This window comes from Xiphias gladius, chromosome 19, assembly GCF_016859285.1.
Source record: "Xiphias gladius isolate SHS-SW01 ecotype Sanya breed wild chromosome 19, ASM1685928v1, whole genome shotgun sequence".
NCBI classification, from domain to species: domain Eukaryota; kingdom Metazoa; phylum Chordata; class Actinopteri; order Istiophoriformes; family Xiphiidae; genus Xiphias; species Xiphias gladius.
The window spans coordinates 26724992-26785939 of NC_053418.1; the positions used below are offsets into that span (position 1 = coordinate 26724992).

The window sequence follows — 60948 nt, forward strand, 5'->3', positions numbered from 1 at the left end:
TGGTTAAGGTTTAGTTAAGTTTAGACAACTAAATGTACACGGTTAAATTTAGGGAATGCTTAAAAAAACATGTACAATCCTGACTGTTAAAACTACAGTCTGCTGTGTCAAAGTCACACCTTTGTTGACCCAACCCTCCACCCCAGAACATCCCCAAAACTGGATTTTGTTACTTCTTTTATCAAAAAACCTTTTCTTGTTTCTCTTGGGAGGATAATTATGCTGGAGGGAAATTGTGCTGATTTTTGCTTTCGGGGATGTAAACAGGACAGTATAATGTTTCTATGTTTCCAGTGAGTTAAGCTTTGGGCTACAACTTCAGTCCTATTTTAGCCCATATTTGTTTATATTTTGGCAAATTGGCACCATTAAAAGTATGCTGAATTAGCTCTTAGCAAGTCCAGTTTGCAATGTACCCATAGATGTACAGACAACTATCCCTGTATTTACTTTAACACGAAAGGAAACTTAAAAACCTGACCAATTATAAGGAGCGTCTTTTTTCTATGATTTATGGACGTTTATTTGCAATGACCATGAGAGAAAATCATATCCTCAGAGAATGTAAGTCACACTGAATCTAACAATATGTGTAAGAAGTTGGTTTTTGATGCAAATTGTAGTTATCGGGTGCTGAGGGCACCTTAACTGACACCACAAGCTGGGTGTCACTGATGTTCCACTTACTAACCATGTTGATAAGCGGGCCAAATCAGCACGCAAAACCACAATAACTTATTCCTGTTGTTTTTAGAATACCAGCATGCGCCTGTCCATTTATCGCCAGTTTACCTGTACATGTCTTCGACCTGTACAATGTTATATTTTACATGACATTTCCTGCCAAATTTTATACAAAATATTCCATAAAACATGTTTTATATACTAAAGGTCAACTCAAGGTTTTTCACCTGCATGTACTGTGTCTTGCAGACTTAAATCACACATTTTTTTAGTTCTGAATCCAAACAAAGATGGGCTCACGGAGACGTGGATGGGACATGGACTACTCTTGCAATGTCTGATCTTTTTGATACTTTCAACAATTGTACCTTGTTGTTTTTCTTTTACAAGAGGTAATAAAACTAAAAACAAAAATAGGGCAGTACACAATGGAATATGTTAAGAATTTTGTGCAGGCTGTGATCACTCTCAGCATCTTGCATTATTAGCTCCACAAACAGGTTTCTTCTTCTCTGATATCTTTTAAGCACGCAGCATTTTGTTTACATATGACTCAGTCAAATGTTTGAAGTGCCTTATAGCACCATCAAACCAAGCTGCCTAATCTGTTATTCAGGTCTGTGTTTGGGCTCTATCGGTTGAGGTCTTAATAATAGAGAACCATCTTTGATGAGAGCAATACCATAACAGTCAGACTGTGCTTAAGTCTGTACACTGAACTGCTCATAATAAATCCTCCTCACAAAACACCAATAAAAGAGAATAGCCTACATTTATATGCAAATTGGAAGCTGGTGATATCATGTTGCCAGCAGGTATTAGGAAATAAGAACATCTTAATGAAATACCTTCTGCTTGCTGGCCACAGTATTATATAAAGCTGCTCACTATTCAGCAAAAAGAGGGTCAATTTTAGTTTTAATGTTGCTTGCTAACCTTTGACAAATTTGTTTAAAAGAGCAGAGAAATTCTGCTGTGTTTGCTGCAGCAGCAGGGAGACAGAATGGGCAGCAGTGGATGATCTGGCAGGATTTGATGTGATGCCAGCGGGGGCACAGAGGAGAGTTTAAATTGCAGAAAGAACAACTGATAACATGATACTCTTACTGCAAACTTAAGAGATGCTGCTGCTACATTACTGCCCAACCCTACTGTCTCCTAAAAATACATTAATGTACCCGCCTGGATCTCTTCCACTTCAGTACACTTTATATGTAAAGTGTATGTATGTTAAGGAACTTTGATTACTTAATATTGTAATTCTTTTTCACCATTCTATAATATCACAACACCAACAATACAGTACTTATATCGTCTTGTTCAGTTATGTTCATGTGTGTTCATGTGTTCATGCAAAAACAGATGTTTTCAGGGAAGAAATCTAGGTTTTATGATTCCAGCTTCATCTGTCCTTATGGATAATCCATTTTAATACTCCAGCTACACATATATGGAAGATTTTAAATGCCTAAATGAAAACAAATCAAACACAGACATGAAGTGAAATACAATACACATAGTTATTTGTGTGTGCTTTTTACGTAAGCATTTACTGTCATAATTTAATTAAAAACTTATGTTAAATGAACCTTATGTAGGCTTTTGTGTTTAATAACTGAATGAACTGTTATTCACTTTACTTTGAATTTCCATGTCACATTAAAATAAAATCATAACACAAAAAAATAATTTCAGTGCTTTTCAACAGACATAGAACTTTCCAAACTAAATTCAAAGCACTGTCATTGGTTTTCATGAGTAGGCGCAAGGGAGCTTTTTCTTTTTAAGAGGAAGATGCATTATCAGTGCAAAAAGAAAAAAACAATCATAAATCAGTCACATCTTTGGTGTCATGATCTACCCCAAAATGTACTGTATCTTCAACTTAACTTCATGTCTTTGTGTGTGTCTTGTGTGTCTTTGTGCCCTAATGAGTTTCACCTGTGTCCTACTGTCTTCTCCCTCACTAGTGTATTTAAATCTCTGTGCTCCTTTTTTTTTTACATTTTTGCAATTGTATTAAAAAACAAAAACTGAAATCTCTTTTTTCAAAGGCTTCTCTGTATTTTGGCCGCATTCAACCTTCCCTCAGTTCTGACCAGTCTCTCTGTCCCTGCCGCTGAGAAGCTCCCCCATAGCATGATGCTGTCACCATCATGCTTCACCATAGACATGGTATTAGCCAGGTGATGAGCAGTGCCTGACGTTTGTGTACTTGGACTTCTGCACAAAGTGTTCAATTTTTGTCTTCACAGACCAGAGAATCTTTTTCCTCATGCTCTCAGAGTCCTATTAATGCTGTCTGGCAAACTCCAAGTGGGCCATTGTATGCCTTTTACTCAAAATGGCTTCCATCTAGCCACTTTACCATAAAGGCCTGATTGATGGAGTGCTGCTGAGATGGTGGTCCTTTCAGGAAGTTCGACGACTTATGAAGCTCTCTATGAGTGACAATTGGGTTCTTTTTCACCTCCCTGACCAAGTTCTTTCTTGCCCGGTTACTCAGTTTGGCTGGAGGGCCACATCTAGGAAGAGTTCTGGTGGTTCCAGACTTCTTCCATTTCACATTTATTGCCACCACAGTGCTCCTAGGAAAACTCAAAGCTTTAGAAATGGTTTTATACCCTTTCCTTGATGTTTGCCTCACCACGATTTGATCATGGAGGTCTACAGAGAGTTCCTTGGACTTCATGGCTTGGATTTTGTCCTGATATGCAGTGTGAATTGTGGGACCTTATATACACAGGTGTGTGCATTTCTAAACTATGTCTGATCAATTCAGTTTGCCACAGTTGTTCATACTACTGATGTAAGAAGAAAGTCTAGGATTCTAACTTTTAGCTGGATAACACTAAATATTTCACTACAAGGGAAAAAAAGGACACACAAAGTAGGTCTCTCCTAACATTAGTTTTTTCTGAAACGTAGCACTTGGTTCATTAAATTATGGCACAGTTAACACATGAATAATAAGCAAACACAAATAATTATTGTTTTTCACTTTATTTCTGTGGCTAATTTTATTTAGACATTTAAAATCTTCCATACAAACAAAGTATACATGCTGGCAAGTATATGTGAACAATGCAACTTGCAGCACAGGTGCTGGTCACAAAACTTTTTTTAAATAGGTTTTTTTTTTAAAGTTTTCCTTATCCTAACTGATGGTCTAGGGGTATGATGTCATACGTTATTCAGAATGTGAAGCCCTATGAGACAGCTTTGGGTTTTGGGGTTATATAAATACAGTAGAATACAGTAGTGAAGTGGGAGGGGCTGCTGGTTCTGAAAGTGTTTTTCTCCGATCTGTGTTCCCATTTCAGCTTTTTTTATATCCGCGATATCCACAGTTACTGGATATGGACACGGGACTTTCCTAGGCAATAGGATCATATAGGTTTATGTTAGGACGACTTATTTTAATTAATCAATGGTGTTTCTGAAAAATAATGTTTTTTCCATAATTTTGGCATGGCAGACGGCTCTTAATACCACGATACCCACGAGCCTGGGCCACCAAGAGGCCTGTCAGAGGTGTGAATCAGTTTTCTCAGTACTGTAGTATTTAGATTTCACCCACCGTTAACAGCACACATAACAGAATTTTACGCATGGTGATTTAATGTTTCTTGCCAAAATGCACCTTGGGAGTCGTAATTAATATCTATCTCAAAGTTTTTATGTACACATTAGCAAATACATTTTGTGAAAAACATAACTTCAGCTGGATTATGATTTCTATCATGTAATCAGGAAATATTTAATTCATATGTGTGTCTATAAAACTGCCAATGTATTTCATTTGTTTCAAAATAGCTAATACCCACTCCTAGCAAGAATGATTTTATAGTTATTTTTAGAGAACTCAGTGGACATATGCTCAGGGAAAGATCGTATTAAACACTTACTTGAAGCATGAGATATGACACGTTGATTTTGTCAATGTTTAAAACTGCACTAACCCTAATATTAACAATGGATGATATAATATGTGTTATGTGTTGGTAGTTCTGACAAATGCATGGAAAAGCATCATCCAACTCTGCAGTTCCTCTCAGGTCTTTCGAACTTTTTAGGCTCTTTTAGCTTTTGAACATGAAGTTTGAACATGAGCCTTATTTTTAGCATCAGCAGGCACCGGTTTTTGGCAAGAAAAAAAATCTGATTAATCCACTGTACACTACCTGCCCAGCACCACAGCAGACAAAGTCAGTAACTAGCTGGTGAACATAGTGGAGAATTTAACAGAAGGAATGCTAATGCTTCTAAGGAATGCTAATGTTGTTCAGTGTCTGCTGGCTTAGTAAGTAGACAATAAGTTGCTAACACATTCGACATATAAGACTCTGTATGGTTATAATATGTCAGATGTTCATATTTTTTCTAAGTTTGTCTTAAATACACACAGGACCACATGCACATGAATTTTTGGAAAGAACAAGGACTATGTTTTTTTGTTCCTTATCTCTTACCTATCTCTTAGAAAGGCTTCTCTTATTGGCCAGTATGGACAGGAGGAATAATTACAGTGAACAAATATTGTTTCAATAAACATATAGTCATGTGAACGTTGTTTTAAGATCGAAGACTTAAATGAATGTGAACCTATCCTTTAATGCAGCTTTTACTAAAGCCATGTTCTTTGCGAGTTGGAAGCCTAAACCTACAGTAACAACATTTGGGACAAAACACAAATCCCTGTCTATGTTATTAAAGTCTAGTGCTTTGTACTCTCAACCACTGACCGTAATCCTCTCTCTTTATCTTCTATGTAGTATAAACATTGTCACACTTCTTAGATCATAAAAAATGTGGCCATTGAACATATCCAATATTGGGCTGAAACTTAGTATCATATAAATATGTTTTATAAAAAGCAGAGAATAATCTCGTGACATCATAAGTGATTTATATTTTAAGATAACTCTTTTTTGAATGACACGTGTTATTAAAATTGACTCACCTGTCAATAGGCTGGAGGGAGCTGACATCACCTTCACATGCAGCACTGACAGTTTGGCTCTCACTTGAGTACAGACAAGGTGCAAAACACATTTTTTACTTATCAGGCTAATCAGACTATCTGGAGCAAGGCTGCAGCTCTATATCACCAACCATCTGCTGACGTCTGTGCCATTACTGTCTCCTCCACCCACGTCTCAGCAGGCACGCCACCCATCAATCACAATCTGTTACTTTCACTCACTCTGTCATGATTAAGGCCTTCTGCACCATCACAGGCTAATTATTAATGAGAGGGACATGCAATGGGATAAATGGCTAGAAAAAGAGATGGCATCTGCTCATCTGCTACCTTGTGCTACGTTTAGGTTGGAGGGAAGGGATGGAAAATATGAGTCTCGTACTTGAAAATAACTTTCATGTCAACGTGCAGCTGGTCAAATGTGTAAAATATTTTTCGCCACAGCTTTCACATTGCAAAAAAGGCTATGAAACACAATTCCTCTCTGCTGTTTCACAGGGTAAACACTACAGGAAAAACCCTACATCTCAGCTTAAAGAATAATTTCAGTTCATTAAAACTTGGGTCTTATCGCCATAGTATTGGCCATCTTTCCCCTCCATTTATAATAAAATTGTACTCACCAGGTAAAGTGCTGAGTATGGATCAGCCAGGACTGCATCTAGAGGTGGTACGACTTGCATTGGGATCATATCTTGGCCAGGTGTAAACATAGTGTTTACAGCATGACCACATTCTTGAGAAAAAATTCAGCCAGCGAGATTAGACTCCGCCTCTTCCTGCCAGCTCAAACAGGCGCGGCAAAAGCTGTTTTTATGATTTAACTCTTACCTTATAGACCTTACCAGGAAGCTCTCTAGGTGATTTTTTTTTTTGTTTTTTTTTTTGTTAAATTCTCTTTTCTCCTTTGTTTTTGTGTTGTGATAAGGAAGCTTAGCATTGTAACCTTTTCTTTTGTGGGTAGTTTCAGTATTATGGATTTGTTTCTGGTAAGGGTTGTTTGCTTTGTCTTTTTGGCCTGGGCTCTCCCTAATGATAAATTATGCTTCAAAGATTGGCAATAAAAGATTGAAAGACTTGAACAAAATGACTCCTCAAATCTTTAATCTAATTTTATGTTAGTCCCCTCTCCCGTAGACCAACTTGGAGTCATAACACTGATCCCTGACTTTGCTTCCCTTGACCTGTTTGTTGACAAGCCTACCAACTCCATCTGTTGAGATTGATACCAGGTGTAAATGCAAAGGTTCAATAATCCTATGTCATGTCCAAATAAGGCCTCCAGATACAGATGACAGTTAATACAAGGTGTAAATGGGGCGTAAGGTGTAAAAAGAGTCCCTACAAAGGCCATCCATAACCAAGAAAAGCCTGCAACTTTGTAGGAAATTAGCTCATTTGTGACTTTGGGGAGTATTAATCAGAATTATAACACAAACCCATTTCAACCATATGTCCACTGAGATGGTTTTAAAGAGTCGGCATAGTAACACCAAAAGAAAAGTTCCTTTAGGTTGCTGCCAAGACCAGTTTCTTAACCGGGAATTATTATATTTTAGGGGGAATTTAACTGTAAATAAGACAGGAAGCAAAGTATCTGGATGAGTTAGGGAATGAGAGGTGAGCAAAAGAAACCAGTAAATACTGAACGTTAGTACTACTCCTAAAAACTCTAGAGAAATTACACAACAACTACAACAACAACACAAAACACACTAAACAATCATCAAACAAGGTCGGGTAACAGTGAGAATAATGAGTGAAAAAACAAGTTAGTACTGAAAGGGATGTATGGAAGGTTATAAGAATGAATAACCAAATTGACCATCACCTGAGAGCAGCTGGTTAAGGGAGTGATAATCTAAAATATTGGGAAAGCCAAATTTGATTTAAGTTTTGGGTTGGCATGAAAAGGAAGGTTAATACTTGCATGCCCATGGAGTTGTGGCTGTCTGGTTGGAGTGGAGATGCAGGAGTAGGTCAAAGGAAAGAACATTGTAACAGTTAACAAGTGAACTTATAAATGCATTCAGGTGAGGGTCTGTTAAAGGAGTTTTTTTTGTTGTTGTTGTTTCGTTTTTGTTTGTTTGTATGTTTGAACAAATTGTCACCTGGAAACGCATCTGATAGCTGATCAAAAAAGGTTTTTCTCCTTACCCTGGGGAGGGTTGTGTCACTCATTAATGCTTTGAATAATAATTCCTGGTCAGAAGCTTTCACAGATTTACATGCTACATAAAAGCTAACATGGGGATTATCAGGATTACATGTGTAAGCAAAAGACAACAAAGGTAACAGTTCAGAGAGTGATGACTTTTCTCTAAATTGGATAAAGTACCTTGTTCCACAGAAAGGAGGGGTAGGTTCCTCATCCAGGGGAGTGCACCCAGAGAAATGTTTAAGCTGTTGTGTGTGTTTGTGTGTGTGTGTGTGTGTGTGTGTGTGTGTGTGTGTGTGTGTGTGTGTGTGTGTGTGTGTGTGTGTGTGTGTGTGTGTGTGTGTGTGTGTGTGTGTCCAAATCACAGGCGTAACTCAGGATTGTGGATCCATTAATGGGTCTGTTGCTCTGCTTGTGTTATCAGGCTTCTTTAACTTCAGATTTTATAGAGGTCAATCCAGTTGTGCCCTGGGTGTTTACGTTGGTGAGCTGGAGGGCCCATGGGGATCAAACGCTGGTCATCCACAACCCCATTAGGCAGACCTGTTTTCGCTCAGTCAGTGATCCCTGGCTCTTTTAGACATAAATTCTGTCAAATTTCTTAGCAATGGTGCCATTTGGTCACACTTTCTTGCCTTCCAAAAGGTTTCCGGTTCATGTATTGTAAACACCGTACTGATACCAGACAACATTGGATTTTGCTGATCAAAGGCGCAGCTGGATTTGGCCGATGATTTGAATCAATAGAGGGAGGAAGCGGGTGTCCTGATGATTGGGGTAGGTTTAGCCTGGTGTCCGAAGGTGTGGTATGCAGCACCTTGTCTGTCTTTTTCTGCGCTCTTAGACGAGTTTGGTTCTGCAACATATACATGTCCAGATAAGAATCAGGGAGTAAAATTCAAGCAAAATTGACAAAACATTTAGGTACATAGACAGTATACTGTATATATAAATAGAATGTCTACAAGAAAAACAAAATACTGCACCCCAGTTGCTTTCACATACATGAGTCTTACATGCAAAAATGGAGCACAGCATTAGTTAAGACAGCACTGGAATTGTGCATTAGCTCATTGGCTGATTGTTTCATTCATGCTTCACAATCACTGGCTCAGTTGCAGCTCTATGGCTATCAGCTGACAAGTAACATCCAGTCATATTCATGCAAGTGTACAGTTTGGCCATTATAAGCTGAAACTTGTCACTATTAATCTGCTGATACAATTAATGCCAACGCTGTTTTCTGCTCCCTCCAACACCACCAACCGCCTCATTATGAGATATGTTTTTCATATTGTTTATTTAACTAATAATTTAATGTTCCTGTTTGTTTATGGGGGGGGGCAAAATTGTTATAGAAATGGTCTTAGGTAAGATTCGACATTGAGACCGAGAGGAGATTTAACATATAGAATCCCACGCTTATGGAAATAACGACCAGAGATATGAAAATATTACTAGTTATAGTTGTAGTAAACAAGAATTTTCCTTTGAAATGAGAAATAACTGGGACTCCTGAAATCTCAAACTTGTATAAACAAGTGTCTGGAGTCAAGTAAAACAAGCAACATTTTTGCACCTCAAAGTATTTTATTTTCAGTACAACTTAAATTCAAATCACTAAGATTTACAATACGTGGAGAATGCTGGTTCTGGAGAATGCAGAACACCTCAGAAATGGTGCTTACCCAATCATGGTTTCAAATGAGTGTGAATATACCTACCCATATGACATGAATGCAGCGTATGTTACCTTTAATATGTCTAATAAGACTAGCTTCTCATGCATAGATGGGGTTCTTTAAGATGGATTTAAGAAGCCAGTGCTCACTAATTAATTTAAAGGTACTGCCCATGTGCAAAGCCTCCACACATCAAAGCCTAAATAACACAACTGTAACTGGAGGTGTGATCTGAACTTTAGATGTACTGTTATTTTTTCCTAAATAAGTTGAGGTTTTTGATGCATGCAAACACATAAGAATTGTCCTGGAAGCTCAGCTTGCTCCTCACTGAGCTCAGCATGTAGCGTTTCTCTCCTTTAACCTTCCCAAACACATGCTGAGAAAGCTCGAGGCGGACACTCAGACATACTTGAATACTTTGTTCATACAGCATCTGCCTCCGTGTTATGTGACTAGCAGGCCGACACCCTCATATTTGCTTTTTTATTGCTGATAAACAGCATGCCAAATAGGTGGAATCACGTTGTCTGCACTGCAGTGCCACCGTGGCTTTTCATGTATTACAGTCATGCTGAGGTGGGCTGGATTGTCCTTATGATGTCCATATACAAACTGTAAGACACCTCCCTTTTGTGTATCTGCACTTTGCATGTGGCAAGGGGAAGGTAACCAGTGGGCTCTGCTGGCAGAGAGACCAGTAGAAATTAAAGCTATGAACTATGAAATATTCATGACTGTATATCCAGAGCAAAGCCCTCAGCAGAGCCCTTCACAGCCTGTTATGCTCTAGTGTGAGAAGCATTCACAGATCTCTGGGAAACTCATGACACATACCAGAGGATCCAGGCAACCCTCTAAACCAGCTTGTCCCTCTGATTTTAAATGAGTCTATGTCCTGCTGAAATTAAAACACAGAAAACATAGTGTAGAGGTGTATAGGTGTATAGTTTTCATGAGGAGATGCTTGTTCTTTTTTGAGATGAAGAGGCTTTGTCCATGCCAAAACGAAAAACAAGCAACTGTCCTCTCACAGCCAAGCATTTCATCTGCAGGCCAGCAGCAGGACCATCTTAGAGCTTACTTGATGTTCACCTCATATGGGATGGATGGTAGAGATGGGAAAGATTCCCATGTTAATGAACATTCATGATTATTCATGTCATCAAGATGGTTGTATGATTACAAAGTTGGTCATGTAAGGCTTAAAATACAATGCACTGACAAGTGCCAAAAAATTTGGGTTTAATTACATTGAACAACAGTCTTTGGCTGATATGGGGTTGTCTGTCACTGCCATTATTATTTGCAAAGTAAGCTATATCAGAGCTTCAAGAAAAATCTGAGTTTCGAGTTGTAATTGTGACTTGGAATTTGACAAGAACGCTATTTACAAGTTGGAAACTTGTAATTACAATAACTCCAATATGACATGAAAATGTCTTTAGTATCACTGATGGCAACCGTGACAGACAGCCTTTCCCACTGAAATTGTTTCCTCTGGGCTATCGGTTTTAGAGAGACACCACTACTGATCATAGATTTAGGTTCATTTGTGATCAACAATCAGGAGTTTTGTGGGTTGGACTGTGCTGCAGAAAGCTTATAAACATACACTTAGAGGCATCATCATTGCAGAATTGTCAGAACATGTGGACAGAGTAGGCTTACAGTAAACACTGAATGGATGATAAGCTGAATCAGAGTCTTGAAGGCAAACTTTTTGCTGCTCATTCATTTTCTATTTGTCAATCAATACATCACTTGAGACTGCAGTCAGTCACAAATGTAACTTAATAAATGTACAGTCAAAAGTTGTGTACCTCCAGCCAGCTAACCTAAAGGAAACTGTTTTAATGTGAAAGGCCGTCTGCCATGACACCATTAGCCTGTGTCAGCGACACTAAACTCCACCCATGGTTCTGTTCCCAACCTTATTTGGACAGTCGATTGTTTTTCATTTTGGCATGGATTATGTATCTCTTTCTCTAAAAAGAAAAAGTTCCCTTGCACTTCCTCATGAACATTAATGACAGTGTGTTGTATTTAGTATGGCCCGGTCTACGCTTCTGTCTGCTGAACAACACTGAAATGCAATACCCTTCTTCACTTTGTATTCTGTGTTGATTTGATTTCAGCCTGGCATGGAAAATTCATGTCATTATATTGTATATCAAAATAGATTTAGGAATTTTATATCAATCAATTAAATAAATCAATAAATTGAATAAATACAGATTGAAAGGGTTGATGGGTTCTTCCCGAGTAGAGGTGTTGTGCAGTTTGGTGCAAGCACTTACTGAGTGTTTCAGGGTTTATTCAAGTCCAAAGATGCACTTGATGACAGATGGTAGTCACTAAACAGATGTGGTATGTGTGTCTTCTCCACTAGGGCCAAGGTAAGAGCAAATAATACCCAAAAAGTTGATGGAAAACATTTGGCTGCGGGTATTTCTTTGGGTTTTTGCAGATGCTATACTATGGTTCTGTATTTTTATACTTGAGTAAATGACCTTATTTACAATTCATACGGTATACAAAAAATATCAGATCTCTTACTGATCACCAGGTGGTCTTATGAAGGTGTTTCTCACCTTTGACTTTAGCAGAATGTCTTTTCATTCATGGATCAGCTTAGTTTTGCAAAATAAATATTAGAAAGTGTCAAATACATTTCACCAACATCAAAGCAGATTTATCTTGAATCAAGAACAGGCATGAACAAAACTGCACACTCTTTTTGAATTACACCATGTTGACATCATTATCATCATTTATTATCTTCATCATAACCATCTAAGGTATACAGTACACAGTAAAGTTAATTGTGTGTATTTCTTACTCGTGGCAAATAAAGTTTTTTTGGTTATGTTTTGTTCTTCCAGTTCCCTAAAATAGCTTTGAAGGTTTAAACACGTCACATTAATTAAAAAATCATTCAGCTTAAGAAAACACTAATTTTCTCACATAGTTTAATACAACTACATATGTGTGCGCTGCATTGTTTGATTTCAATTCCAATAATGAGTGTATTGTTTTTTTAGAGCATGATTTTTAATTGCAATCATAATTAATTTTGTAATTCCTTTGAAATAATTATCATTGATTGGTACAGATCCCTGTGAACATGATTATGATACAGTAAAACATGTTAGACTACCATGAAACTTCATTAGAAATGATATATAATAAGAAATAAAAATAAAAATGCATATAAGCAATGTTTATTTTGTTTTTATACAATGGGTCAAAAGATTACTGCAACGTAAATGGGGTCACTCATGGTAACAAAGCCACAGAAAATTATCACCTTACTCTGCAGTTCTTCAGTTTTACCAAAACATGAACTTTTTGTTGTGTCGTTTTAGTTTAGTATCACTGACCCCCATCTGCATAGTTTCCAGTAGCAGCAGGCAGCTATTTTCACAGAAAAACCTCTGATAAAGCCACTGTACCACATCTGCTTAGCACTAAGCAGCAGATAAACTTAGTAACCACCTGTGAACACACCTGAGCATTTAGCAGCTGACCAGACAAGTGCTAAAAGCAGAGTGAATATTTGTCAGGTGGCTAGAAACACAACTCTAAATGAATACTGTTTCTCTGCGTCTGCAACTGTTTGCTAAAACGTTTGCCATATCAACTTTATAAGGTGATAATATGTCAGTGTTTTGTTTACAGCTCATTTTACTTTCCCCAGGTGGCCACAGAATCAACTAACACAGCTTTAAAAGAAACCTTTAACTTAATGAATTGCTTTGACCAGCGTTAAGTTAACTAATACTAGCTACTGTTACTGATTTGTATTGACAGAAAATTACATTAGCTGGACACATATGTCAGTCACATCTGATTAGTAAAGGCAATATAACCCCACCCAAAATGGTTAACTTGAACACAATGTCACACTGAGCAATGAAATGAAATAAAATGGCAACTCAGTCTGTTAAAATACAATCTTTACAGTGCACATTGTACAAAAGATTTGGCAGAGGTTGGGTTCCAGAATGGCACAAACGTGTTGTCTAAGTGCAGAAAGACACATTTTATGTATGCAAGAACCATTAGGTGGAATTTAAAAAGAAACTACTGTAAAGTTGTAGGAGTCGGAGAGGCCCTTCAAGTCTCTGGAGAAGTTGGTATGAAAGCATAAATAACAAACTGCACTTTGATGGGCTTCCCTCAACATCTGCATGATATTCACCATGTTCACACTAAAACACACACTCTCGTCCTTTCCCAGCTGTCACTGCGAGCTCCCAAGGGGTAATTGCACTGGCAAAATCATTACCATTCTCTCTTGTGAAATGGCCACTGAACTCTTAGAGCCAACAGTTCAGAGCCCTTTCACATAAAACAAAGTGAAATCAAATAAGAAGGAGAACAACAGAGATTAATCTTCTCTGAGACTCTCAAAATGATTTCAGATATCAATTCTCTGTAAAGGGCTTCGCTGTTTTTCTTGTATATTTCTAAAGCCAAACTGCAAGTTACGAGGCCAGTTTTTCTTACATTGCCCTGTCTCAGTCAAGCTGGAAGTAATAAAAGTACCCATACAATGGTGGTACCTATTGTAGCGAAAAATACTTCCCATATACGATTTCTTTCTTGGGTTCTAGTAAACCCAGAAGCTGAAGGAAAAAATGGAATTTATGGGTTGTTTACAAGAATTAATAAAGTCTCAAAATTACATTGACATTAATAAAACAACAGCATTGGATCCTTTTGCCCTACTCAGTAAAATAGTGTGGTTCACTCCATATGTCTAGATGAGGATGATATTTCTTTTAAATAAACGTTATTAGCTTCATTAGTGAACTACTATTGTTGGGTCAATAAACAGTTTGGCAGACTATTTCTTATATCTAAAACAATATTAGAGCCCCCCTGGTTAATTGCAATACTCATCGTGTCATTTCATTAAAAGTAGATTCAGGCTACCAAAAGAGAAAAGAAAGAAAGAAAAGAAAGATTGAACTTGCTTGCACTGTTAATTGTTTAATATGGGTAGCCTATGTAATATGGCTGGCATGCTAATATTATAAGAGTTAGCTGCTGATAAATGGAGCAGCCCTGATATTAGTTAGAGAAACAGCCAGAGAGTCAATCGGCTGTAGGTTCCTCATCACTATCTTCTCGTGTTACTGAGGATATAAGATGAGCTCAGAACGTGGCTAATACAATTCATTTCAAGCACTCATTTGCAGCAGTTTACACCGAAAGGAGATTTGGTACACTAACATCAAGTAGTTTGTTTTATTGTATAAGTATTACCCGATGGTTTAAAACTGATTTTTGCCCTATGGATTGTGCCTTCAGGTTACTAAAATTTCACTATACTGCTTCAGTGTTCCAACTGACTCGGATGGCACTTTTTTTCACTTTGTTTTTGCTGATCTCTTTTCACCTTGCTGCAGTAACGTGCAGGTGGAATCCAGGGCACTGTCACGTTACTATTGGGTGTGGTTACAGGTGCATCAAAGCAGTCAAAGCTATACCTTGATTCCACATTATATGCCAACTTGTTCAGGGAAACTATTCCACTACATTCAAGCTAATACTACACATAGTTGGTACAATACCCCACAGGGCCATATTAGCAGTCATTTGCATTATTGCAAATCTCATTCAAGTTAGGTTTTGAATGAGGTTTTCGAACTTTTGGATTAGAATACAAAAGTTGCGGTTTCCCCTTTGGCTCTTATATGACCAAGTGCTAAGGTTGGGGAGTGATTTGAAAATACATGTTTGTTCCATGGCTTGGTGATGACTCAAAATGTCTCCTGGATGTTGTGCTTATCTACGGAAACATAGACTGTATGCAGCAACGAAACAGCTTTCACAGCTAATGAGTTTTCAGAGATCACCACTGAAGTTGCCCTCACCCCTTCTTATTGTAATTCGACTGGAATTTCCTGACATTAAGAAAGCTAATCCTCAAACACTACAGCCCTCAATTTCAAACTAGCCTAAATCCTCTTAATAGATTATGCACCATCAATCAGCACACACAAAAGAGAATGAGGAAGTAAACTCAATATCCATGACTAAGCTTATTTGCCCTGATGGTGATCTGACAGCTTCTGCCAGAGAGGGGATGTTGAGATGCACTTTGCTACCACATTACATCTCATCCACAACAGCAGACAGGGCAAATGAAATAGGATATGGAGAGTTCCCCTCAAACAGCCCCAGCTCTGACAATTGCCATATGGGACCTTTAAAAAGCTGCATCTAATATAGTCCAGAGGGGCTGTCATTTTGCTTCAGTTTCATTTTCAGTTTCACAGAGACAACCCATAGCCAATTAGTCAAGCGGCCATCAGTGGAAACAGAGAGGAGCTTCGGTCAGTGCTGGTCCTCAGATGGCTGACCTTGGGAGCAGCAGACCCTCCCTGCACGCATCTGGGTCTATAGAGGCAGTGGAGCTTAAAGGCATTCTCCCTGCTGCGCCTCCTGCCCCAAATCAGATAGGAGGCCCTAGATCACACAAAACAAGAAATGTGGATCACTACTGCCCCCTACTGAAAGAAAGAGGATATTCAACTCCCTTAACTTCTTTCCAGAGACCAGCAGCAGGTTGTGATCAAATGGTGCCCCAGTGGTAAAAGATAGGACCCTGGAGAAGGCAAAGTCACACAAAGGCCTGGCCCATAACAGCAATGCGACAAGTCATGCCTAAATGGAGTGTGCAGAAAACCCTGTGAACAAGCACTTTGTGTGATCTGAACTTTACATTACACAAGGACACACAGACTCCTTTCAAAGTCACTGAAAGAATCTCTAGAAGTTGGAAGAATAAATGTTATTGAAACTCTTCTTGACATTCAAAACTAGGCCACTCCTGATCAGGAAATTGCACAAAGGACGGGTGCAGCCTCTCTGAATCACACTCTCTGTAATGAGCTTATGAATTATGAGTTTTCCATGGGAAATAATGGATTTGTATGCTGAAGGAGCAGCTGGAATGACAGCCACTATAAATGAAAAAAACGACTAGCGCAGTTACAGTCAGCCATTATGGAAATGTCAGGTCATTTCTTTTGCCTCTGATGTAAGGGTTCTGCCCTATTTTAAATGTAATCCATTTACCATGTAGACATACTGTAATTACAATCATAACAAAATAATCATGAAATTCAATTCCATCACAGTCTTTCATTATTGTGTCTCACTTTTGCCATTATGCAATGAGAAATGTGATGTGAGCCATGCTTTGAAAGGTCCATGTCAATTGTCATAGTCTTTACCATGAAATCACACAACATGCTTAAGTGCTACACAAACTGAATGTATAAAACACAGTATGTATGTTTATATTAATAAATTTTTTGAGAGAAAAATTCACTCAAAACTTGTATTAGTCACATTTCATATTAGAAACAAAAAGTTAATTTTTTTGTTCTTTCAAACCGGGATGATGTGTGTTTGGCTGACACTGTCTTCAACAAAAAAAAAACCAACTCTTTCAGAGGCAGAATGAGCTCTGGCAGATGCTACTCTTTGGTTCATCTGCTCTCCATCACCATATAATGGAGCCTGGAAGGCAGTCAACACATCATAGAACTCCATGTAACTGAACTCTAGCCAAAGGATGAGGCATTTGTAATGTCAGAATCATTACTTTTACCCAAGATGTCAGCATTATCATCAAGACCCCATTCAAAGCAACACTCCTCCATATGTTTTAATCAGCCTGTCAAATTACCATAATGATGTCAACCCCTGAGGCCTATTGAAGATCGATGCTCCAAAAGGGGAGATTAAAGAATAATACAAACTTGATACATGTCAAGGCTGGATAGAACAAAGAAAGCAAACAAACAAACAAGTATCAAAAAACAAATAAACAAACCAGTATCATAAGTACAAGTGATCTAAATGTTATTTTCTTCATTCATATAAATTTATATCATCAAGAAAATAATATATTATGATTAAATTGGTTATCATGCTTTTCATAATTATTAAAATTCCATAATCCAAAAAAAGCCACATAAATTGCTGCACTTACCCAATAATCACCTATAATTTACTTGATAGAGATCTGATGCTTGATAAATATTATTACTTTAGATGCAAATGTTTTACAAAAATTCCAAACTATCATTTCCAATGCCAGCAATGAACCCTTAAAATTAATAAATATGTTTTATTTCTACATTTACTACAAACAGAACTGTCTTTTACTGCATTATCTACTATATATCGATTGATGATCAGTTCTAGCATCTTTTTTGGAGAATTACATGTAAATAAACACAGCATTTTTTTTTTTACCCAAAAATACCTTTTTCAGCCCTGAGTAGTGTCTGGGGTGTTCCTCAGAAGCTGCATACTACTCCCAACAGTCCCCACCATGACGGTAGGGCAGCTCGAATGTTGCCGGAGAGGGAAAATCGGTCAAGAATTTTGATCAACTCAGACATCTAACAGTAAGAGGACATGGTTTAGTGATATTTTAGTGAGTGAATCAAACTGAAAATTAGGGGGACAAAGAGAGGACTGAGCCTGAGTATCCACATGTTAATATGAATGGATATGAATGACAGATTAATATGAAGAACAATCTAGACATACCTAAGATAGAAACATTGTTGTTATGAAAATATATGAAAACGGACAAAATGCATTTTGAAATATTTATATATATATATATATACATATACATATATATCCATATATATATATATATATATATATATATATATATATATATATATATATATATATATATACACATATACATAAACATATACATATACATGCATATATATATATATATATATGTATATGTGACATGTAATGCTTTAGATATTGCTGAAAGACTTAAAATGTCATATACTGCAGAGTGTATGTAAATTTCTTTGGGATTTTAAAAGTTATTCCAAAAAAAATGTAGGATTTTGTTATTTGAAAGACAAAGACACAGGAAGAGACAAATCTTGATTAAAAAGATGAAAAAAAAAAAAAACAGGGCTCCAGATAAAAATTGGACAGTGGACAGGAGCAGGAGGAGGTTAGGACACACATTGGCCAAAAGAATGTGAACAACTGATAAAAGTAAGTGTACACCTTAACATTACACCGATATGACTATGACTGATATGTATCCAAAACCATAAACCATAATGTGCTATGTGCTGCAATAATTCCACTCCACTGGCTGCAGGAATTTGCTCCCATTCAGTCGCAATAGCATCATCACATTACAAGAGTACTGTCAAATTACATTTCCTTCCTGCGCATTTTTGCTCCCTCTCCCATTCACTTCAACCGAAGCACATACAACTGATATACGTAAGCATGGTCTTTATGTTTCATTGTGACCTCCCGGCAAGCGTCGGTGGACTTGCAGGTCAGAGATCATCTTTGTTCGACGTTGACCATGTGGTTGGGAACTGTCAGTCAGCAGAAACACCAATGAACTGTTTGAAAGAGGAGAAATAATTATTCTAGTATGTTCCATTGCCCTGTTCAGTACTGCAAACCAAAATACTTATTCATCTCCCACAGTGGACATCACATGTGCCATCACAAACCCTTTTTTGGGGGATGAACACAGGGCAATGTCACTAAGAGAAAAGGCTGATGTACCTTTACTGCGTGTCTACACAGAAAGCGTTTTTCAGTTGTCCATCTCACATGTCTGAAAGAACAGATCAGCTTCTTTCTGAATCTATGCCAGCAACGACAGAATTTTGAAGTGGAGTGGGGGCATTTTAAGAGTTATGAAGTGGGGGGGCATCAAGCTTTGGATGATGTGATAAACTAGTGAACTTTTTCACATCAACATCCTCTCAATCTCAGCCTAGCCTACTAGAAATGTATTCCTTCCTCTCATCATGGTACTCTCGGATCAAAATCGTAGCAGTTTATTTTATTTATTTACTTTTTTTAAGCGCAGTGTTCTGCCAACGAGCGGCTGAGAAACACTTCATGTGTTGTTACATTAGAAATTAGGCTGGGTGCCAACTCAATAGGAACCCTCACTCCTGTTGATACAGACCTTTATGGTCAACTTTGAAAATGGTTACACTGTAACCAACCAACCAACCATCAAGTCGATATTTTTTTTTTTAAATAAGGTTTGAAAAAGAATCCAAATTCAAGGCCTATTAAAACTTTACATCCAATATGCCAAAGCACCGCAGCAGAGCGAGGTTTAGTCCCCTAGGTGCCGATCACTCCCAAAGCAAGAGCTATTTAACACTTTGTTCATGTCCAATTCATCAGTCAGGTTTTTATGGATGTGCAGGAAAAGCAGGTTGGTAAGCTGTTTCTCTGTTTACACTGACATTGGAGACGCAATAGCTTTATCACTTATTATCGCCCATTACCAACCGGAAAGTGGGGGGACAAAAAGTCTCGCCCCCCCCCCCGTCCTGGAGCAAGTGCTCAATGCAGCTGTCTACACAGGTCACGTAACGGATTGCATTTTACTTGTGCTGCTCGCACATAAACACTACCCATAGCATATTTTTAAATGCATACATACGTTTATTTTTGAGTCAATTTTCCCGCGTTTGATGCGTGTAACTACAGTGATTGCGTATTGGGCTCTAAGTACTTCCAAAGCACCGATGACTTACAGCTCAATACTGTGACCTGAACGCCTCCTGTGTAAACATACACATGGAGCCCTGAGGCGGCTGCTGCTGCTCTGCTAACATGCTGCTAATGCTACGCCTTGTGAGTAGACATGGTGTTACTGTTTAATAATGGGTGATAAGGCTTGGGTCATGGTTGATCCCGGTTGATCCCCGAAGCTGTTGGATGGGGCTGCGGTTAAGGCTCTGTGCAAGCCAGTCAAATTCTTCCGCACAAACATTGTTTTTTTTCTTACAGGGCTCCTTACAAGTATATACATTCCTTTTTGGCTCTCGGCTAGTACATGATACATATAAGTATATAAGTAGATTAGTATATCATAGTATTCAGAAGCACAGTATATTTGGGTTTTATGTCCAATTCTGCTGCTTAAGACATCACAAAGCACATTAAATGTTAAAATGGTTTAAAATCATATTTTATGACAAATTAATGACTTTTTTGGCTTTTTGTTGTCAGGATTTGCTGACAATAGGAGTAATAGTAGTAGCAGAAGCAGTAATATGATTAATTTCTACTGTAGTAGTATTCAGTATTGTAGTAGCAGCGGTATTGGTAGTACTTTTGCCATGACATAATGTATATCTATTTGTTGACACTATTATGAATACAACTTACATTCATGACTGAATACTTACCCAGTTTTGTTCTTAAAATAAACAAAATTGTTACACTAAGATATCTGCCCACATTTCGTTTCTACCTTTCCAGTTTCCAGATTAAGATCACAGTATGTGGAATCAAAGAGCCCCCACTGAAATATATGACTGTATGCGTCACAGAGAGGGTCACACTGCTATAGCCTGGAGCCTGAGCCTGGCTGCTTGTCTGAGACTATCAAGCTATTATTAAGAGCTCTCTTACTGAGCAGAATGAGTTGACTTAAACTGCATGCAATCCCAGTGTTACTGAGCGCAGTGATGAATAAATAAATACACTTATGGATAATCTATCTATTCCAATCAACACAAAATAAATACATTTGTTTAATAAACTACTGAGGGGCCAATCCGCCATGCTGAATCATATCTTTACCATCACAAGTGAGGATGATGTCAGAAGTTGAAAATGTACCTTTTACAGGAGGTGATTAAAGAAAGTGTTAAATGTAATTTCAACAGCCACTAGTATAAAGACTCTGTTGGAAGCGAAAGATTTCTTGAATGACTGCCAATATTATCACAGACTGATCTCCACATAATGTTACAGTTTACTGATATTGTTTAATACAAAGACGGACATCACTTTAAAGTGGCAATCTCGAAGATTTAAATATTAATAAATGCCTGTCTAGCACCGAATGAGGTAACACAATGGTGAGCATTAAAAGCAATTCACTGGCGAAACACAAGTTGACTTTGATTATGAAGTAGTCACAGGAAATGCCATGTATTTGTCAATGAGTTTAGCACTTACTGCTTACTGGTTCATCAAAAAAGCATCTACAAAACCAGACAACGGTCATTTTGGGCATTTGTGGACAGCAGATCAATTTGACATATTGCAGGGAGTAATGTAACGAGAAGGAGCAGCCTCAGTGAGCCGTTAGATGAAGAGCTGCGCCCACTGTGCCCTGCAGTTCGCAGATTCATGAAATCAGATCATAGTTGCTAACAGAATGACGGAAAAAGGCCAGTTTAAATTGTACTACCTGGCTGTCCATTTAAATTTTTCTCTGTGGTTGCCCTTCTGACAGTAACCTGGAAGAAATGACTGCATGGCATGCATCATGCATTTAGATCAGGTCTGGTGGAATGGAGGGAGAAGGTTTTCATCTCTCTATAGAAATTTCTATATTAATGATCACCTCGCCTCTTTTCAGCAACTGCAGCAATCGTTTCAGCCACCAACTTCACATTTCTCCAGCCTTCTAAACCATAAACTAAAGGCGTTGTGTCACATTTTTACAATATTCTCCAAAGTTAAAGCAGCCCATTGTCCAATTCACTTAGGCAAGATTGGCAGAGAGAACCGGGTACTGAAATTACAGACACAGTGTGGAGAACCTGTATTGAAAATATTCAAAGTAGTTCTATTAATGCTAGGCATACTTTGATACGATTCAAAGTTGGGCATTGACTGCACTTCTCTCCCAGTATATTACAAAAAATAGATGATGCTTCAGCCCTCTGTGTGAAATGGTCAAAAGATAAAGTAATTCTGTCTCACTGATTTATACAATGCCATAGGTTACAAACTTTTTGGGGTCATTTATTAGATTTTTTTGCTAATGCACTTCATAGGTAGTTTCCCCCTGTCCCTCTAACTACGATGTTGAGTCTGGTAGAGTGAGGGATAGGCATGAAGCCTAGGCCATCTCTCTGCCCACACTACTGCCACAACAACTCTGGAAATCTGAGAAGTCCCCAGCGTTTGATATGTGGAGAAAATTAGACACACTATGTCAAACAGAGAGGGACTCTTTAAGAAAAACCTGGAAACTTGTCGTTAGTCTGATTGAAAATTTAAAGCGAAAGGTTATTGAACAGGTTACCTGCGTCACAGTGTTATACGTCAAGACCTTGTACCTTATGTAATAAATTATGACTTCTCCTCCAATGTGTTGCCGCCAATGTCTATGATTTTTTTTTTGTGCATTTGTTGTTTGTGTTTGTTCTGTTGTATTTCTATGACATTTTCAAACTCAATAAATTGATTTGAAATGAAAAAAAAAGAACCACACAGTCTGTAAGAAGGAGACATTCAACTTCTGACCAATCAGCATCTTTGGAGGCACTAGAGCCAATGCAGTTGGTTACATTGTTCAGCCAGTCATGTGGCAACCGCCAGCTAGAGACAGCTGCTGCTAGCTTGGAGAGCCCAGCCGGACAGCAGATTTCACACTACCAGCTAAAATGACCACTTTAACATCTAACGTATTAATCTGTATAAACTCGAGAATAGACGAGATTAAAGATGGACAAAGTTTCTATTTTGGCAAGTGTTAGCATGATGTTAGTGTCAGCTTGCTATTGAGTTATAAGATTGCTGCTTCTCTTTTACATTAATTTTTCTCAATACCATCACTACTTTACCAGTGAGTGTACTGTGTCACCCCACTGTGATGGTGTTGGCTAATGAGTTTAATCCTACCTCCATCTATCTGGACCCAAGTGCAGGTTTATTCTAGTGAATTAATCATTAGACAGTAAAGCGCTAACTACTTTATTTATGTCTGCTGTGCAGTAAGTTCTCTATTCATTTAGCATTCAATTATCTCATATTTAAAGCCAACTCAGCATCTAATGTTGTAATTATCTTCTTGCTTTTGTTCCTATCCATGGCATTATCCACAGGTCTGCTGTTTTATACTTTCCGCATCTGCGAGTACATGAGGGTCCGCTAGGGTCCAAATGTCTGTGTACCCTCCAATTTGTCCACGCAGCCACTAAGCTACAAGGGCACCAACTGCACGTGTTCCGCACCAAGTGGTCTCCTAGCATATAAAGTAAATGAGGCTTAAGGGGGAGTTAAGCCCTGAAAACATCCAGCCATCATCATTGGTGCACCTTTCATTGTGGATTTATACACACAGTCCACTGGCACGAATGCCACCAGACAGTGATGATTCCCTGTTGTTTCAGTAGCAAGTTGCTGTTGCATTTTGTTATACATAGAGGTGTTTCTGTTATTTTCCCTACACTTTTTGATATAAATGGGTTGGACAAAATTAAAGAAACACTTGTCTGTGCTGTTGACACTACAAGTCAACAGCACCACAAATTACATTTTCCAAAATGATCATAAAGTTGAATCAACATCTCTCTAAAACAGTTTCACCATAAACTGACAACTGAGTGTATACGAAAGAGCCTACTTTAACATGAGAAAACAAGAGAAATAGTAAACGGTGGATTCTTTTGTGACTGCTTCGTACAGTGTCTGGACACTAGTTATGGAACACTGAGAGATGAGCTAATAACAAACAGATTAGTTGTGGGACTAGCTGATGTAAGACTGTCAGCTTGATCTCACTCTGGAAAAAGCAATAAAAATGGCCAGACAAAGCAAGGAGATAAAACGACATCAGAGCAGTTTAAGAGGTGACACAGCAGTCAATAAAGGTACATTCTCTGACAATAGAATCACAAGCAAAGTATCATAAAAGAAAAAACTGCTGAGAAAAGAACCTAGACAAAAACAAACTGGACGTAAACAAACATTCAAAAGGAATGTGGAGAGGAAATGGAGAGAGTCCCCCAAACCCAAAAGCAACTGACACACCACTAACAAAGTGGTTTGTCATGCCTGTGAAAAGAAAGGAGACGAGTGAGGGAGGTACACCAGGAGAATGACTTATGACCTATTTTTGGGATCAGTAGAGACTGATGATGATCCATGGTCAGCTTAGAAAACATCAAAGAGTAAAAACACATTCAACACATTAAAAATCGACACTGATGCAGATGTCACCTTGATCTCCCCCCATTTGTTCATCTCTGCGTTTAAGACTGACAAGCCCAACCTGCAGAAATCAGAAATAGTACTGCTAGGACCAGGAGGCTCCCCTCTGTATTCAATGAGCATGGCAGAACTGGTGCTACAGAGACGTAAGAAAGCAGAGAAAGAAAAAGTGCGTGTCATTAGAAACCTATATACACCCCTGATGGGCACATCTGTCAGTTATGTCTAAGTTGAATAGCTGATGCCATTGATGTACAGATAATAAAGGATTACTATCCAAAACCGTGTAATGGGCTTGGTCTCATACACACAAGGGGGATCCCAAGAGTTGCCAAAGGCTCTGAAGAGGCTTGTGTACCTCAAATTCATGTACTTGGATGATAGCTATGGACAGCAGACACTGACACATGCACTGCTGCACACTGCTCCTTCAAGTGCTGATACTGAACTCATTGAGACTACAAATGTTTATTTCGATAACATTTCTGAGAACCTTCCTGCGAGTGCTTCCTGTCTGGACAGTCTGGGGGAGAATTCAAAAGGAGATAATGTGTGTTCAAAGGCCATGGAAATGTGTCAACTCAGATGGCCCAAACACAATGGTTGAAGTGCACAACTAACACAGTACAGAAATAGCTGTCTTCACCGTTCACAACGGTCTTTTACTAAAGGGAACAAGACTTGTCCCTCCTTCAACTTTGAGACATGGCGTCCTAAACAAACCGCATTAGGGTCACCAAGGTGTAGTCAAATGGAAAGAATAGGTCCACCAAACTGTGTGTTGGCCAGAGCTCAGTCAGCAGATCAATGGACTTGTAGATGCCCAAAGTTACGCGCGTTATCGAACTCAACATTATTTGTAGAAAGATAACATGACAATAGGTTGGTTTCCTTCCATACTGTACTCAGCAATAAATAAAGTTGTTGAAACTGGCTCCACCTTGACTACAACAGTAAAATGCTGTGTACACATTCAAGCATCATAATCCAATAATACAATATATAATGGCATACGTCGTACAGGGGCCATTCTGCTGCATAATGAATGCTTTATTTTTAATACTTTAAGTAAGTTTATTTAAATTATTTCTTTACTTTAACTTGAAAAAAATTTTAAATGCAAGACTATAACTTGTACTTTAGTGGTGTATTTTTAGATATCTATATTGCTACTCTTACTTAACTGAAGGATCTGAGCACCTCTACCATTGCATGTATTCCACCAAAATAATTTTCAGTCAAAATGGAGGAAGTTGTGGTAGTGAATGCTGGGTGCAATTGACGTTTTTCAAGATGATTGATGACATACAAGGTTTATGACCAGGCTAGGCTGGTGCTAATGTCGCATTTTGGCCAGAAACTGTCAGTAGGCTTGATTTAATTCTAATTAAGTCTAATTTTTACTTGTGGGCTAGACATGTTAGATTAAGACACACCAGGAAAATAGCAGTAGCATAAAAAAACATAATGAACCTAATCATATACTTAATGACATACATATTTGTGCTGGATTGATAAACATGCTGTATTTGAAAACCATTAATCAAAAGAGCTTCCTGTATATGATTAGTGCATTGATAACTTATACACTGTAATTAACATTTAGTCAATCAAACTGCATCATATCCATCATATCAGAAGGGCCAAAATCAGCCGCATATATCAGCTGAACTATTGTTTGACAATGTTGTAAATTATTAAATAAGACTGTTGGAATGTATAGATCTGTTTTGAGCTAAACTGGTTTAAAAAAAATTCTAGTTTGGCATCTCTTATTCATTTCTAATGGTCACTGGTCATTTTCAGGGTATTATGAGAGGTATTAGCTTCTGAATTAGATTTCAGTAAAGTATAGATTACCAGGGTGCAGGACATGATCAAAGGTTGCTTTGGATCTTTCCGAGAAACCCCTTCGAGAGTCACACGGAGTTAGTATTTCACAACTTTCAGAAAATAGCATCAAATGAGTTCCAACTGTGGATCCAACAAAGGCACTGTTCTCCAACAGGTGTCTTTTAAGTGAGGTGGAGATATGGGCCTCTGATCAATAAATAGTTGTTCTCTAAGTCATAATGGGGCAGAGAGTTAATTAAGGCATCTAAAAACCCGAACAAAGATCAGGCACTGAAACCTGCATCTTCTGAACTTGGTTCTCAAGTGCATGCAAAGAACTAAAGATTGAAAGTATGACTGAAAAGGGATTTGAATACTCTGTTGTCACAGGGAAACTCACTGACGAATACAGTAAACCATTTTCATGCCATAAAGTTCCTCAAACGTTGTTACTCACAGCTTCCCACAATAGTCTTGTATTTAAACGCAACCTACATCTTTTGAAGATCCTGTCTTGGATCTCGAGAAAATGTCAAGTATAAAAAGGACTAAGAGTGTAACTGAAAAGGGTTTCCATAAGATGTGACAGGAAAAAGCCATTCAAGAAAAAAAAACCCATGTTTAGTTCATCTAAAACATCATCAGAACTGGGTAATTAGAAGTTGTAATTATATGCTCCAGTTCATTTCTGCCATGACAGTAAGTTAGATGTTAATTAAAGGAAAACAACTTTTATGCATGCGATATACTTACGATATCAGCGGGACATTATTTTAAAAACAGGGATTCTGAAAATTAACCCCGTTCTTTATTTAATCCCAATGTAATTAATCATGTTATCATCTGGTGATACGAACTTCAACATATTTTTGGTTATGTCTTGGTCCGAGAATATTTTCCTGTTGTTTAGCAGAAAATGTTCCAAACAGTATAGTTGAAATATATAGATGTAGATATAGATACATATAGATACATAGATATATAGAGATATTTTTGTCTAACACAAATATGTCTAGTTATGGGATGACCTGCTATCACCTGTTTGAATAATTTGTGATATTTATGGTAATAATGTTCCACTGCCCCCAAATGGCCACAAAGATAAATCATTTCTGCTTTTAAGAACCATCTGGTAACCCACTTCATATAATCCTTTTTGTTTAGTGTGTAAAAAAGTCTGTCAGTTCAGACAAAGGGGTAACAAGTAGTTTAAATTAATGCAGGGCTGAATACTGTTGACACAAGCATTTTCCTTACCCAGCTTCCCTGTGTCATCCATTATAGTTGTACAGGAGCGGGAGCATTTGGAGCAGCATATGTTGTAAGGCTGTTGCAGCCTTGACCGTTCACAAACTCCAGCTCCTGGCTGCTTGAGCAGTAATGTTGGTAACAGGATGTTAAAGGCAAAAGGGTCATCTCATCACCAAAACACAGGACTGGGAGTCTGCTGATAACCAAATTTCTACACTTAATTTAAGCTATTATTATTTTCTGCTGCTGGTAAAGGTCAGTAATGTTTGTAATATGCCTCACAAATTGGAAGATACCTCAAATTCATGTTGTCCCAAATATACTGGTTGGGCCTTTAAGAGTTCAACAAATAACATGAAGAAATTATTAATTGCCTATTAATGGAATCCTTGGTTTAACTGAAATGAACAAATACCACTATATAACATTTCACATTTTCTTCTAAATATGCAACAATTGATTGTTTTGGCCACTTGGGGACAGCACAAAAAGCTATAAGCTATATTTAGCCTATATTCTCTTATGAAGTTGTTAAGTCTAAAGCCAAAAGTTGCCTGTATAAACATCCAGCAGTTACAGAGCAACATTCCTTTCATGGAGCAACATCATTAGTTGAAGTTGTGTTTTTGTCCACCTGGCAAGTGTAAGTCCAATATTCACCCTCATTTAGCTCTGTTTTGGTGTCCACCAAGTACTGAAGGAAATATCCATCTCTTTAGCTGCTAAATGCTCCACTATATTCACCAGCTAGTTGCTAACTTTGTCTTTCTGCTGTTTGGTCCTGGGCAATTAGCACACAGTGGGTTTATCAAGCGTGTTTCTCTAGCTTTTCACTGAAACACCCTTCACTGAGAGAGGCTAAAAAGCTCTTTACAGCTGAGGGGAACTGCAGCATCCAGTGACAATTTTCTGTGGGTTTGTCACCAAGAGTGACCCCTTTCACATTACACATAGTCCTGTGGTGTATTTCTGTTAGAGAAATATTGATTTTTGCATTTTTAATAGCTCAAGCATCTTGACTACTGTATAATGCTGGTTGTCTACTACCTAAGTGTGTGTGTGTGTGTGTGTGTGTGTGTGTGTGTGTGCGTGTGTGGTATAAATATGTCACAAAATGTTTAAAATATACTAAAAACACATAGTTGTGTGCTTTAAAGGGGTCAATATGCTTCAACAGAAGTTCTTATCAAACAGCTCCCCCCACCCCCACCTTTCTGGCTTTTAACTTTTGGGGTTTTTTTAGGTTAGCTTTTTAGGTACATAAGTATTTGAATTTTAACAGAATTGTTTTGTAATTTTGCCTCTGTACGCCACGACAATGGATTTGAAATGAAGTGCGGACTTTCAGCTTTAATTCAATGGGTCCAACAAAAATATCGCATTAACCATTTAGGAATAACAGCCATTTCGATACATGTCCCTCCACTTTCAGAGGCTCAAAAGTAAATAGACAAACATACATAATAACACATATAAGGATTATTTTTAATACTTGATGAAAGTAATTTGCAGTCTATGACTGCCAGAAGTCTGGAACCAATGGCCATCACCAGATGCTATGTTTCCTCCTTTGAGATGCTTTGCCAGGCCTTTACTGCAGCAGCCTTCAGTTGCTGCTTGTTTGTGGGTCTTTCTGTCCTCAGTTTTGTCTTCAGTGAGTGAAAAACATGCTCAGTTGGGTTCCATCAGCTGACTAACTTGGCCATTGAAAAATATTCCATGTCTTTGACTTGAGAAACTCTTGGGTTGCTTTCGCAGTATGTTTTGGGTCATTATCCATCTGTACTGTGAAGCACCATCCTATCAGTTTTGCAGCATTTGGCTGAATCTGAGCAGATACTATAGCCTTATATACTTCAGAATTCATCCTGCTACTTCTATCAGCAGTCACATCATTGTTAATGGAACTGGGTCAAGAGCAGTGACCCAGTTATTTTGGCAGCCATACATGTCCATGTCATAACACTGCCTCCACCATGTTTGACAGTTGATGTGGTTGCTTTGGATCATGAGCCATTCCTTTCTTTCTCCATACTCTTCTCCTCCTATCATTCTGGTACAAGTTAATCTTGGTGTCATCCGCCCAAAGAGTCTTGTTCCAGAACTGGGCAGGTATTTTTAGATGATTTCTGGTAAAGTCTAATCTGTCCTTTCTGTTCTTGAGTGTTACCAGTGGTTTGGACCTTGTGTTAAAACCTCTGTATACACACTCATGAAGGTGTGTCTTGATTGTAGACTTTGACAATGATACGCCTACATCCTCAAGAGTGTTCCTGACCTGGCCAGATGTTGTGAAGGGTTTTTTCTTCACCAAGGAAAGAAATCTGTGATCATCCACTTTAGTTGTCCTTTGTGGTCTTCCCAGCCTTTTGGTGATGCTGAGCTTGCCAGGACATTCCTTCTTTTTAAGAATGTACCAGATTGTTGATTTGGCCGCTCCTAAAGTTTCTGCCATCTGTCTGATAGGTTTGTTTGGTTTTTTCAACCTATTGACGGCCTCCTTCATTTCCATCGACACCTCTTTGGACCATATATTGAGAGTTTCCATGAACAGCTGCCAAATGCAAATTCAACGATTGGAATCAACTCCAGACCTTTTATCTGCTTAATTTGTCATGAAATAATGAGGGAACAGGCCACACCTGGACATGAAACTGATAAATTGTCAATTGTCCAATGACATTTGAGTCTCTGAAAATGAGGGACAATGCACAAAAATGGCTGTAATTCCTAAACAGTTCATGCAATATTTTTGTTAAACACGTTGAATTAAAGCTGAAAGTCTACACTTCAATCACATGTTGATGGCTTTGTTTCTTTGTTTGCATTCCCATGTTGTTAGGCGACCTGCTTGTACGTACTACGTACTCTTTTCTAGCATAACATGACTCTAACCACCTTTTTTTATTTTCAAAAAGAACTCCAGGTCCTATTCAGTAGAGCCAAAGATGCCTGACGTGTTTTAACGTGCCATAGAACGTCATCAAATACAAAAAAAACCTTTAAGTGTTTTGTTTGTGAAGGATAAAATAAAACATCATTGCATGCGATAAAGCAGGAATGTCAATTATAAGTCTGAATATAGACCACTTCAGATTTTCTCCTCAGGGTCACTGCCGCATTAAATGCCAGCACTTCATTTATAAACTACAGACCAAAAAGAAAACGTTTGCTTCCCTTATCATCACATGTAACTCCATGTCTCCATGAGTGCGAGGCAGTGACCACAGTACATTGCCTCTGGGTTTCCACATAAAAATAAGAAAAAATCACCATAAAACGTGATGCAGCCGCATTCCATAGTGGGACATGACGACGCGGGGGAGAATCCAGGGTCAGCATGCTGCTACTAGAGGAGAATCACTGGCCTTCAGCCAGACATGTGGGCTATGAAAACAACAGCAATGAGATTGTCTTTTTGTGGTGGTGAATACCTGGATGCACTTCATCAGCAGTTTTATAGACCCAAGCACCAGGGCATCACAGTTTCACCTAAAGTCGACAAAAGGAAATAAGGGAGGGAGGAAGATTCCCGTGAATTCATTTTAGGTCATGATGAAGTTTGTAGCTTACTTCACACTCCTCACCTCCACAGTTCATGCAGGTCTGCTGAGAAAAAGACAAACTTGTCCGCAGGTTTGTGATGCTTCTCAGTGCCCTGCACCGCCGCAGGCCTGTTACTACGGACAGGTGAAGGACGGATGCAGCTACTGCGTGGTGTGCGCGGGCGGTGAGGGGGAAGTCTGCGGGGAGTGGAGTGGCGGCGGCGGCAGCCCCTCCTGCGGTCACTGGCTGCGGTGCGACCCTGTCCCGGGAATGGACGGAGGGCTCCACAGCACTTGCGTGTGCGTCTCTTCTGGCCCGGTTTGCGGCACTGACGGCAGGACTTACCCCAGCATCTGCCGCCTGAGAGCTGAGAACATGAGAGCCAAGGTCGATGGGACCCCCCCAGTCATTTTGATCAAGAGGGGTCGGTGTGATTCAGGTGAGCTCTGGGAATAACCTTTCTTTCTTTCACTCTTTCTTTCTTTCTTTCTTTCTTTCTTCTATTGATCAGAGAATTTGTGGATCAATATGTTGTGGGCGTATTCTCTCATACCATTAGCACATGAAGATTAAAGCTGTTATTACTGTTATTATTGACGCTGTCACTACTACTTCTATTACTAAATAATAATAATTAATGATTTTACAGCTGTAAAAACTTAATAAAGAGGAATACAGAAACTTGAAACTGCTGACGTGTGCCTGTTAAAAAAATATAATCATATAATATATAATCACCTAAAATATAAAATCACCTATTGGCTTCCTTGCTGGGAGTTTAATGAAAAGCTCAATACCACTGTCATGTCTGCCCAGTAAAGACAAGGACCAGGAGCAGTAACCTCCCCAAAAGACCTCAGGAAGTCACTGCTCCTATAAGCCTATGAAAACTGCAACATGTTGATTTTACAATTTTGTTTTTGTACAGATTAAACAAATGAGATACAACGTGTTGATTACTGGGATTTAAGAGAGATTTGCTGCAGTTTATACTATTAAATTTGTAAAACAGTTTGTAAAAACAAAATGAATGTGCTTTAACCTTGTGGTTAAGAAGAGGAAGAGGTAGCTAATACAAAAAAAAAAAATCAGTACTTTAAAACATAATATTTCTTCACTCTATCCAAGCGGCTGATTTGAGACAGTCATGTTTCTGTTTAGTTTTAACAATTAAAGGAATCTTCTGAAGAATTTCATGGTCCCAGCCAATTAAAAGCAGTGAACATATATATACATTTATAAAACTGCACTTATTTGAAAAACAAACTAAAATGTTGACCTCATAATGAGGAAAAGTCAGACTATCACCAAAGAGAGTGGGGTTCATCCCCTGGGAACCAAAAATTCCATGGCAATCCATACAATAACTGTTGAGATATTTAAATCTGGATCAAAGTGGAAGTCTGACCAAACAACCAACATTGCCATCCCTAGAGCCATGCTGCTAAAAATGTCCAAAACTGGTATGTAATGGAGACTCACTCATAAAAATATTTCTCCATTGTAGTACTAATAGCCAAAAACTGAAAGCAACCCAAAAGCTTCTCAAGTCAAAGACATGGAATATTCTTCAATGGCCAAGTCAGCCACCTGATCTCAACCCAATTGAGCCTGCTTTTCACTTACTGAAGACAATACTGAGGACAGAAAGACCCACAAACAAGCAGCAACTGAAGGCGGCTGCAGAAAAGGACTGGCAAAGTACCCGAAGGGAGGAAACTCAGCATCTGATTATGTCCTTGATTTCCAGACTTCAGGCAGTCATGGGCTGCAAAGGATTTTCATCCAAGTATTATTTATGATTATGTTCATTTACTTTTAAGCCTCTGACAATGAGGGACTATATATAAAAATGGCTGTAACTCCAAACAGTTAATGCAATATTTTTGTAAAAAATTACAAAAATTGTGGAAACCCAATAGCCAAGTGGTTAGGGTGCATACCACATGGGAATAAAAACCCTGAGCAGCAAGTCCCCGGTTTGACAATTTACTGCATGTCCTTCCCCTACTCTCTCTCCCTGCATTTCCTCTCTATCTTCACTGCTGCTATCAAATAAAGGCATAAAATGGCCAAAGAAAAATCACGAAAATTGTGTCACTGTCCAAACACTTATGTGCTTGATCCTCTGATGGATGATACACAATCATACAAGTTGCATGGCCATACAGTGGAATGGAGAGGATAGCGAAAGCTACAGTTTAACCTGCCATTCGGTGGCATACTGTTGATTTGTAAATAGAGCTCTCTGACAGGCAAAAATATTTGTTTTTCTGCCAAGCATTTAAGGCTGTTTCTGCAGAGACAAGTCCATTTTGGAAACTTTGTAAACACAAAAAATGTAGTGACTACTGGAAAGGGATCTCGTATTTGCTTAGAAAGCAGAAGAGGAGAACTTTGGAGATATTAGAAACGGCACTACCGTAAAGTAACCCAAATTCACATGCTCACAGTAGGTTGCATTTTAAATGAAAACGTGGATGGACTCAAGCCTCCATATCAGATCAAAAACTAAAGCTAACATTCTGAAAGCAAAGCGGGAGCAAGGCAGCAGAGATAGATTGAGGCTTTGGCATGTACTGTTACACAATCTGATCTTTGTTCTTATAGGGAGGTTTGTTTGGTTTGCAATGATGTGCCACTACTTGCCTGACAAGTGAGATATAGTGTGAGTCATCAAAATGTAGCATAGCATTCATATATTAGATGGTCATCGATAAGAAATTAATGGCCAGTTCATCTGTTTGTTTTTCTGTAGCATCTTTGCCGATTACATGTCCAAGAAATGAGTTTTAGATTTAAAATGAACAAGGAAGAAACAATGTATGAAAAATTCACAATCTAAAGCCACACTCGCTGCTCTGGTAATGTTGAAAGGCTCAGTCTAATAATCAACTCAAAGACAGGCAGGTTAAATTACTGTGTCCGTAGCTTATCAAGTAGGGTAAGGCAAGCAGGTAAACCAAGCAGGCAGAAACAAATAATGAGAAGGACAATACACAATAGACGATCTGGTGGGGATCTCGAGTCAAGTGAGATTTTATTTATATAGCAAAGTATCACAAATCCGGATTTTTCCTAAAGTGGCATAACAATCTGTACAGCATATGACACCCTCTTTCCTTAGACCCTTTAATCGAACTAGGAAAAACTCCTCAAAAAATCCTTTAACGGGAAAAAAAGAAAGAAACTTCAGGAAGAGCAAAAGAGGAGTGGTCCCTCTTCCTGGACAGACAGATATGTGATGTGTAAAGAATAGACAAAGCAGAGTTACATTATGGACAATCAGGATGAGAACATTGTAGATTGTAAACATTAATGAAGTAATGATCTGGGAGGATGCCAAGCCACACAACTTCCTCTCCACCATGAAGACCTGGAAAGAGGACAGACTATATAAACATACAGTCAAGGTAATAAGTATTTGGACAGTTACTAATTTTTTTTCATTCTTCAGGCTCTGAGCTTTAGCACGTTCAAATTTGAAATGAAATAATGGATACTACATTAAAGTACCACGTCTCAGCTTTAATTTGAGTAGATTTATGTAAATAAATATTAGGGATTCAAAAGTAATTGTACAGATAAACATGAAGTAAAACAAAATCATCATATTTAATATTTTGTGGAAGATCTTTTGCAGTCAATGACTGCCTCAAGTCTTTGACCCACAGACATCAGCGGACACTTTGTATCTTCCCTGGTGATGCTCTCCCAGAGCTTCACTGCAGCCACCTTCAGCCCTTGCTTGTTGTGGGGTCTCTCTGCTTTTAGTCTGGTCTTCACCAAGTGAAATGCTGCTCAGTTAAACCAGTCAAAGATATTCCCCCTCCTCACCCTGAAAAACTCTGTGATTGCTTTGGCTTTATGTTTAATCGTTGTCCTGCTGAATGATGAAATGTGGTCCAATGACGTGGGTGAAAAAAGATGATCTCGGTGATGTCTTTAATGTGCTGATCAAAAGAGAGGAAAGGATCAAACGCGACACTTGGCTGTCATACTTTGAGTGATCACACAGTTACTGTAACTTGTTAAAACTGGCATCTATGTCTGGCCAGGCCAATGACCAGCATCTTAGCTGAATTTAGGAGCAGGAAATTCTTTGACATCCAGCTTTTCACAGCAGACAAGCAGGCCGCTAATTTGTTAACTTGAGAAGGGTCATTAGCTTTTATAGGAAGATACAGCTGAGTATAATCAGCGTAACAGTGGAAATTAATTTCATGACTGCGAATAATTTTGCTAAGAGCTGTAGTATAAAGACAAAAAAGCAGAGAGCCAAGAACAGAGCCCTGAGGTGCTCCATATTTCACATCAGAAAGTATTAATGTAGTATCATTATAGGAAAAACGCTGTTCTTTCAGATAAGCAAGACTTCAATCATGTGAGAGCCAGGCCAGAGACAGCAAACTGGTTTTCCAATCAGTCTAGGAGTGTACAGTGATCAGGGCCTGTCACCCCACAATTCTGTCTAGTTCAGGTTGATAATTATTATGAGACCCTGGATCAAGCAGCTGTTTCTTAAGTAAAGCTAGTGGGGATGATGCCAGAAGTAAGTGATAAATTAACAATATATAGGATTGTAGGTCACAAAACTGGCGAGCAGATAAGAGAAGCCACCTATGAACGAAGAATGAATAACAACTTCTGAGATAAATTCTCCAAATTCTTCTAAAAATTGTGAGTAAGGGCCAGGTGGTTTATGCAGACCGACAGATTCTGAAAGATCGGAGTCTGTTGCCCTGGACGAAGCAATTTATAGCTGACAGGTGGTTTTAATGGAAGAGCCTCAAAATGCTCAAAAGTAATATACAGTTTGAAGGTTAAATTGAAAATAGACTTATTAAGGCAACACCCCCACTTTGTTTAATTTGAGGGTCTGGTTGAGGCTGGAGTTTTTAGTAATTGGCCATTCCAATCTGTAGAGCTACTAGTAGATGATGTATTTATGGATTAAGACATCTTGTGTTTTTTAGTAGAAAAGTATGGTGGCAAGTGCCCATCACTGTGTTATGAAGATTCAATTGTGATCACCTTAGAAATTTTGTTTCGAGGGATTTTATCGGGTGTTTTGGGGTACACTTAACCACAACCACTGGTAGGGATGATAATTAGATTTTTGTAAAACTACCAGGGCAGCAACAGGCTATCTGCTAACCTGCCTGTTACAAGGTAGAAAGTAACAACTCCTAAATTATATGAGTTAGTACACAGGGAGTAGAATAAAATACCAAACCATTTAAAAGTAGAGACTGAGAAGAATGAAGAGATTAAACAGAAACAAGTAGGAGAAGGAGCAGAAAACAGCTGTCAGTCTCACGGAAAATCATAATGTGTATCTCAGGAAGTTGCTTGGATCTTAGGGAAAGTGGCTGGTACATAAGCTGGGGAGCTTGAAAACAGGTGTGCAGATGGGAGTGGGAGTCATTGCTGAAGGCGGGAAACACTGAGGACAACTGCAAGGCAGGGAGGCTGTGAAAAGACAGGGAGGTAATGCCTGACAAATTCTGTTATGAGTTTGCTGGAAAACTTGCTAACTCTGTTTAAGTTTGCCACTCAGTTGGTAAAGGAGTACTCAACTGACTTAGCATTGCACTCCTATAACATTATCAGATTCACGATGGACATTTTAAAAAAATTTCAAAATCAATGTAACAAGACCAAAGATATAGCCTTTTTTTTTATTCCACACATACTTCCTCCTTGTCAAAACCTGGCACCGACATCACCGAAGTTGCATTACAATGCAACTTGTTTGCAGACAATTTAATTAACTGGGTGTGTGTAATGCTAGTTAGCTAATGTTGGCCCGAGCCTCAAGCAGAGATGAGGAACAGATAGCTCACTTTTTAAACTCTTTCTTCTTTCTTTTTCTCCACACCAGCAGATCTTTTTTCATTTTCAAACTTGTAGCCTTCAGCTCCAAAGGACTTTGACATCACTTGGGGACATTTACCAGACTTCCAGCATTTACCAGACTTGTCCCCCTGGGACCACATAAAGGCTTTACACAACATTTTCATATGTGCAGTATACACACCTTGATGACATTTTTGTGAAGTTTGTTTGATGGGTTAAATCTATGGAGTGTCTTAATCTTTCATCTAATGTCTTGTATCCTCAAAGGAATGCAACATCCAGGAAGTATGCGCTACAAGTTCAACTTCATTGCAGATGTAGTAGATAAGATTATCCCTGCTGTTGTGCATCTGGATCTTTTCCAAAGGTAAAACTATCTGAAGAAAGAAAATTAAAAGGGTCACCTTCAACGCTCATGTTCCTGCAGGTACAATCATCTTTTGCCTTTTCTCATGCCAGAGTGCCATTTTCTAGCAAGGAAGTCTCTGTGTCCAGTGCCTCCGGGTTTGTAGTGTCAGGCGATGGCTGGATCGTCACCAATGCACACGTACTCACCAACAAGCAGAGGATAAAAGTCGGGCTGAAGAGCGGTTCGCAGTACGATGCTTTAGTCAAGGAAGTCTAGCACAGGATGGATATTGCACTCATCAAAATCAAATCAGATGTGAGTGTTCACTGTTTCCTCTCAGCTTCGAAAAGGCCTTAGACTCAATTGCTGTCCTTTGGCCTCTGGCCTGGCAGCTTGTCATCAGTGACTAACATCAAAGAGAATTAATGCTACACACAAAGTGGGGCGGATATTTGATGGAGAAAGACATCAAGGGCCTTTGCCCACCAAAATTAGAATTTATTCCTCTACATGGGCAGTTTGTCATCTGAATTCCTCTGGGTGGTATTTGGTCATGTCTTGTAATTTCAAAGCGTAAGCTGTTTTTTTGTGTATTTGCAAGTGCTGTCCTAAATAAAACATTTCACTGCTCAGACCTGCTCTTATACAACCAGCTACTTTGTATGGTAGAGGGGACTCTGCTCCCAACCATTTCAGTGAGACTCCACTCAGTATGAAGCATGATTAACATTTTTAGTACTGATCTAAGTACAAAAATACCTCAAGATCAAACAAGCAGGAAGTGGTGACAACTGTACAATTCTGCATCTCTCTGTATTACATTGCTTGTAGAAGGACTTCTAAAACTTTCCTAAAAGGCAAATTTGTCATGACATAAGGCTCCATGCCCAGGGAGAAGTGGCTATAAATTTAGCAGAGCATTACACTCCACCCCAGAGATAAATTTCCTCAGCCTGGAATAAGAGGAGGCAGGCAGAGACAAGCTAAGGCATAGTTTAGTTTGGTTTATACTCATCATATCCCAAAATCCCATGTTAAAATTACTTACATTGGAAGCTTATAAAAGAAACAAGCATTAATTTCCAGTGTAGGGCTTGGTCTTAGAAAAATAAAGATTTATGCAGAGTGCCTATTATTACCAGACACATACACTGAGCTTGAATGGGAGTAATCAAGAGTAAGAAGGTTAGTTCGTGAATTAAATTAGATAGTACTAATGTTGACCAAACTGTTAATAACCAGTGCGTCCCAAAGACTTACTTGAAAATATGTATAAGATTCAGGAAAGTGGTTAGGTTCATAAGGATACTTCCTGTTATGAGAGAAACAAAAAGTACAACTGAGCTTTGAGTTTCGCAGTCATTTCTGAGAGGCAGAGCTGCTGGCAGAGATATTTTTATTGATGCAACATTAGTAAAAAAAGATTTCTAGGATAAAGTGGTAATATTTTGAAAAATATAGTAATAGTGTCATAATACTATAATAAGAAGGTGATATTACGTGAATACTTCCGGTCCTGAGTGTACAGTAGAAATGAGCTCTGCAGATGTTTACTTACTTACTCATTCATATATATATATATATATATATATATATGACCATTAATTCCTTAATGTTGTGGCTGAATGGTGTTGTGATCACTGACTGTTGGTAGCTGATGGGATGAGAACCATGGTCTCCAGAGTCCAAATCAGACACTTTGTGTGTCCAACCCTCTACCACAACCCTCAAAGAGGTTTTATGGTGGTACGACAACATGAGGCCGGACGGTCATCATTCACACAACCACAAGAGGTTTCTTGTCAGGAAAACAGTGGTGATTTTACACAAGTCAAGCTCCTCTTAAAAGCTTTTTGCAGAGGTTTCATCTGTATTACATGGTCAGTTTGTTCATTTGTCATGGAGATGGATGTGTTGATATGCAAGCTCGGCAGCAGCTATGATTTCATCGCACTTTTAGGAAACGCTGGCTTAAAAGTTAAGAATCAATTTGCATTCTTTCCCCTAGAAAGAATAGTTTCTATGTTCTGCGAGGTCCAATTACTATGTTTTTTCTGGAGCTTTCAACATGTCACATAGTCTTCATCAACAGAATAAACCCAGGCCATTTTGAGCATTTCATCTAACAACTTATGGAGTTGTTTTTATCCAAGAAGACAGTCTGAAATAATTTCTATAAATATTCTATACACATTCTACACATATACATATATAGATGCTTTCCATGTAGTTGTGTGTCTGGTAAAATTATGGTAAATACTGTGGATGTATGGAGTTTAACTTTCTATTGCATACAGCCATGCTAGCTAGTGAGGCTGTACATAGGCACAGTGGTGCTTTGAATTACGTGCTAATGTCAGCATGCTAATATTCTTACAATGACACTGCTAACATAATGATGGTAGGCAGGTATAATGTTTACCGTGTTCACCATCTAAGTTTAGAGTGTTACCAAGCCATTTTGCTAGTAAGCACTACACACAAAGTACAGCTACGGCTGATGGTCATGTGTGAAGGTTGTAAATTTGTGGTTTTTTGTGGGTTTTTGTTTTGGTTTTTTTTTGCCAAACAAATATATTAGGTTGATCTGGACATTCCTGGAATTCTTATGCTGATAAGACTGTGCACAGGGCTATCATCTATCGACTCACGGCAAAAAGTGTGTCGATATGTGGAGATTATTTTATCGAACAAAATATGTGCATATCGTAAAACTGAACTTTTTCTTAAACAAAAGAAAAAAAGTGAAATTTCTAGTAGCATTCTTTGGGAACTGAACAGAGCAGAACATCTTGGTTCTTTTAAAAAACACAGCATTTAGGGACAATAACAATCATGCCTTATCATCAGAGGGTCAGCTGCTTGTAGCTTCATTGACCTTCTATTTAATCTATACCAACCCATACAGTAATTACTGTATCTAGAGTAATTACTTACAATCCAGAGGTCAGCTAATGAAAGAAATATGATTTTTCCCAGCATGTGTTCCATTCATAATATTTATTCTTATCCTTCTCGATGGGTCATGTCTTTGTGCCTTGGTCCAGACTCCCCTGCCTGTGCTGCATCTCGGTCAGTCCTCAGACCTGCGTCCCGGCGAGTTTGTGGTGGCGGTGGGAAGCCCTTTCTCCCTGCAGAGCACCGTCACCACCGGCATAATCAGCACTGCCCAGCGCAGCGGCCTGGAGCTGGGCTTCAAGGACGCTGACATGGACTACATCCAAACAGATGCCACGATTAATTTCAGTGAAAAAAAAACAACCTTCTTTTGGTTTCCACAATTGATCTATTTTGACAGTTTTTGTTCTAAATTAACAATGAGTAAGAAAATGTTTTTGTTGCTGTGTTGATTCACAGTATGGCAACTCTGGTGGACCACTTGTCAACTTTGTAAGACTATTTATAGTGCTGTAAAGGGATTATATCATGCCATTTGAAATTTGTTATGTTTTCTGCTATGTCGGCGAATCTCTCTTGTTTTGTTTATGACAGTGAAGCCTAAGGTCATGATTTTGTTTTATTTAATATCCAAAGTCTTCAATCCGCCCCCTTAGGTTCAAGATTAAGCCTCGCTCACAGTATTTCAGGACAAGACCTGATTATGGAGGCCTTTTCATTAGAATAAAACCATACAGATTGTACATTAATTTATCAAGGTTGCTGCCTCCAGATTCCTATTCCTAAAAATGTAGTTCTTTCTAAAGGAGAACAGCTGCCATATTGACAGTAAATTTTATAAATTGTCCTTCACTGGGAAAACAGAGATAAGTTACCACAATAACCAAGACTTTAATGGACTATGCATTATCTAATGTGAATTAGGAGAAAAAGAGACATAAAAGTCCTTTTTCTTTTTCTACATGTAGCAAAGCTATGAAATCAATGACACACACCGATCAGCCACGTTAAAACAGGTAACTGGTTTTAATGTTGTGGCTGACTAGTGTATAAGACCACAATCTCATGGCTGTCCTTTAATTCTGTGTTTAACAGGATGGAGATTTAATAGGCATAAATACTCTGAAAGTGGCACTAGGAATCTCTTTTGCCATTCCTGTAGACAAGATATGCCAGTTCCTTGCTGAATCCTACAACAGACAAGTCAACGGTGAGCAGGACCTTATGTTGGTGTTGTCTCTGGGAAAAACTCTGTGATATCATCAGTTTTTTCAGTCAGTCATTTATTAATTTGTTCATTTATTTGGTTTTAGGAAATACGGGGCAAAAAAAGAAATACATAGGCGTCCGGATGCTGCAGCTCTCACCATCGTAAGTAAACATCTGCAGAGCTAATTCCCTAATTTCCTCAACACCATCTGGTAATTTTAGGCAGACATGTCTGGCCAAGCTAGCAGCTCTGTGAGGCTGTACAATGGATGCATTATAAAAACTGGACACCACACTCCAAGATGGCATCCATTCATAGATTGATGATCAAAAATGGCAGTCTCATCCATTTGAAATTAAATCTACAACACAATAAAATGTGCAAAAAGTGAAGGGCTCCGAATACTTTCTAAAGCCAATGTATTGTGATGATTTGCAATAAAAAAAATTATCCCCTTAGAAGTAACAGAAACTTTAGATATGATATACAGTATGTAAGCTGATCATCTAACAAAGATCAGAAAATTACATTCCACTAATTATTGTCAATCTTACAGTTACAAGTGCATGTGATGTGTAGTATGTTACATACATTTCTGATAATGATTATCACACAAAGTGCCTTTAATGCATTAATGGTTTGTGATGCCTTATAGACTTAAACTGCAATCTGCAATTCTTTAAAAACTAGTAATCATATAAGTCGTTAGCTAAATTATCCAGTATATGAATGAATTTTTCAGTTGGCATGTGTCTTGTTGAACAAATTTGTTGATCCAATTTGAGTTGTCTCAGTTGGAAAAGACTGTTTTTAAGTTTTTCTAGTCCATCTTCATGTCCACTTTGTGTCCAGTTTGATCCAAGATCTCAAGGAGCACGAGGATGAATTTCCAGATGTGAGCTCAGGGGTTTACGTTTATGATGTTATATTTGGAGCACCTGCATCCAGGTAAGAGTCAAGTTACAATCTCTAACACTATGTGGTGTACAATAGCCATTTCATTCAGCTTGCAATTTCACAAGTGGGACAAATTATGACATCATATGCTTGTATATGATATTGGCTGATAAGGTTTTTTTTTTCCATATTAATCAGATCAACCTCTCATATGCTGGATGTAGAAATGAGTGACACTTTACTGGTTGTCTATGGGACACCCTTCATCTTAACTGATTCTGAGAATATTTAAAGCTCCACTAATTTATATTTTATATTAACAATGAATCAAATGACTATTGCTGTGTCTCAATTTGTGTTCTTTCATACTCACACTTGTGATTTGGAGTGTGTAAGTGCATTCACACTCACAAGTACGGCAACATGTAGTGCACTATATGTACCATCCAGATGGCGCACTCAAAACAGTCCAAAAGTTTAGTGTGAAAAGCTGGACACTTCTTACCCTCAACGGTCGCCATCTTGGCTACGTAGCGGCCAACCTATTTTCAAACTTGTGAAAATTGGCGGCCGAGGAAGAAGGACATGCCGTTGGCGCCGATAGCAGCATAATTTCCATGTCACGTGAAAAAGGAGGGCAAACACAAGTAAGTACAACGTTCATTTTTAGGTCAAGTGAGCAAAGCAGTAAGCAGATATTTTTGATAGTTTGCAACAGTCACAGTCACATGTTCGCGATCCTCATTTTCAATAAGTGCACAACGGTCTTGTTTGATTACACTACCCTGTTGAAATTCAAGCACTGCGCCAGTGAGTATACTGTGTACACGTTGTACTACATGTCCATGTACTAACTGAAGTATCCAGTTTGAGACACAGCACAAATGTTATGTATAAAAAGGTCTCTTCTCGAGAGAAAAGTACAGAAAATTAAGCAATCTTGCAGTTCCCCCTCAGCTCTACAGACCATCATTGTTTTGGTCTTACAGCCCGCAACTTTACTGCTTTTGTTCACTTTCATCAGGTGTGAGGCAGGCAGCGGTTTTCAGCAAAAAAGCTCTGTGAAACCCATTGTATGCTACCTGCCCAGCACTAAATAGCAGACAGACAGAACAACTAGCTTGTAAACATGGTGAAGCATTTAGCAACTGAAGAGCCAAATAGTTTTTTTAGTTGGCCACTTGGTAGCAACGTGAAAGGCTAAAAAGACGATGCTGATGCCTTAAAAAGTTGTTATTGTGAAAGTCTTAGCAAACCATTGTCTGTGTACACAACCAGCAGACACGGAGCAGCACTTACATTTAGTTGGAGATGTGTTTCTGGCCACCTGACGAATGGGAAGAGCAGAGTCATTTGATTCATCACTTATATCAACTATTGACAAGTTCAGTTTCAATACTAATAGATTTTACACTGGATCTACATAGTCGACGTTGTACATATATTGTTGCAGAGACTTTCCAACACTAGCAAGAATATTTAGGAATGAAAAATGAATATGAATAGGCTTTTGTATCTCTTTTATCTGCAGTTTCAGTCCAAAACATATCAACATCATTATCACCCTTAAAAAACAGTCCAACCCTAATTGACACATGCAAGTGTAATTATTCACCGATGTTAACCTATGATGTTAGTTTTTACCTTGTTACAAGATTAAATATGTATTTCGTTCGCATCGGTGTGAGTTTCAGAGTAAGAGACATACCAGTGAGTTGTTTTTACTAGAAAGTGTTAATGGAGCTAATCAGTATGATGCACAGTAAGAGCTTGTTTGGGCACTACGTTTTACAAAATTCAACAGCAGTGCAGTGAACTGGCATTTGGAGGCCTCTGGATATTTTCTGAGGTGTGGAATAAGAGGATGCGTGCAGTTCTCAAGGCTGCACTGTGCAACTGTGGTCCGCTTGCTCATTATAATTGTGCTTCCCACAGGCAAAGCTCTGACATCTTTCTCTCAGTGAAGACCAAGAGAAAGATAACTCTATAGACTCTCAATATTCTTAATAGTCCAGCACGACTGTGACATTGAAGCCTGAAGCATGAAGCAGTAGTCGAACATACAACAAGTACAGCAGAGGATGTCAGTTTGCTATGACAGTGCTGAATCATCTGCTAGACTACTCCTTGCACTCCTCACTATTGTCCGGTGAAATCTGAATGTAATCTTTAACCTTATTCTACAGTCTCGCATGCTTTGTCAATCAGTCTGCATAAGATCATAAGTAAGAGTAATTGCCTTAACATCAAGCAGTGCAGCGCATTACAAAGCCACCGCACATTTACTTTGTTTCTGAAAAGGGAAGGAACCTGACACAGGAACAAACTTGTCTGAAGGTCTATAAGGTTTTCCTTAGGGTATGAGATCTACCTAGCTGGGTTTGGTCTGTTGTTTCCTCTGCAGCGCCGGCATGATCAATCACAACGTCATCATTGGCATCAATGGGCGGCCCATTCGCACCACACAAGAAGTGAGCAAAGCCATCCGGGACAGTGCTTTCAGCGGTGGTGAGACAAAAGGGCAGGGATGTTATACTATCATTCCTGAAGAGACGGACTGAAATCGATGGCTGTAAATGTCAAAAACAAAGAATAAATGTACTTTGATGAACAGCTGTTGGTGACGTGCCCTGCTATACTTGGAGCAACATGATACGTCATGTTCCGACTGACAAAGGCAACCACCCCAGTGATAACAAACTATTGTACATGACTGTCTAGCTACATTTAAATGCCCATACTTTCTATTTTTAAAGAAAGTAGTAAGGTGGAAATGAAGAAAATTAAACAAAATAACTCCAGGAATGTATTGTACATCACACACTGGTGGTTAATGTTTTTGTTCACCCAAATTGACGCAAATAGTTATGGTTTTATTTTCCCAGGCTTTAAGATATCCATCTCTCCCTCAATACAATAACGGTGAATGGGATTCCATCTGTGGTGCTCACGACAGTGAAAAATTACATTTCTGCACCAACTTGTATGTTCAGAGTCAATGTACTGATTACTCTGGCTAATCCACAGGCTATGAGGTATTATAAAAGCTGTTCAGAGCTTGTTCTGTGGATTATCCAGAATAACAGGTTCACTGGGCCTCATGCCAGAGCATTTTCATATGCTTATCCTGAACCTCTTTCACTTTTTTCCTTGTGTTTCAAGTCAGTCACCAAATTCTCTTAACTGGAAATGTTGTAAATCAGTGGTTTCAGCCTGATGAATGCCACCTGTTCATACGGACATGTGCATTTATGAGATTTCATTTTAGCATAATCAGTGCCCCTACCATTGCCATTTAAGGCTACCTTTTCCGCTCTTTATCAAAGTGTAAAAAACAGACTTTCACACAACGGAGCTTAAGGTCCAGGTGTTGGACATCAGCAGACAAAAAGAGAACAAGTTTATCTGTTTCAGCTGTCATACTTGCAGATCCAAAGCAATAAAAAATATTAACAGTACAGCTGCCAACAGGGTGTCATCAGAGCTGACAGAAATGAAGACAGAATGAAGTTAGATGCTAAAAACATCTTTCTAAAGCAAAGCGGCCCATGACTAATATGAGAGGCACTCAAGGGGGACGTGAGAGTCACATGGAGATACCAGAGGAGTGAATATTAAAGCCCACAGTAGGTGATGTTACAGTCTGTTGCAGCGGAGTATGATACTGGAAATAGACCTGCATAAAGACCTTGAAGCATCTAGGAGACTGAGAGGATTTTCCCAGTAACTACTGAAATGTATACCTGTAAGTTGCTATATCAACATATGCCAATAAAGACCTAAACGTTGCAATATTTTTGTCTTAGTTATATATTTTTATTTTAGGTCATTTGGGTATCATATTTAAACCAAATAAATTCACATTAAGGCATTATAATTTCAGGTAAAATTAGTGTTCCTTCCACGAAGAAAGGCAGTTTATCTGGTCATGACTCATACAACAGGTCTGGACCACTCATGAATTTTGTTCGTACCTGAGAGAAAATTACGAGAAAACTGATGTACACCACAAAATCTCTTAAAATCATTCGTACATGCCAATGAAAAACTAATGTTTGTACTAGGGGTTCTTGCAAGAGGCCCATTTTTTCTGGAAGGAGATGGTTTTGTTGAATTTTAAAATAAAGAACAGAATTCCATTCACCTTCACTTCATTAGAGTGGATGCACAAAAGCCCGCCCCCCCAAAAAAACATCGGCATAGCTAGATACAATTAGAGTAAAGTAAGATAAGTTCTAATTTGGGTCAAACCAAGTAACTGTCTGGTTAACATTAAGTGCTGTGTGATTTCTGTAATAATGACTTTAATTCAAGGACTATTGATTGAAAATCATGAGGTGGATTTGTATTATCATTGCATTACCATTCCAAATGCTCAGAGGGGGTTTGGTGAGTTAAATATTCAGCCTGCAAGTCACTGCACGAAAGCAGCATTGGGAAGCCAGCCTAAGCCTTGTGTCACTATCTGTGACAGGAGGCTATGTAAGACTTGGTTGTGCTCAAGGTTCATGAAGTTCAAGCATATTTACTGTTACATGAAACATTCCACACAAAACACACGCTTTTTACTGCATAACAGATTAAAATAAATGTTATTTTATAGACCTAATAGATGTAATTTACCACTCATAATGTCAAAGGATAAGATAAAAATTCACTGTCAAATTAACTTTAGGTGTGCATGTAGAACTTACTTAAACAAGCAGTACTATAGCACGATTTAAGTACAGTGTGTTGGTAACCAAACCCTGTAAATTTACTGAATTTTTCTTCAATATACTGTCTGGCCAGTCTTCATTCTTCAATCTTTCACTGACATTCTACTGCGCACCAATCATGGCCCACTGAATCTAATCAGAAACTTCAGAGAACACACTGTACCTGATACTTTTTATTGAGCCATAATGACTGTGAACAGCTATACATGCGTACAACATGAGACACTTTGGATTCCTTCTCACCATTGTAACAGGGGAGATTTGGTTTTCCAGGAGCACATCTGTAGCTTTAATGAAAAAGCTGAAGAGCACAGCAAATTTTTCTTTTTAAGTTTTTTTTTTTAATTTTATTTTCAGAGAAATGTGTCAATTGAGATCATTTGAAAAACAAACGCTGTCAAATAAACACAAGACTCATGAAAGTATATTCCTCTAATGCTCCCAGGAACATGTCTGACTCAACACATGAAACATAAAGCAAATAAATAAATAGTACAATGGATTAAAGAGTATAAAACCAAGGAAGATCATTGGGCAGATCAATATTATGTACAGTATCTTACAAAAGCAAAAGACTCCAGAACATTAAAGTTTCAAAACAGGCATTAACACAGCATGTGATATACTAATGGAGGGCAATTCTGCAGAGCTGGATTTAGATTTAAGAAAGAATTAAATCAAAAATTTACATTCAGGTTAAGAGAAGAACTTGTACATAAAAAACATGTAAGGCAGCACATGCATTGCCATTTTGTGAATTGAGTGGAAAATCGCAGTATGTGAAGCTGTGTTTTAGGATGTTTAGCCACCTGAAACTATATTTCCCGCTAAAAGCATATTGCTGCTGCTGCTGCTGAATGAGAAGAGTCGAACCACTGATCACGTCTTCTTCAACCTTTTATGACAAGACCTAAAGGGGTTTTAATCGATCCTTGGGTTATGACGGAGCATATAAACCTTCAGTTCAGATAAAGACGAGAAATTTAACAAAGTGGAAGATGAAGATTTGAATATTTAATGTGAGACCTGAGCTGAGCTGGATAATGCCAATGAAAATCGGAATTTGTTTTAGTTAGAGGCCTTTGGACAGGGCCATGCTCTACACGTGAATTCAAAGGAGGGAAATGCTCCCACACAGCTCAGATGTAAGTAATAGGAATTTACTGCTTGCTCCGTCTCCAAACCACTCCCGATACAGAAAAGTGCTCAATTGCCACCTTGTCAGTGTGACTTATGCGATTGCTATCCATCTTTAGTTCTGTGTTCCTACTTGCTTGAGGCTGTGATGTTAATCAGTCTAAGTACAGTTGGAGCACATTAAAGCAGCAGAGAAAAAAAAACAAAACAGAATTCAGAACACGTCCAGCAGAAGAGGACAGTGAAGGGTCAGAGCTGGGCTGTTGAAATCTGAGGAAGGAAAGATGTGATGATAACTGAGTGTAAGATATTGCCCTCAGGAAATGACAGAATAGTTCTCAGATCACTGCTCAGAGTTTAACTGGAATGGAGGATTCTTGGTCAATATACAAATCACGTATGCGAACTGACCGTCAACCAGGTCGTATCACTTTACAGTGTGTGAACAATGTGAAATAAGAAGTGCTGAAGTTTTCTGTAGCAAAAGAAAATGTGGTGCATTAAGACTGAATTGTATTTTCTATCATTCATCAAACCTAAAAACCCCCCAGGATGTGACTTATTCCCAAACTACAGACCACAGACCCGAATGTGCTCCACTTGACACTGTAACAACGTCCTGTAAGATTATTGTTTTCGTTCCACACCTGTACTTCGGTTCATTGGGTCTGAACCAAGAAAAAATAAATGTACATTGTTGTCTTTTAAGTTCTGGTCTAGGTGTTTTTCACACTTATTTATTACAAATAAAGCAAGAGAAGTAAACATGAAGTCATACGGACTGACAGGTAACTTACTGATTGGACAGTTGTCATCCTGCATCATCAGCTGACAGCAAACTGTCAGCAAACTGACAGCAATTCAGGCTGCACTTTCCTCCACCATCTGTGTTTATTCATGTTCTTTGGTGTCACGCAGCTCATACAGAAAGAACTGATTATGAGTTTTACTAGTATACATTAAGTTGAGCTTTTCTATCTTAAATAGTGAAGAACAAGTAGAAAAGGAGCAACACGTTATTATGGAGGGAGAGCTACTGTGTAGCTGTTATGTTTCACTTATTTCACTCACTTTTAAATGAAGAAATGATCTTGTATTACATATACACTGCGTATACAGATTAACTTCATGACAGTTGACAATCAGACAATAGATTTAATAGTGGGAATTCCTGCTAAAATCACATACTGTATCTACTATCACTGAATCCTGTGGTTGGCTGTCCGGCTTTCATACTACACCGGATTCCAATCACAAGCGGACCTCAGTCCATTTGCTTAGTACACACCAGCCTAAACAAACCAAACCATACGGGCAAACGCACTAGAATTTGTTCAACCTAACCTAACAGATTAGGTGCTCCCTAGTGCCGACTGAACAACTGGATGAGAGCCTCCCTTTCAGGCGGTCAAAGCCAGTTTCCTGGCAAACTCAGGTGCAGTTAGTTTGTGGTTTTATGAATATGGATTTTATAATGGAAGATATGTGATTTGGCATGAATTCCAAATCTAATACTATTAAGTCCATCAACTGATCGTGATCTGTCAAGAAAGAGTTCTTCTAAGTAATGAGTATATTTGTGTAAATCATTTCTCATGAGTGCGTTATAAACTAGCTGAAGGAGAGTTGAATTTTGCTTGTGTCCTACTCTGTGTATTTTGGCAGCTCCTCATTGGAGAGCGAGTGAAACATAGCGGCCGCACAGTAAATACAAACATAAAATGTGCTGTCATTTTTCGGAATTACATTTTCCCATGTGGGTCAGTGTAGCAACGATGACGCAGGATGACATTCATCAATACGGCCCGCTCAGTAAGTTTCCTGTCAGTCGTTATGACTTCTGTTGATGCGTTGGTTTGTTTGTAATAAATCAGTGTGAAGAAACCAAACAGACCAGAACTAAGGGCAACAATATATCTTTTTTTTTTTCTGTGGTCTGGGCCAAATGAACCAAACAGGCGTGAAAGTGACCTTAGTTGACAGTTTAGTACAAAAAGAACTGACATCACTGTCGTTCTGGTGAAAGCTGTGAATACCATAGTATTTCTTCTGAATAATTAAGTAACTTAAATTACAATGAAATCATACTGTTCCTCATTTTTCTCAGGAGCCCCTAGGATCCCTGCAGAAGTCCTGAGGAGGTCCTTTTGGACTCCACTTTGCACAGCAGAGCTGTAACTCCTCTTAGTACAAGCCAGTCCCCAGATTCATAACAAAGCAGGCTGAGGCCACATCCCTGGAGTTCTCAGTATTTTGACTTATAATACCTAACTGAGAAGTTGCCAAAGTCCTGGGTCACACTTTGCTGGTGGTCTCAGTAGTAGGTACACCAGTTGCTGGAATCGCTGGGCATCAGGCCACCAGTGATGAGCAGGATCAAGTCCACAAACCACCAGATTCCCAGGCCTCCCAGGGTGAGCAGCTTCCCGACAGCAGTGCCGGTGTGGCCCAGGCAGAAACGATCGACCCCGAAACAACCCAGGAAGAAGGAATACAGCAGTGTGGTGATGAAATAGTGCCCAGTGTATCTGTAAAACACCAACAGCAGAAAGTACAACAGGACATTTAAAGCTATATAAAATCAGCTGGAATTAAATATAAAAAAATGTGCAATTATAATAAATCATGAATATTAAATGTTACATTTAAACACAATTTAATACACAGACCCTCAGTCATTTGTATAATTTCTGAACCTGCAGATGTTCATTGTAAAGATTAATAAGTGACGAAATAAATATCCCTATATTTAAGCAGATATAATGGAAATACAAATATGATAATGATGAAAAAATACACTCAATGAGGAGCGGACACAGTAAAAGAAACACCTGTTCTGTAGAATATAATGGATGGATACTATCTGAACAGACACTGAACATTATACGATTCACAAAGGTAGCATTTATCCAAGTGCTGGTTTGCAGATGCTGCTTTGATTGTGTCACCACTGTGCAATTACTATAGAGATTAACCCCATGTGCAGATGAATGCTGAGTGAACATGGTGCTCTGTGAAAAAAATGGTTAAAAAAAAAAAAAAAAGTGAAGCGGTGGTTCTATACATTTGTAAACATTGCCCTCTAGTGGTTACCATGATACCTTAACATGTCCTTTATACATGTGAACATCTTAACTTGATTTGGACATCTGGGAGCTACAGTTCATATTGAATGGGTAGACACATCTCTCACAGTGAACACTGCACTTCTTTTGGACTTAAACCTGTGAGCAGGTTGCTCTATAAGTGTCTTCTCTATTTTGTTAAATATTTTACTGTGTATGCATTAACCTCAGTGCTCATGTCTCATTCTTCCCCATATATACTGTATTCAGTCTTTGCTGCAGTCATCACCAAATGCCCATGCATTTCAATAAATTCAATTAGACTAATAGCACACATTTATCATTTACAGGATGGGCCCCTAGAGATGCATCACTCAACAACTGTCTCATTACATTTTACCAGCGACTGGGTGATGCATTCAAAAAAGAAGAAAAAAAAGAAATCAATCAAGTATGATCGAAAAAAGGAAAAGAAAATTAAACATTAGAGGAAAGAGTAACCTTATTTCATTAAAGACTAATTTTGTATAATCCAAAAGAGTTTATTGATTTAATGTGTGATGTTAAATTACTCAAATCAAAGGGAGCCCTAAAACAATGCTGTTTCGCCTGTTTTTGTAGAGACTAAAGTAGTTAAGAGACAAATGTGATAAGTGTCCTAATAAGTACACCAAGGGTAAATGGCTGTAACAATACTGAGAGTCTGCAGTCATGTGAGGCTGTACTCAGGCATAGTGGTGCTTTGAGCTAAATGCTAACATCAGCACTTAAATCACACTGACAACGTTAAAATGCAAGGGTTTAGTTTAGAGTGCTAGCATTTGCTAATTAGCAATAAACAAAGTGCAGTTCAAGATGATGTGAATGTGATTAGTTTTGCAGGATTTTAGTTATAAACCATAGTTTTAAACAAATTACAATTTAGACTTGATGTTGGCACTACATGAAAAGTTGAGGGTTTACTGAAGTTATCAGAACTCGTCCTGAGGAGAACAAGAATGGTGAACTCAAGTTAATGGCAATATTAATGTAATGTAATAGATACAATCTATCACTTCACTTTATTTCATACTCAAAGGCCAGTTCCAGAACATACCTCCCAGAACCTCACCTGAAGTTTTTTTCAAATGTTTAGGACTTACTGCTAAATACTGCAAGACAGATCGACTAAGCAACATGTTTTTTCAATAAAATCTCAATGTTGGACTTACTTTGCACATTAATGAACAATTTTGCTTTCCCAGAAAAAAAGTCACTAAACAGTTTCTACATGAATACAATCAGATAAAATAATGCAGTTGCTTGTTGTTGAGATCTTCCAGGGTCCTTTTTTTCCAGTCAGAGAAGAATCATCTTCTCAACAAACTTGGGTAGTTCTCTTTAGGAAAACTGACCAATTTATTAACGTTACATTTAGTGATAACAGCTGCATAGCCAACCAGTTATTAGGGATATCTAACTGACAACCCCTAATGGCACTAGTAACAGCTCTGCATTGTACTGTAGCTGCTCACTGTAAGCTAATGTTAACGTTTGTGTCACGAACGGACAGTCTTAGTCACAACTCTCTATCCTGGAGGTTTCAATTCAGAGCTTCCATGATGATAAGATTAAAATAATTCTAACAAGTGCTCCTACGTTTTATCTTAAGTTTCTGCCAAACTATTTACATTCATTAACTCCCTAGCGACCTGTTAGCTACCTGGCAGAAACCTTATTTATGCAGAAAAAGACCTGCAACTCCATTGGTCTTCTTTAAACTGTAGAACGACACAGCCGACTTATTTTTTTTCAAACATCAAAATGTAGAATTAATGTTAACTAGCTACAGCTGTGTAGATTGGCCAAAATCAGTGGTGACCAGCTAAAAAATTCACTTGCTACAGTTTGTTAAGAAACTGTTAATAGTGTCAGTTACTACAGCCTGACTGATAACTGCAACGAGCCGATATATCGATATAAGCGTATGTCAGTCAATACAAGGCAAGAAATTGAATTACTGCATTTTTTAAACCCTCAAAAATCCTGTATCTGTCATGTTATATATGTTACAATTAGAATTGATGCTTTTACATTATATAAATTGCACTCTCAAATTGGGATTAGGCCTGCAACTACCTGTTGTTTTTTGTTCAATTATTTCTTTGATTAATAGATTGTTTGCTCTATGAAATGTCACTTTTTAAAAAATCTGTTAATATCTGTTAAACATTTCAAAGCCATGTCATATTGACTTTTCCTAAAGTGATCCAATTGTTTCGATTTTTGTATAGCTGGTGCCCTTTTTTGTACATAGAAGGTGGCTCAAAATTGACCCGTATTTGTCATAATTCATTTTAGGTTCATCAGAGAAGTTAAAGTCAAGGAAAATCAAATCCATTCCCAAGGAAGTCGGGGGGTGGAGGTTGTTGAATAGTTTGCATTGTACTGAGGTATACGTGATATTTTGCCCACCCCATTTATATCAGTGAGGCTAGGCATATTAGTATAACGTAATACCACAAACTAAAGCCTCCAAAATGACCATAAAACTGGATCAAAAACTCTCTCAAAATGTTTTGACAGAACCTGAACATTTGAAAACTTATGAAGGTAGGATTTTTTGCAGGCTGTCGTATTAGACTGCATTAGTTTTATCTGGGTATTTATATGTAGGCATGAAGGTATGTTTATGTTGTTTTACAATGTAGCAGTGGAGGCAGTGTTGATTGGTGATTATGATAAAGCCAACACGTACAATTCAGCCGAATTCCCTGAATCATAACACCTGTTCCAATATGTTCTGCTGTCACAGAAAAACAGAATTATAATACAACTTAATCATGAATGTTTTTTTCTTTATAAACAACTGGTGTAAAACTCGAAGAATATACTATCCCAACAACCACTCCCTATACTCACTCATTGAGGGTTAATAACCCATTTTAAAGACTAATAGAGCACTTATGAATGAACAGATTATGAACATTATTTAAGGGTTAAATGATAAATGAACAGAGAAATCTGTTGTTTTTTCATTTCCTGTTGATCAAACAGATACAGGTAGAGTTTGCTTTGGAAAAATGAATCAGCCTTTTTTTCCCATTTGAGGTTTTGCATATTTCAGTTGCAATTTTTTTCTAATTTTTCCAGAGCCACAGTTTCATCTACCAGATGTTTGGACATGTGGGTCTCAGCACTGTAACGTTTGCATAACCTAACTGAGATTATTTTTCTGATTAGATGACAAACAGGAAGTGGTTTGTAAAATGTAAATGTTAAATTATCACCTGACTACTTATGGCACAGACCTTTTACAGTGCCATAAACTAGTAAAGCAAGAGAATTTTGAAAAAAAAAAAAAAAGAAAAACAGTACTGAGATTTTACCTCAACAATACATTGAAACATCAGCCGATTTAATGGTGATATTCCAAACATACGAGTTTCTCTTAACAATTAATAACATTTTACACGACGTCTGGCATACAGTTTTGGCATACAGAGATTTTTACAGTTGTGTGTCCAGCATGGTATCACTTACTTGATGCAGGGTACGTTTCCTCTGAGGAATTCTCTGGATCCGGCACACTCTATATCATCGAGTGCAGTGCACATAACAGGAGTGTGGTTCACTTCCCTGTGAGTCTGCCCACCCCACTAAGGATAAAAACAGTAAAGTCAGTGCTGGGTGATTAACAACATAACGTCTGCTTTGAAAACAACACTTACCCCGAAACAACCATGGCCCATCTCCTGAAAGGCACTGAGGTTGCCTGCATGATCCACAGGGTCTTGACAATAGATGAACTCCTCCGGTCTTCATCACACATTGAATGTATTGAAAAAAATTAAAAAAAAAAAAAAAAAAGATAGAAAGTGAGGAATATAGTATGTCCCTGCAATGGAAAGAAACCTACAGCAGGGAACTGAAGATTTCCAGTAAGTACCGCACACAGACCAAGCCTCATTCATAAAATCAGAGAGTTAACAATCCCCTGAATTGTTTGCCAACATGCACAGTGGGTAGAACGTGACCTATGACCACGTGTCTATCATCATGACCTTATAGTAAGTTCGGTATGAAAGATATTACCAAAGCAGGACATCATTTTAATACTAGTGTAATTAATAGACTGGTCCATACCAGCCAGCTGCTGTTCAACACGAGAGAAAGATGGACATTATTTTAAACGATTACATTTTATTCTAGGAATAAGAAATGTATTATTATAGGAAATATTAGATTTGTTGAAACAAGCGCTTCTTTGGGTGATGAATTATTGATGTACAGGTGACCAGGATTTGCCAGATTTCTGAAGGCAGTTTGCTGGGCGCAGTCAGCATTAGCTAACGGTAACATGCTAACGATAACGTTCCGGCAGGACTCTTGTACATGATACTCACAGATAGCTGCAGAGCACGACTGGTGACGGGGGTTTATACTCATATCTCTCTGTATCATTCGGATTTTCCACCGGTATATCGTATTTCATAACCTCGGGCGTCTGCTCGCTGAACGAGAAGGTGGTAGCTCCCTGGCGAGGAGAAGCAGCAGGAGTCTCCGTTGTCGACGAGTTTTGGGAGTGAATTCCTTCTAGACACTGTAAAAGTATCACTGTCAGCAGCAGCAGGAACTGTCCGCACAACAGAATATAGCACACTGAAATCATTGTCACTTAAAATCCCACATTAACCCATATAGAAGCCATTTATGGTTAACGACGACATTTGTCGAAGGTTTGTTTGGGCCTTGATCGTCGTCTCGTTATTATGACGTGATCAGAAAGCGCCTGGAGTGGAATCCGCAGGTCTTTCTTTTTTCTTTTCTTTTTTTCTTGTCTTTGTTTTTTAGAAACACATGTACATTAACAATATGTACTCAAGGGCTTCACATACAAAGTTAAAGGGGAGAGAAGAAAAGAGAAAGAAAATTCAAAAAAGAAATGAAATAAAAATAAATCAAATAATTTGTCCTTTCTTATTCTTATGGCCTTTTAACGCGATGCCACTGCGTATTCCATTGGTGTAATCGGTAACCAGAGTTTGGAGAGGAATTCATTCCAAGTTGATAACTCTCCATCGGCATTAACAAGTTGTGTAACTGGTAAAATACAATTGTCAACCCATTTTCCATTATAAAGTGATTTATTTTAGTGATTAGTTGGTGAAAAATTTTGTTGGTAAATCAGTTTCCAGGCAAGCAGAGCTTGTTTATAAAAACGTTATAACTTCACTGGTAACTTGTTAAATTTCTAGTCACACTTTAGTAGATATCTAACTCCCCCCATGAAGCTAAATACATATTTAGGGAAGGTATTCCAAATGTTGTCTTTTTCTTTATTCAAATTAGTTAACCATTTCACTTTGAAAATATTTTTAACATTTCCAAACTTCTTACCTACAGACCACCATTTCAGTTTATATTGCATAGGATGTCTTTTCTTAAATAATAATATTTGTTCCTCCAAATGAAATTAAGTAAAATCTTATTTATATTTTTGTATATTTCATTAGGCATTTCCAATGATGGGGACACAAAGACAGATCAGGATATAGATAACAGATAGATAATAGATAACTCTACCATTCAATGACAGATCTCTCATCGACCACATACTGAACTTTTTCATTAATTGCTCAATTATAGGGCTGAACTTGAAGTGACTTAGAAGTTTTTAATTTTTACCAATGACAACCCGCTCGTGTAAATGTGTTCATCTCAAGGATTCCATTCATTTCTGATAGGTCACGTTCCTTCTCAGACCTGACACAGCAGAGAATTCTTCACTACATCTAATTGCTCTGATCACCTCGCATTAGATAGAAATATTGTCGCATCATCTTCCAGTTCGGATATTTTAAATTCTCTGCCTAAGGTAACTTATATCTCGGAACTGACTTTTTAAAAAATGTATGGCCATAATTTGTGTACAAGAAAGAACAAGAAGGGGCTACATGGACAACCTCGTCTTATCCCACAACAAATATCAAATCTATGAGTCATTCCATGTGTTAGCTTAGCTGGGCTGTTGCATCCATTATGTAAGGATTTGACAGCTTTCAAAAACTGGTTCCCAAATCAAAATCATTTCATAACCTTAAAAATAAAATGGTGGCCTGTTGTGTCAAATGCTTTATAAAAATCAACAAAATAAGACTATTGTCCAATATATATCAATTGTAATCAATCATATCCAATATTAATCCAGTGTTATCGTATATATTTATTTCTGGCATAAATCCTGATTGTTCTTCATCAATAATACCATCTAATCCTAATTTGAACCTCTTAGCAAAGACCTATGCAAAGATCTTGGCATCATTATTTAACAGACTAATTGGTCTCCAGTTCTCAATACTTCGTTTATCTTTTTTTGGTTTAGGTTTCAATTTAATAAGACCTTGTCTTAAGGATGGTGGTAATTTGTCTTTTTCTGCAGCTTCTTCAAACACTCTGCATTAAGAATACGGCTAATTTTGCTCGAACCACTTCCCCCTAGACCTGACAAAAGCACCTCTGGCCTTTTCCTCAAATATTTCGTCCAGTGAAAGTTGCAGAGATGACAGTTCTGTCAGCTCTTCTCCAGAGAAGCTTACTTTCTCCAATAGACTTTTTATTTTTGTCTGGGATTCAATTTCTTTGTTTGCTTTGGTAATCCGTTTCCAAAAATGATAAAGCTACATTTCTAATTTCGTATTAATATTTCATATTAATTCCAAACATTTTCCAAAATTGTTTAGTAAATGTTCATGTCTCTGATATTTGTCGATTATTTTTTAGGTATCATTGTTAAATTTGTTCATTTCTAATAGTGTTTCAACCTTCTTCTCTGTGATTCTATTCTTGTGGACTTGTGAAACGTCATCAGTCACAGTGCAAGTACTGTTCCAATTCAAAGTCCGCATCTAGCTAAGTACAGATCAAACATCCGGAGGTGTTCTTGCCCCGCCTTTTTTATCGAGGATGCTGTCACTATCTGAGTCAATTGTAGATGTGAGTAACGCAAGCGCAAGCATAAACAGTTTACGGCACTTAAGGTCCTCCACCTTGGACAGCTACTTCCAGCTTTGACCGTATATTGCAGGTCAGCAAATCATTGCATACTGCAGATTATAAAGCGAAGTACAGCACGTTTAATGTGAATAAGTTAATGCTGGAGTTTTGCCAGTAAACCAATTTAGCCAAATTTAAAGAAGATTATTTTAAGTCTAATGGATTATTTGAAGGCACGGACCACCTTCTCACAATCTGGAGTTTTGGGATTTTTCATTTAAATTGTCAAGACAAAGAGGACTTTAAATGTAATATCAGGCCAACTCTCATCCGATGTCACCATTACAATCTTACACATAAAATATAATATCACTCTCATGATGATCTCGTAACACAAATTAATTCAGTCATCTTCATCTCTTAGCAGTCTCTGTCTCTGGTCTCTGTCTTCACATGCAAATTGGCTGTGTTAAAATGTTGTAAAGAGGCGAATGACGGACTCACATCTACTGTCAACTCAGATCATTTAGTGACAGATGAATTAGGAACTGACTTGTGGGGACTTGGGGCAGCTAAGGGTCCCAGAATGCACTGCATGCCAACCAGTGGCAGTGGTGGAGATTTTGAGCCAGGCTCAAAGCTGCAATATTTTTCATCCTAGGACTGTTCTTAAATCTTTTCACTGGCATCACTTCAAATTTTGATATTTTTTCATGTGGGAAAGTCACCATTTAGATTTCAATATGTGGTCAGTTTATCCAAATAATGCCTGTGTGCAAATCTACTCCGGCATTTTCGGAGATGTGAGGACCTACCTTCCATGTGAAACCGGGCTGTCTTCAGATATGACTGGCTGGTCAATGTGCGCCATCGTCCCGGGAGAACAATCAATTCACCGCTGGTTCTGTTCTGTAGCATTTTGATATAATGAAATTCCTTTTGGAAGATGAAATTTGGTCCCCGAGTTGAAATGTAATATTTGTTGCTGAGAAGATTAAACTGAATCCATAAGGAACACATCATTTGTTGGACAGTTTAACAACAGCGCTCCCTCTGTGGTTTCTTATATGTACAAATATACCACCACATTTCAATAAAATATATAATATATATTTACAAAAATGAACAGAGGCCGCGCAGTCCATATTCAATTTCGTTTGATTTTTAATATACATTACAGATTGGATATCAAGTGTATATTTTACTACCCTCACCGTCATTTCCATTTTTTTCCCTGAAAAAGTCTGGGTGTGGAGCTTTGAGTTAAGATTATTTTGCCACAGTACAGTCCCATCCTTGGGAGTCTGCACTTCTGAGTTGAACTTGCCAAGTTCTAACTCCCAATTACGGGAGTCTGAACTCGGTGTGCTCCGTAGTGAGAAAGGCCTCACGCCTCTCCGGGAAAGTGGACTGGAGCAGGAGGCAGAAACAAACAGCTGCAGTCAAAATGGACAGTCTCCAACAGCCCTCGGTGTCTGCAAAATAAGTCTCAGAAACACTCTCATCCTGTTAGATCCCATACTGATTTAACTTAATGTTGTCACACAAATCTATCAGCCTGTACTCAGTCTCCAGTTTTTTTAATCCTGAATGACAGGGTAGACCATTAAAATATTATGTAGGCGATCGGGTCATCTTGTCAGCATTTATGTGGTTTAGTCTCCACATTACTCAGTTTTAGTCAGCTGTATATAAATCAGCTGCTGGAGCTCTTCCTCTCAAACTAAACATTGAATACATGAGGAGGGAAAAGCAGAAATACAGGACAATAGTTTTATTATTGCTCTGTCATGTATTTAAACTGTCAGGGATTGACATTTTAAGATTTCATTTTAAAAATCTTCAAATCCCACCTGTTGGCAAATGTGTTGTGTTGCTTCATGGTACTTCAAGAATTAGCCTAATATTCATATTGTAGACAAGAAGTATTCTAGATTTGGCAGTTTATAAGAACTATCTTTAATATAAGCTGAATGATAAAAGTCACTATCAACCACACAACATTTACAATGCAGCCACTTAGATTTCTGTCCAAATTGACCCCGACTTGCTCTGTCACACAACCATAGGCAATGACAACCTCACAAGATCAAGGCAGCTGCAGTTTCTGGATCCAGGCATTGCGGTTGCTCTCCATCGACCGTAAGGCCTCAGAGCATGAGGGGAAATGCATGGCTCTCACCTGATTTTACAGCTGATTGGTTTAGGTTTTGGATCAACAACACAACAACGTATTATGATAACTTTTCATTTTAAGTGTAAGTGGAGAGATTTTGATTTTATCAGTCGAATTTTGCTCTATACAGGTTTATTGTGTTAATAAAATAAATATGTCATAAATGGTGACTTTTATCAGTCAGAGAGGCTGAATACATTCAGCTTATATTACAGTTAATATTACAGCTAGTTCTCATGGAAGGCTTACAATCAATGATTGTTCTAGTCTACAATATGTACATTACTGATTCAATTCTTGAAGTAGCCCATTCAGACAAAATACAGACAAGTTCTGAGACACTTATTTGAGTTAGACATTTAGTAAGTTCAGTTTTTCTCCCCTATTTAAACCTTGCAGAAAATATAACTGAAGAGCTAACTCAATAAATAAAATGAGAAAGATCTAAGTAATTAGAATATTTCTTTTTGTTGTCTGATGAGGATGTTTGGGGGAGTTTGACCTCTGTATT

At 38.2% G+C, this 60948-nt stretch overlaps 2 protein-coding genes across 4 annotated transcripts; one reads left to right on the top strand and one right to left on the bottom strand.

The window, feature by feature from the left end:
• The first annotated feature begins 31159 nt into the window (after nt 1–31159).
• On the top strand, nt 31160–45587 carry LOC120804703 (serine protease HTRA1A-like). The gene is given in 9 exon segments (XM_040154232.1): nt 31160–31592; nt 37280–37379; nt 37472–37676; nt 40409–40601; nt 40717–40751; nt 41355–41469; nt 41573–41630; nt 42322–42417; nt 44771–45587. Coding segments are annotated over 9 exon segments (1392 nt in total). The 3' UTR covers nt 44928–45587.
• A 1664-nt stretch (nt 45588–47251) lies between these two features.
• Nucleotides 47252–56049, bottom strand: tm2d2 (TM2 domain containing 2). 3 transcript variants are annotated; one of them, XM_040155834.1, is made up of 5 exons: nt 55672–56049; nt 54997–55084; nt 54809–54924; nt 50494–50749; nt 47252–48491 (listed from the first exon to the last, which is right to left on the bottom strand). In XM_040155834.1, the coding sequence occupies exons 1-4, from the start codon at nt 55935–55937 to the stop codon at nt 50536–50538; spliced, it is 684 nt and encodes a 227-aa protein (XP_040011768.1). In that variant the 5' UTR covers nt 55938–56049; the 3' UTR covers nt 47252–48491; nt 50494–50535. The 3 variants fall into 3 exon arrangements, with proteins under 3 accessions (XP_040011768.1, XP_040011767.1, XP_040011766.1); XM_040155833.1 differs by having other exon boundaries at nt 50489–50749; XM_040155832.1 differs by having other exon boundaries at nt 47252–50749.
• Nucleotides 56050–60948: the final 4899 nt, after the last annotated feature.

Excerpts from the sequence above, each read along its gene's own strand:
- tm2d2 (XM_040155834.1), bottom strand. The coding sequence starts at position 55,937 with ATGATTTCAGTGTGCTATATTCTGTTGTGCGGACAGTTCCTGCTGCTG. Across the intron at positions 55,085-55,671 it reads GTCGTGCTCTGCAGCTATCT|ACCGGAGGAGTTCATCTATT; the intron begins GTGAGTATCATG and ends TGTGTGATGAAG. Across the intron at positions 50,750-54,808 it reads GGAAACGTACCCTGCATCAA|ATACACTGGGCACTATTTCA; the intron begins GTAAGTGATACC and ends GGTGTTTTACAG.